Source organism: Lolium rigidum, chromosome 7 (assembly GCF_022539505.1).
Source record: "Lolium rigidum isolate FL_2022 chromosome 7, APGP_CSIRO_Lrig_0.1, whole genome shotgun sequence".
NCBI lineage: Eukaryota > Viridiplantae > Streptophyta > Magnoliopsida > Poales > Poaceae > Lolium > Lolium rigidum.
The window spans coordinates 47,740,106-47,803,571 of record NC_061514.1 but is presented as its reverse complement, the minus strand read 5'-3'; the positions used below and the strand labels follow the sequence as shown (position 1 = coordinate 47,803,571).

The 63,466-nt window shown below is 45.2% G+C and overlaps 1 protein-coding gene and 1 pseudogene across 1 annotated transcript; both read right to left on the bottom strand.

Moving 5' to 3' along the window:
* Positions 1 to 32,081: 32,081 nt before the first annotated feature.
* LOC124671288 lies at positions 32,082 to 33,873 on the bottom strand (annotated as a pseudogene).
* A 425-nt stretch (positions 33,874 to 34,298) lies between these two features.
* LOC124673762 (vacuolar cation/proton exchanger 1b-like) lies at positions 34,299 to 38,307 on the bottom strand. Its single transcript, XM_047209803.1, has 11 exons — positions 38,035 to 38,307; positions 36,557 to 36,624; positions 36,423 to 36,451; positions 36,151 to 36,347; positions 35,837 to 36,058; positions 35,601 to 35,732; positions 35,356 to 35,472; positions 35,215 to 35,268; positions 35,015 to 35,131; positions 34,731 to 34,821; positions 34,299 to 34,617 (listed from the first exon to the last, which is right to left on the bottom strand). The coding sequence occupies exons 1-11, from the start codon at positions 38,305 to 38,307 to the stop codon at positions 34,577 to 34,579; spliced, it is 1,341 nt and encodes a 446-aa protein (XP_047065759.1). The 3' UTR covers positions 34,299 to 34,576.
* Positions 38,308 to 63,466: the final 25,159 nt, after the last annotated feature.

The window sequence follows — 63,466 nt, the reverse complement described above, 5'->3', positions numbered from 1 at the left end:
CGGATTCAAGAGGAGCTACTACTTCCGCTGCCCGCCGGAACGGGGAGGTGGACGTCGTCTTCATCAACAACCGAACGTGTGACCGAGTACGGAGGTGCTGCCCATTCGTGGCGCCGTGATCAAGATCTTCTACGCGCTTTTGCAAGCGGCAAGTGATCGTCTACCGCAGCAACAAGAGCCTCATCTTGTAGGCTTTGGAATCTCTTCAAGGGTGAGACTCGATAATCCCCTCGTTGCTACCGTCTTCTAGATTGCATCTTGGCTTGGATTTCGTGTTCGCGGTAGGAAATTTTTTGTTTTCTATGCTACGTTATCCTACATAAACTACATGATGCAAGAGCTTAATAATGAACTACTTGAGAGCTCAAAACAATTGCCAAGTATCAAATTATCCAAGACAATATGAAGCATTTTTTGTTTCCAACCAAATATCAATAAGTGCAACGGCTTTCAACTCCGCCATGAACATTAAAATAAAGCTAACATACAAGTGTTCATATGAAAAAGCGGAGCGTGTCTCTCTCCCACACAAGGATTGCTAGGATCCGATCTTATTCAAACAAAAAAAAAAGCACACAGACGCTGCAAGTAAAGCACATATGATGTGACCGAATAAAAATATAGTTTCAATAGAAGAAACCTGATAAGTTGATGAAGAAGGGGATGCCCAAGGCATCCCCAAGCTTAGACGCTTGAGTCTTCTTGAAATATGCAGGGATGAACCACGGGGGCATCCCCAAGCTTAGACTTTTCACTCTTCTTGATCATATATCATCCTCCTCTCTTGACCCTTGAAAACTTCCTTCACACCAAACTTCTCATAAACTTCATTAGAGGGGTTAGTACTCAAAAAACTTGAATCCACCTTGATCCTGTAGTGACACATTGCAAGAACTCAATAAAACATTAGCTACAGCTCTCCACGTCTAGAAAGCCTTGCTTAAAGTCCACAAGAGACAATGCAAAAAACAGAGACAGAATCTGCCAAAACAGAACAGCCAGTAAAGACGAATTTTAAACAGGTACTTCCGTTGCTCAAATCAGAAAGCTCAAAACTAATTAAAGTTGCGTACATATCTGAGGAACACGCACGTAAATTGGCATATTTTTCTGAGTTACCTACAGAGAAAACAGCCCAGATTCGTGACAGATAGAAATCTGTTTCTGCGCAGAAATCCAAATCTAGCATCAACCTTCGATTAGAGGCGTCACTTGGCACAACATTGCAATAAAATAAAGATAAGGAGAGGTTGCTACAGTAGTAACAACTTCCAAGACACAACAAAACAGTAGCAAAATAAAGACATGGGTTATCTCCCAAGAAGTGCTTTCTTTATAGCCATTAAGATGGGCTCAACAATTTTGATGATGCACTTGCAAGAAATAAGAGTTGATTCAAAAGAGAGCATCAAAAAGCAAGTTCAAAACACATTTAAATCTAACCCACTTCCTATGCATAGGAATCTTGTACACAAATAAATTCATGAAGAACAAAGTAACAAGCATAGCAAGATAAAACAAGAGCAACTTCAAAATTTTCAGCATATAGAGAGGTGTTTTAGTACCATGCAAATTTCTACAACCATATTTTCCTCTCTCATAATAATTTTCAGTAGCTTCATGAACAAACTCAACAATATAACTATCACATGCAGCATACTTTTCATGATCCACAAACACATAATTTTTATCAAGTTCAAAAATAGTGCGATTAAAACTTTCAAACACACTTTTATCAATAATATAACAAGATGGTTGATCAATCTCAAGAGATATGGGACTCATAGATAATGTCAAGACCTCTCCAATCCCATTTTCATTAGTAGTACAATTAGTATTATCAAGTAACATAGGACCATCATCAAGAGCTTTATCATAAACATTTGCTACGCAAAATTCTTTAGTACCATGCATTTCGACATCAGGCACAAACAAAGCATTATCATAAGATTTATCAAAGTAGCATGGATTATCATAGATAACAGTAGCATAATTATTCTCACAAGTTTTACTCATAGGGAATATTGCAAGAGAATCCACAGGAACATAACATTCATCCTCCTTTGGTAAGCATGGAGGACAATCAAATAGTGTAAGAGATAAAGAGTTACTCTCATTAGAAGGTTGGCATGGGTAGCTAATCCATTCTTCCTCCTTTTGTTCATCACTCTCCTCTTCTTTTTCATCCAATGAGCTTTCGGGTTCATCAATTTCCTCCTCTTTTTCATCCAATGAGCTTTCGAGTTCATCAATTTCTTCTTCCACGGGTCCCCGCAAATTGTGAGTGCATTCTTGTGCATTAATGAGTCTCTCTTTATAATCAATGATATAAGGATTATCAGTGTAACTTTCATTGCAAAAATTAAGGATAGAAGAGACATAATCTTTAAGGTCCTTACAAACAACACAAGTTTCATAATTTTTAACCATGAAGGATTCTATCTCGAGGCTCCCATAAATATGACAAATTGTTCTACCTCTTCAAACCCAAAATGAATATAGCTATTCCGATTATAGTTCTTAATTAAAAATTCCTCACTAAAGCCACATTGAAATTTAAGATGTTTAGTGTCCCGTTGAGAGCAACAGTTTATATCATGGCGTTTAAGCAAGATTTTAGCAATTGTATTCAATTTTTCTATCACAGCACTCATCACTTTTCCCGCTCTTGATTCTCTATAATTATTATAATATTCTATAAGCTCCAAGTAGGTTGTAGGTTCTCCCATAGCAACAATTTTTAATTTTTAGGTTTTTCAAATTTTTATGGATTTTTGGGTATATGAGAAAAGTAAAGCAAAACAAAAACAAAAGTAAACTAGGCAAAATAATGCTAGACGGAAATAAACTAAGCACAAATAAACTAGACAAAAGTAAACTAAGCAAAACAAAATAAAATAAAACAGAGAGAGAGGTAGAGTGTACTCCCCAGGTGAACTTATGAGTAGAGCTATGCCTCCCCGGCAACGGCGCCAGAAAACAGTCTTTATAACCCACAAGTATAGGGGATCGCAACAGTCTTCGAGGGAAGTAAAACCCAAATTTATTGATTCGACACAAGGGGAGGTAAAGAATACTTATAAGCCTTAACAACTGAGTTGTCAATTCAGCTGCACCTGGAAAAGCACTAGTAACATGGGTGATGTGAAAGCAGCAGTAATATGTGAGCAGTAGTAAGAGTAACACAGCAGCAGTAATAGTAATATGAGAGCAATGGCACCAGAAAATAGTTGATACTACTTCCAATGTCATGTAGAACGAGTATATGATGATGAGAGATGGACCGGGGTTCCCAACTATCTACACTAGTGGTAACTCTCCAATAACAAGTGTTGGGTGAACAAATTACAGTTGGGCAATTGATAGGATTGAAATAGCATTAAGACAGAATATCAAGATTATTAATCATGTAGGCATGTTTCCCATATATAGTCATACGTGCTCGCAATGAGAAACTTGTACAACATTGTGACGCCCCAAAACCGGTACCATGAGGATTCCAGCGAACCCGCCAAAATCCGCACGGTATCGATTCAGAGACGCCCTCCGACACGACGTGCGCGACGAATCACACACGTGATGCCAGAGGAATTAACACGAGCGGTAACATTACAACAGGATTACAATAGAGCCCACAAGAAACATATATTACAACCACGACTCCAACGAGTCAAGATACAAATATACAATACAAAGATCCAAGTCATACAGAAGATCAAATACGTCCGAGTACGGACAAGATACAAACTGGACTAAGAGTCCTGAAGATAACCAGCGGCGTCCATAACCCTGCCCAGGCCAAGCCGGAAGGGTAACCTTGCTAACGTCGTCATCTCGTACCTGTCAAAGTCGGGCCATCGGTTGCCGACAAAAGGGAGGAAGCAAAAGAGAAAGGGAAAAGGCGAGAGTAAGTACCATTCGCACGTACTTGCGAGACAAGACCAGCTATGCTCGCTGGTGGGCGGTATAAACTTCACCCGGCTATATGTGGAGTTTAGCGGCAGCAAAGCTACTATCCAATAGAGACACGCTACAACATCCGTCTACTCAGAGAAGATAAGAGAGCGCACAAGGTAACAGATAAATACTACACAAACATAACCCAACCAAATACACATATCCCCTTCAACAAAGCGAAGAGGCAATGTAAAAGGCACTCAATGGTGGACAAGTTTTATTAGGTATCGGTTGTAGTAATGCTATATTACTACGCAAGTTATTATCAGATTATTAACAACAAGTATAAGGTGTAAGTTGATCTATGATCAAGCTATACAATTCCAAGTTGTCCATTACCGCGGACACGGCTTATCGATAAGATGTACACCCTGCAGGGGTTGCCCAAATGTAACCATACGCATGCTCGAACCCACTTACTACAGGTGGAGTCTCACAACAAGACCGTTCCCAATGCAAGAGAAAGTTTAAGGGGAGCCACCCCACTAAGCTACCCGTGACGAAGTTCGGCCGTACTCCGATACGGACCCAGAGGTTTGCGACGGCTTCCGAGGCGGGCACTAACGACCGGCCAAGGATAAGGAGTCCCGCGTTATGAGTACAGTACAGAAATAAACACCCGAAGGCAACAGGAAGTAAATCGTGCATCGTGCATATGAGCAAATAAAACCAAGGTTGTGGCTCCCAATAAACAGACTCGAGGAAAGGTAGTGGGTGATGGGGGTCCCATTCCCCCACGTACGGGTAGAGCGCTCAATCTCGGAACAGATAACAAGAACTCGGGTCCTAGGGGACATTAGCGAGTCAACGTTCCGATGCTTTCGCAAAGGGGCTCACAGATGCCTCTCGCTTACAATTTTAGTTGTTAACAATAAAGTAAAGTGTGATTATCTCCAACAAAAGATATAGCATGTGATAACCTCCCAACAAGATATCCCGAACATCTCGAGATATCAACAAGACCCTAAACTCGCCTACGACTCGCAAAGCTGGCAAACAACAAACAATAGGTAGGGCGAGGAGGTGTATCTCGGACATATAGGTAACAGGTGGATAGGACACGTGACACGATAGAATCGCAACACAAGGATAGCAATAGATCAAAAGAGCATGTAAAAGTAAAATAGGTGAAGGGGTGGGCTCGCCTGTGAAAAGCTGCAGAAGAACTTGTCGTATCTCTCAACACCACTTCGTGATCCTATCCGTGAAGAAGCAAATGCTGAAACACACAACGTATGCAATCTTACTACTACGGATAAAGAACCAACATGATGAAGATGATATGCATGACATGGCAGATATGGTGCAATGCAACTTATTCATATTAATCGGAGTCGGAACCCCAGACAAGCAAATTAGGTTGGAGTTGCATTTTCTACCGACAAATTTAAGTGTTGATTAACATGGCATAGACATGGCAAGGGTGAGCTACTTCAAAGTTAAACGGAGCGGGGAAACCTTAGTCGGATATCCGAAATACTCCACATATATGTGAGGTGAAAATGCACAACTATCAACGCTCGACATGATGCGAGAAGCAAACAGGCATAAGAATGGCATATTCATGTTCAGCACATTTTTCTGATCAATTTCCATATAGAACACATTTTATTTTGAGTTACCAATTAAAAGTTATTAACAGAATAGTTTTTAGTATTTAAATATAGAAAACAGATTTTATTTTAAATAGAAAAGGGCACAGATATAATTTTCGAAAGGGGGAAGGACCCCGGGTTTATTACTGAAAGTTACAGGGGGGTTATGGTGTAAAGAGCAGGCGCTAGGGACGGCGGGTTGAGGTAAGAAAAGCTGCAGGGGGCTTAGCGCAAAAGAGACGAGATCCAGATCTGGGAGAGGTTTCTCACCGGGCGGTCTCACCCGCGGGTCGCTGACGAGCGGGCCCAGGGGAAGCCAGCGTGGCAAAGGTTGCGAGGCTGCACAGAAGGCGTTCGACGGAAGATCCATGCCATGTGCGTCGCAGACGGGGCGGTCACCGTGGGTCGGCGGCGAGCGCGCAGGCGATGCCGAGGCTCCCAGGCCACGCGGAAGGAGGCGTCGCACACGCCTCGTCGGCGCAGACTAGAAGAGGGAGGCGCTGGAAGCAGGGGCCCACCGGAGAGGGTTGACGGCGAACATCTGCGGCGAGAAAACACGTTCACCGGCGAGGTAACGGACCAAGAGGAGAATCAGGGGGAAGAGGAGGTCGAGGAGAGGTGGAAATCTACCGAGAGGACGTTGGCGAGGTCGAGGAAGGCGGAGGAGGTCGGACGGCGACGGAATCCTCGCCGGCGTACGTCAGCCGAAGAGGAGAAACGGCGATCTAGCCGTCGATTGGAGCGGTCCCATCTCGATTCCTTGCATGAGGTGGTAGAGGAGATAGTGGCGCGTCGAACGGTGGTGGTGGCTTGGCGTGGGGATGCCGGAGTCGGCGGGAAGTTCGTCGGACGAAGGAGGCCGTGGCGGAGGAACGTCGAGTTTGCGCTCGACTTACGGAGCCCCTTCTCGATTCCTTCGGAGGAGATGATCAGCACGGCGAGGCGGATCTCTGGGTGTGCTCGGACGGGGAGGGGGGTGCCCGGACCGGTGGCGCCATGGTGGAGATGCCACGGTGGCCGGAGATGGGTTTTCTCCCTCTCTTGTTTGGCTTGCAGATGAAGAAAGAAAAGGGACGAGGGAGGCGTGAGGAAGGAGGATGGGTGGTTGCAGTGGTCCAGGGAATCATCATCGAGAAGATAAGGGAGGGGAGCAGGTAGAAAGGAGGAGGGGGCTCACGGCAGCCTGGAGCACGCCATGGTCACGCATCGTGCGTGACAGAAAATAACGAAGGAAAAAGAGGAGGGTGAAAAGGTACAGGCCAAGGGGAAGAAAGGAGGTGGGCTTGCTGCTGGGTGGAGATGGGCCACCGGGGTGGGTCGGGCTGCTCGGTGGAGAAGGGAAAGAAAGGAAGAAAAGGTTGGGCCACAGGGGAGATAGGATCCAGGTTAGGAGAGGGTTTTTGTTTTGTTTTAGAAAACCATTTTTCTCTTTAATTTTTAAACTGGTTTACAAATCCATTACATATAAAACCCAAGCAGCAGAAAATAATTTGGAAAATAGTTTATTTATTTAATAGTCTTGGTTTTAAGGTTTTGTTAAATGAAAAGACATAGAGGAGGTTTATTAGATAAACCATATGAGAAGGGGAAACAAAATAGTTTGGGTTTATAAAATAGTTTTTATTTTGTGAACACATGGATGATAAGATGCATGATGCCATGATGATGCACAAAAGAAAAGAACAAACAAATCTAATAGGGGTATTATCCAGGGCCGTTACAAACATCTTTTGTCCTACCAGCCGGTGGCAGCCGGGCCTCTAGGGAATCTACTGGAAATTAAGGTACTCCTTTTAATAGAGCACCGGAGCAAAGCATTAACACTCCGTGAAAACATGTGATCCTCATATCTAAGCCTTCCCCTCCAGCTTGTCCCAATTTCGTCACTTTGGGGCCTTTGGTTCCGGACATAGACATGTGCATACAACTTGTAGATACAATCTAAGCAATAAGTATAGAGCTTAAATCTAAGATCATGCCACTCGGGCCCTAGTGACAAGCATTAAACACAACAAGATTGCAGCAACAATAACTTCACAAACTTTATAGATAGACTAATCATAATGTAACAATTCATCGGATCCCAACAAACACAACACCGATTACATCAGATGAATCTCAATCATGTAAGGCAGCTCATGAGATCATTGTATTGAAGTACATGGGAGAGATGATACCAACTAGCTACAGCTAGAACCCGTAGTCCATGGGGGAACTACTCACGGAGCATGACGGAGGCGGTGGCGTTGATGGAGATGGCTTCCGGGGGCACTTCCCCGTCCCGGCAGGGTGCCGGAACAGACTTCGTCCCCCGAAACGTAGTTTCACGATGGTGGCGGCGCCCCTGGAGTCTTTCTGGAGTTTCGTCAATTGGTATCGCGTTTTTAGGTCGAAAGGGCTTATATAGGCGAAGAGGCGGCGCAGGAGGGGCAACAGGGTGACCTCCCCATAGGCCGGCGCGGCCGGGGCCGGCCGCGCGGCCCTATGGTGTGGGGGCCCCGGGCCTCCCCTCTGGCTCCCCTTCGGTGTCCCGGTCCGTCTCGGTGAATTATGATGTTTGGTCTTCGTTTCGTCGAATTCCGAGAATATTGCCCGAACAGCCTTTCTGGAACCAAAAACAGCAGAAAACAGGAACTGGCACTTCGACATCTTGTTAATAGGTTAGTTCCGTAAAATTCATAAAAACATTATAAAGTGCAAGCAAAACATGTAAGTATTGTCATAAAACAAGCATGGAACATCAGAAATTATAGGTACGTTGGAGACGTATCAGTGGAGGAGAAAAGCTGCAGGGCTTCGCCAAGCCGGAACAACACTCTGGAGGAGAGGGGGCGACCAGAGCTTGGTATGAAGGGGTGGCTGCGCCCCCTCCCCTCTTTATATAGGGGGGAGGTCGGTTGGGGTGGCCCTCCCAAGCACATCTAGGGCTAGGGCCGGCGGCCAAGTGGGGGGAAGGGGATTTCTTCCCCCCCCCCAAGTTGATCCCCCCTAGGGTTTCGGGAAACCCAAAAGGGGTTGGCCGGCTGGGCCTTGAGGGGTATGTGCCCCTGGCCCATTAGGCTAGGTTGCATCCCCTCGGCCCATGCTAGCCCTCCTAGGGTCGTGGGCCCACTGGTGGGACCCCAGAACCTTCTAGAACCTTCCCGGTCTTTCACCGGAAAAATCCCGAACTTTTCCGAAACCTAGAAATCAACTTCCCTTATATGAATCTTATTATCCGGGCCATTCCGGATCTCCTCGTGATGTCCTGGATCCCATCCGAGACTCCGAACAAACTCCGGTCTCCATCTCATATTCCGAATCTACTTATGCGACATCGAACCTTAAGCGCGTCACCCTACGGTTCGTGAACTATGCGGACATGATCGAGACTCCTCTCCGACCAATAATCAATAGCGGGACCTAGAGATCCATAATGGCTCCCACACATTCAGCGATAACTTAGTGATCGATTGAACCATTTACATACGATACCGATTTCCTTTGTCACATGATATTTTACTTGTCTGAGGTTCGATCATCGGTATCTCCATACCTAGTTCAACCTCGTTACCGACAAGTACTCTTTACTCGTACCGTGGTATGTCATCTCTTGTGACCTAGTCAAATGCTTGCAAGCTAATTAGATGACATTCCACCGAGAGGGCCCAGAGTATATCTATCCGTCATCGGGATGGACAAATCCCACTCTTGATCCATATGCCTCAACTCATACTTTCCGAATAATTAATCCCATCTTTATGAACGGTATTTCAGTCATTCTCTTTAGAAGAAATTTGCAAGCGCCGAACGATTCAAAAATCGAATGACTCCAAAAATCCATTTGCATGGAGTTCCTTCATGCGTTCCTTTCTAACATGACCTAAATGGCGGTTCCACAAATAAGTGGAATTCACATCATTTGCCTTATGGCATTTTAGCGTCAGTGGTATGCATGTGTATTTCACCATAAAGACTTATAATAACTTATCCATCGTACATGGAATACTGTCATAATTTGAACAACTCATTGTTTTCATTTGACCAGAAGAACATAACAATTATAAGGTTCTTTATTATAAATCTAAAGGGCTAGGTAGAATGCCAACGACGAACATAATAACTCTTTATTTTTGTTCCTGACGCGCATTATCACCACATTCCTTGTCAGTCAGTTAGGCCATAATATTCTTTTATTGCATTGTGTGTATGACATTTCATACCAACCAATATGAAACAAATACCCAAGAATTTAATTAATGTGACCAAACAAAGAATACATTCATAACATGTATATCATATATATACACCTAAGCTAGACTTTCTAGTCTTTTCTTTCTTTCTGCCAAAAACTTTTGTAGTTTCTCTTTTGACTTTCCTCATTTTTCAGAAAACACTTCAACATCAGTAACTTCTAGGTTTGTTGGTCAAATACCAATAACCTTGAGGTTCTTACTTTGAAGTTGATCATCACATGATAAGTGTTCCAGATTTCACTATTAGTAACTTTTTAATGTGATGAACAATTTCACTCATAATTTTATCCATCAAATCATGACGACTTTTCGAGACCATGTCTGTACATTCTAGGCTCCTAAAGTTTAACCTTAGTATTCGCATGTGCAAATCTGGCTTGCACCCGTTGTATGCACACGTAGAATCTATAACACCCGATCATAATTAACGTGATGCTTTGAAACGATGAGTCTTAGCAACGGTGCATGTTAAGGACGATCACTTCATGGATATGCGAATATCGTTAGTGCCCAACTAGTTGGAGGATCGGGACGCCTAGCGTCTTCAACCTTCGTACATTCCCATAAAACTTATGAGTTCATGTAGCCTCACTAAATTATATTCTATCATCTTGCAATAAGGTTTTAGATATCACATATATCTCACACCTTGCTTATTTCTGAAAACTAACTTTCAGCTCCTTACTTTTCACACGGATTTGAACATCAAGTTTCATGGAGACAAGATAATTTTAGGTACTAATTGAAACCATTGGTCGTTGAATCAGCAATGTGAGGTTTACCAAAAGCTTGCAATAGGACTTAATTATTTATTGATTCTTTAACAATACGGTACCAGCCCGTAAAGTTACTTCTCATATTTAGCAGTGTTTCTATCTCAATTACAAGACTAGCGCATGGTAGATAACGGATTCCAATTCTACAATTAATTCAAAATACTATGCAGACTATGTTCATGATAATTAGTTCAAGTTTTAATCTAATTACTAATGAACTCCCAATTAATACAACATCCCTCGTAGTTGTTTAGTGGCACACGATCCATCGTCACTACACCAAGTCCGATCATCACGTGAGATGATGTAGTGAACATCAACATGTTGATCATATCATCCATACGACTTGTGTTCAACCTTTCGGTTTCCTGTGTTCTGAGGCCATGTTTGTACATGCTAGGCTCGTCAAGCAAACCCAAGTATTTCCGCGTGTGCAACATGGCTTACACCCGTTGTATGTGAACGTAGAATCTATCACATCCGATCATCACGAGATGCTTCAAGACGACGAACTTTAGCAACGGTGCATACGAGGGGAGAACACTTTATTATCTTGATATTAACTAGCAAGCGGGCCCTCGCAAGTGCGAGGGAATCATATTTAGCATATTGAAATAGTTATATAACCACTAAACTTGTTAAAAATAATAAGTAAAATAATACCTATTTGAAAAATTGTTAGAACAAATTTATTTTTTTACATAATAATAACCGCAAAATTTCCAAAAAAAAAGGCATGTCAAATTTGTTTGTTAATGTAGACCTTTCTCACATGTACATTCCTTGGTGGCATCATAATTATGACCCAATTACCTAGGACAATTATCTAAATCACATATCTATATGAGCAAAAGTTAAACAAAACTTTAAGAACTTTATTTCCAATCATATGTCCATGGAACCACAAAAAATCTTAAATATTTCAAATTTGTATGTGACAAAAAGTGTATTATCTTTTTAAAATTTACACCTAAAGAGAGCTTTTAATTTTAGTACATGTGTGATCTGTAGAGATCATTCTTAAGATTTATCCTGATGGAGGGAACACTCTCAATAGAAAACTTTCCTATGAACAAATATTTTTCAAAATCATTTTGAAACTACTTTGTTCATAATGCCAATAGACGTACATTGTCCATACGTAGTTGAGACCTCATGATGACTTTCTAGCACATAAATCACATGGATACTTCTATAGTGGCAACGACATTCTCTCCAATTGTCGATTTTGAAACTATTCTCCGTGCACCTCTTGCAGTTGATTTCTACTTTTTGGTTGACAGTACTAACTTTTCTACGTGGTTATGAACGACCGATCTCAAATCCAATTGATAAATACATTCTTAAGTCAGAGGTCTTAGGTTCCCATCTTTAGGTTGGTGTCTCTAACCGCCTGAAAAACTCACAAGGTTAGTCTAATCTTCGGAGATTTGATGTTGTGCCTATGTTTTTCTGCTGAAACAGAAGAATATAATATATGAGGGAACAATGTAGATTTAGCAGGAATGTTTCTGTTCGCCCTTGTTTTTTATCTATCAAATGAGCTTCGTCCTAATGAACTTATTAGAGACGTGGCTATGGACATTGTGCCCTTGAATATCTCAGGTTCCCATTTTTGGCGGGGGTCTCTAACCTCTTTGAAAACTTGCATGATTGATATTTATACAGGCAAATCTCTTAGAACATGATCCCGTGACTTAGAGTTAGACGATTTATGGCTTGTGTTCTCCACGATAAATCACAACCAAATCCTATGGCATATTAAGAGAAAAAAATCTTTAACAAATACAACGATCCTGCAAGGAAAAGCTATACACGGATGGTTTTTAGAAGACGCACCATTTATTTTTACGGTCCTATGGATGTATGTGTTGATGTGGAATTACTGAGTCCATGTCGAGATATGACTATCTTAACATAAATCGTTGTCAAACCGGTTACATAATCAATATTTATTAAATACAAGCAACGTCAAGGATAATGTGCCGGAAATTTTGAGAAGTTTTTTTACGAAGAGTAAAAGAATTGTCTTTTGCACCAGGGCTGCAGCATCGGCAAATAGCCAGACTTCTTATGGCGTAGTGAGATTTTTTTCGTTAATACCTACCATGGTCCACAGGAAAAGCTATACACGGTCGGTTTTTAGAGGACGCATCTATGGTATCGCTTAATTACCAAGTCCACGTTCGAGACGTGATCACCTCAACATAAATCGTGCCAAACCCATCACATGATCGAGTTTTTTTAAAGAAAATCCAAGAAGTGTTGAGGATAAGGTGACGAAAATTTTAGGAAATTATTTTTACAAAGAGTAATTTTTTCTTGCATCATGGCTGCGACATCGGAAAATGGCCAGACTTATATAGTAGTATACGTATAATTTTTAGGAAATCATTTTTGGATAGAGAACGAATTATTATACAACATGTTAAAGGTGGGTAGTCGTGGTTGTACACTGGATTATGGCAAGGATCACGCAATCTTTTTGATCGGACACCCGATAACCATGCAGTCTTTTTAATCAGACACGGAATAACCATCATGCAACTCTTTTTTTTATTAGACACGGGTGGAGTCCTAGGCAGATACGATGTGCAATTTTGCCAAGAATATCCACCGGTCAAGTTTCCTTGCATCTTATCTGGTCCTACATGGTGCGGTACTTTTCTTTTGTACATAGTTGAACGTGTCAAACAACATTATATAGTTACGTAATTATTAGGCTCTTATTAAATCCTAACCACAAATTTTAAATCTAACCATTAAAAATAATTAGGATGATGTGGATTAACGTAGTGTCTCTATTTTAAACCTCTGTATTTTGCTTTTAGTATATAATAGATAGATTATTAGGCTCTTATTAAATCCTAACCACAAATTTTAAATCTAACCATTAAAAATAATTAGGATGATGTGGATTAACGTAGTGTCTCTATTTTAAACCTCTGTATTTTGCTTTTAGTATATAATAGATGTGAGGGATCATCTTATAATGCTACCGTCGCGATCTAAGCAACATAAGATGCATAAAGGATTAACATCACATGCAATTCATAATATGTGATATGATATGGCCTTTCTTCTTGTGCTTTTGATCTCCATCTCCAAAGCTCACAAAAATGATCTCCATCATCACCAGCATTGCACCAAGGTCCATGGCGCCGCTTCATGGTTGTCCATCACTTATAGCTACTATAACAACTACTTGAAATAAAGCTATTACATGATGAATAGACATGCATGTCTTAACAAATTTAAAGACAACCATTAGGCTCCTGCCGGTTGCCATAATACAATAATGAACATCTCATACATCAAATATAATCATCATCACAAAGCCATATCACATCACAAAACCCTGCAAAAACAAGTTAGACGCCTCTAATTTGGTTTGCATATTTTACGTGGTTTAGGGTTTTCAAGTAAGATCCAATCTACCTACGAACATGAACCACAACGGTGATACTAATGTTGTCAATTGAAAGAGTAAGTTGAATCTTAACTATGGTGGGAGAGACAGATACCCGCAAAGCCACTTATGCAATACAAGTTGCATGTCAAGCGTGGAGCAAGTCTCATGAGACACGGTTATGTAAAGTTAGCCCATACCGCTTCATCCCACCATCCCGCAAGATCAAAGTACACATAACTAAAGACAACAAAAGCATCAATGCCCATAAATCCATTGTGTTCTACTCGTGCAACAGATCTATGCATAGACACGGCTCTGATACCACTGAAGGGTTCGTTGCATGGAAAACAAAAAATTTCTACCGTGAACATGAACAAAAACCAAGATCAATTCTAGGCAGAAGCAAGATCTAATCTACGAAGATCGAAGCAACGAGATGTATGTTAGACTAACCCTCGAAGATTCTAAAGCCTACGAGATTAGATCTCATTGTTGATGTAGTCGATCGTCCTGTGCTGCAATCCGGCAGCACTTCCGTACTCGGCCGTGCGTACGGTGTCGATGAAGGCCGTCCTCTCCCCGTTCCAGCAGGCAGAGGAGATGTGGTAGATCCCCTCGGAATCCCAGCAGCACGACGGCGTGGTGGTGGTGGTGGAGGAGAAAAGCTGCAAGGCTTCGCCAAACCGGAACAGCACTATGGAGGAGAGAGGGGGGCGGCCAGAGCTTGGTATGAAGGGGTGGCTGCGCCCCCTACCCCCTCCCCTCTTTATATAGGGGGGAGGTCGGTTGGGGTGCCCCCCACGCCCATCTAGGGCTAGGGCCGGCGTCCAAGTGGGGGGAGGGGGATTTCTCCCCCCCCCCCAAGTTGATCCCCCTAGGGTTTGGAGAAACCCTAAAGGGGTGGCCGGTTGGGCCTTGAGGGGTATGTGCCCCTATCCCATTAGGCTAGGGTGCATCCCCTCGGCCCATGCTAGCCCTCCTAGGGTCGTGGTCCCACTGGTGGGACCCCCAGAACCTTCTAGAACCTTCCGGTCTTTCACCGGAAGAATCCCGAACTTTTCTGAAACCTAGAAATCAACTTCCCTTATATGAATCTTATTCTCTGGACCATTCCGGACCTCCTCGTGATGTCCTGGATCCCATCCGAGACTCCGAACAAACTTCGGTCTCCATCTCATATTCTGAATCTACTTATGCGACATCGAACCTTAAGCGCGTCACCCTACGGTTCATGAACTATGCAGACATGAACGAGACTCCTCTCCGACCAATAACCAATAGCGGGACCTGGAGATCCATAATGGCTCCCACACATTCAGCTATAACTTAGTGATCGATTGAACCATTTACATACGATACCGATTCCCTTTATCACACGATATTTTACTTGTCCGAGGTTCGATCATCGGTATCTCCATACCTAGTTCAACCTCGTTACCGACAAGTACTCTTTACTCGTACCGTGGTATGTCATCTCTTGTGACCTAGTCACATGCTTGCAAGCTAATTAGACGATATTCCACCGAGAGGACCCAGAGTATATCTATCCGTCATTGGGATGGACAAATCCCACTCTTGATCCATATGCCTCAACTCTCTTGATCCATATGCCTCAACTCATACTTTCTGAATACTTAATCACATCTTTATAACCACCCATTTACGCAGTGGTGTTTGATGTAATCAAAGTACTCTTCCGGTATAAGTGATTTACATGATCTCATGGTCAAAGGACTAGGTTACTATGTATCTGAAAGTTTATAGCAAGTTGAACTTGATGACTTGATCTAATGCTATGCTTAATATGGGTGTGTGTCCATCACATCATTCACCTAATGATATGATCTTGTTATTAATAACATCCAATATTCATGATCAGGAAACTATGATCATCTATTAATCAACAAGCTAGTTTTACGAGAGGCTTACTAGGGACTCTGGTTTTTTACACAACACACATGTATTAATGTTTTCGGTTAATACAATTATAGCATGGGGTGTAAACATTTATCATGAACAATAAGACATAACAATAACTAATTTATTATTGCCTCTCGGGCATATCTCCAACATATAAATCATATTTCTTAGATTCAAAAACACTGAAACTAAATATGCACATACATATAAATATTTCGAACGTACGGTATAAATTTTGGAGAAAATAATTGTATTTTGAGCAATGCAAAAAGACTATTTTCTGATAAATATATGTCCCTATACAGCCAAAAATTTGTTTTTTCTTTTGTAGCTCAAAATACAACGCAATTCTATGAAACTTCGCATGAGTAATCAGACATGTGTATGTATTCATGAAATAAATTGGATGATTTTTTGAAACACAAAAATATAATTTTTAAATATTTTTAAAACTGAGACTGCTCATGTGCATCAAATTTGCTTCCAGAGTTTGTTGCTTACTTTTTTTTTGTCAAAATCATTTTAAAATACACGTACATCTTATTTATCGAAACATAGTAGTAAGCGGTGGTGGCATTATGCCGCTCCACATACGCCGCCCACGAAAAAAATATTCAAGACTAATGGCAAGGCTTAATAGTGACCCCAAATGAATTGTGTGTTCGATTTTATTTGTTCCCTCACATTTTCAACCTAAAGTTGTGTTAGCTTTGAAGTGGACGAGGACAACGTGTGTGTCCTCCCTTAGTCCTTGTGGGCCCACGCGTCAGCGACCGAGGGAGAGGAACCGACGTCGTTACACTCGTGCGCGGTCCACCCACCCCTAGTACTTAAATGGGACGTCATCGTCTTTGTAAGGGTACATTGCCCCTATGTGTGGTTTTGGTAATTAGTGACAACCTCTATGGACTAATATTTTCATTGAGTTTATATGAAGGAATATTCCATAGGTACTACTTGTAGTCCATATGTTGGATTCAAGTATGGATGCCATGAAGATAAAGATATACCTTGTGTATTGGCATCAAGATCATCGATTTTGAAGATATATATGTGATATGATCAAGAAGAAGAAATGAATATGGAGTTCTTATGTGGAACACAATATTAGCCATGCTCTAGCTTATGTGATAAGCAATGAATAATCAAGATCTTGAGTGCTTCATTCCAAGTAAAGAATTCAAGTTATGGCTCTAAGTCGGTGTCATGATAGTCTCATAAGTTGAGTTATGGTTGACTAAGATTTAAAGCATGCAAGCAAATGAAGAACTCTATATATATACACCTCAAGATAGTATGATAGAGCATGAGAAGATACAAGGTGACCAATACAAAGAGTGAAGAATAGATTCAAGTTTGGTCAACACATGAAGCATGAATAATGTGCCACGAGAAGTCATGTGGTATGGTAAGCCGTGTCAATTATGCTTTATGAACTAACCCATCATATATGTTCCCTTGTATTGTCTATGTGGGTTAGGTATCTTTCCATGGGCATGCATCAAAAGTGAGATCTCATATAGCCCATGAGAGGATGACGTCAAGTGATGATCGTCATCAAGGTTGAGTTGGGCAAGTTCAAGTTGAGCATCTCAAGAGGATCATATGCTTGAAGCTTGCCGTCCATTTGGTGATAATAGACATGTCAAGATGTGCATCAATGGAGCTTTCCCATCATGGTGTATGTGGGAGCATTTGTGAGTCTTCACGAAGTAACGATGATTGATGTCTACGTGTGCTTCTATTCTTGTAGACAGTGTTGGGCCTTCAAGAGCATAGGTTTGTAGAACAGCAGCAAGTTTCCCTTAAGTGGATCACCCAAGGTTTATCGAACTCAGGGAGGAAGAGGTCAAAGATATCCCTCTCAAGCAACCCTGCAATCACGATACAAGAAGTCTCTTGTGTCCCCAACACACCTAATACACTTGTCGGATGTATAGGTGCACTAGTTCGGCGAAGAGATAGTGAAATACAAGTAGTATGGATGTATATGAGTGGTAATAGCAATCTGAATAAAATATGGCAGCGAGTAAACATGCAACAGAACGGTAAATAAACGGAGATTCGATGTTTGGAAACAAGGCCTAGGGATCATACTTTCACTAGTGGACACTCTCAACATTGATCACATAATAAAACCACTCTACACTCTCTTGTTGGATGATGAACACCACTAATTGTGTAGGGCTACATGAGCACCTCAATGCCGGAGTTAACAAGCTCCACAACATTCGATGTTCATATTTAAATAACCTTAGAGTGCATGATAGATCATTGCAATTACACCAAGTACTAACATAGCATGCACACTGTCACCATCACACTATGAAGGAGGAATAGATCGCATCAATACTATCATAGCAATAATTAACTTCATAATCTACAAGAGATTACAATCATAACCTACGCCAAGTACTACATGATGCACACACTGTCACCATTACATCATGAAGGAGGAATAGAGTACTTTAATAACATCACTAGAGTAACACATAGATGAATAGTGATACAAAACTCATATGAATCTCAATCATGTAAGGCAGCTCATGAGATCATTGTATTGAAGTACATAGGAGAGAGATTAACCACATAGCTACCGAGTACAGCCCTTAGCCTCGATGGAGAACTACTCCCTCCTCATGGGAGACATCAGCGGTGATGAAGATGGCGGTGGTGTCGATGGAGAAGCCTTCCGGGGGCACTTCCCCGTCCCGGCGGCGTGCCGGAACAGAGACTCCTGTCCCCGAGATCTTGGCTTCGCGATGGCGGCGACTCTGGAAGGTTTCTCGTACCGTGGCTTTTCCGTATCGAAGATTTAGGTCAGGGACCTTTAAATAGGCGAAGAGGCGGAGTCGGAAGGGTTACGGAGCCGCCACACAATAGGGGGCGCGCCCCCCCTTGGGCCGCGCCGCCACCCTGTGTGGCCCCCCTGTGGCTCTCCTCTGGTCCCTCTCGGGTGTTTTGGAAGCTTCGTGGAATTATAAGATGCTGGGCGTTGATTTCGTCCAATTCCGAGAATATTTCCTTACTAGGATTTCTGAAACCAAAAACAGCAGAAAACAGCAACTGGCCCTTCGGCATCTCGGTAATAGGTTAGTTCCGGAAAATGCATAATAATGACATATAATGTGTATAAAACATGTCAATATCATCATAAAAGTAGCATGGAACATAAGAAATTATAGATACGTTTGGGACGTATCAAGCATCCCCAAGCTTAGTTCGTACTCGCCCTCGAGTAGGTAAACAATAACAAAGATAATTTCTTAAGTGACATGCTATCATAATCTTGATCAATACTATTGTAAAGCATATGAGATGAATGAAGTGATTCAAAGCAATGGTAAAGACAATGAGTAAACAACTGAACCATATAACAAAGACTTTCCATGAATAGTACTTTCAAGACAAGCATCAATAAGTCTTGCATAAGAGTTAACTCATAAAGCAATAGATTCAAAGTAAAAGGTATTGAAGCAACACAAAGGATGATATAAGTTTCAGCGGTTGCTTTCAACTTCAACATGTTTCTCTCATGGATAATTGTCAACATAAAGCAATATAACAAGTGCAATAGGTAAACATGTAAGAATCAATGCACACAGTTCATACAAGTGTTTGCTTCTAAGATAGAAAGAAGTAGGTAAACTGACTCAACAATAAAGTAGAAGATAGGCCCTTCGCAGAGGGAAGCAGGGATTAAATCATGTGCTAGAGCTTTTTAAGTTTTGAAATCATATAGAGAGTATAAAAGTAAAGTTTTGAGAGGTGTTTGTTGTTGTCAACGAATGGTAGTGGGCACTCTAACTACCTCATCAACCAGACTTTCAAGAGCGGCTCCCATGAAGGATGTTATCTCTACCAGCAAGGTAGATCATCCTTCTTCTCTTTTGTTAACACATGTATTTTAGTTTCATTATTTATAGATGACACTCCTCCCAACCTTTTGCTTACACAAGCCATGGCTAACCGAATCCTCGGGTGCCTTCCAACATTCACATACCATGGAGGAGTGTCTATTTGCAAAATTAAGTTGCTTACTGATAGATCAGGGCAAAGCATGTGAAGAGAATTATTAATGCAAGTTAATTAATTGGGGCTGGGAACCCTTTGCCAGCTCTTTTTGCAAAATTATTGGATAAGCGGATGAAGCCACTAGTCCATTGTGAAAGTCTGTCAAAAGTAAATGATAAGATCGAAAGATAAAACACCACATACTTCCTCATGAGCTATAAAACATTGACACAAATAAGAGATAATAGCTTTTGAATTGTTTAAAGGTAGCACATGAAGTATTTGCTTGGAATGGCAGAGAAATACCATGTGGTAGGTAGGTATGGTGGACACAAATGGCATGGATTTGGCTCAAGGATTTGGATGCACGAGAAGAATTCCTCTCAATACAAGGCTAGGCTAGCAAGGTTGTTTGAAGCAAACTCAAGTATAAAACGGTGCAGCAAGACTCACATATGAACATATTGTAAGCATTATAAGACTTTACATCGTCTCCTTGTTGTTCAAACACCTTAACCGTGAAAATATCTAGACTCTAGAGACCAATCATGCAAACCAAATTTTAACAAGCTCTATGTAGTTCTTCATTAATAGGTGCAAAGTACATGATGCAAGAGCTTAAACATGATCTATATGAGCACAACAATTGCCAAGTATCAAATTATTCAAGACATTCTACCAATTTCCACATGTAGCATTTTCTGATTCCAACCATATAACAATGAACGAAGCAGTTTTCAACCTTCGCCATGAACATTAAGAGTAAAGCTAAGAACACATGTGTTCATATGAAACAGCGGAGCGTGTCTCTCTCCCACACAAGCATGATAGGATCCAATTTATTCAAACACAAACAAAAATAAAAAACACACAGACGCTCCAAGTAAAGCACATAAGATGTGACCGAATAAAAATATAGTTTCAAGAGAAGAAACCTGATAAGTTGTTGATGAAGAAGGGGATGCCTTGGGCACCCCCAAGCTTAGACGCTTGAGTCTTCTTGAAATATGCAGGGATGAACCACGGGGAAATCCCCAAGCTTAGACTTTTCACTCTTCTTGATCATAGTATATCCTCCTCCTCTCTTGACCCTTGAAAACTTCCTCCACACCAAACTCGAAACAAACTCATTAGAGGGTTAGTGCATAATCAAAAATTCACATGTTCAGAGGTGACACAATCATTCTTAACACTTCTGGACATTGCCCAAAGCTACTGGAAGTCAATGGAACAAAGAAATCCATCCAACACAGCAAAATAGGCAATGCGAAATAAAAGGCAGAATCTGTCAAAGTAGAACAATCCGTAAAGAAGAATTTTTTAGAGGCACTGGACTTGCTCAGATGAAAATGCTCAAATTGAATTAAAGTTGCGTACATATTTGAGGATCACGCACGTAAATTGGCAGATTTTTCTGAGTTACCTACAGAGAACCCTGCCCAAATTCGTGACAGACAGAAATCTGTTTCTGTGCAGTAATCCAAATCTAGTATCAACATTAATATCAAAGACTTTACTTGGCACAACAATGCAATAAAATAAAGATAAGGAGAGGTTGCTATAGTAGTAACAACTTCCAAGACTCAAATATAAAACAAAAGTACTGTAGTAAAATAAAAACATGGGTTATCTCCCAAGAAGTGCTTTCTTTATAGCCATTAAGATGGGCTCAGTAATTTCAATGATGCACTCCCAAGAAATAAGAGTTGAAGCAAAAGAGAGCATCAAGAAGCAAATTCAAAACAAATTTAAGCCTAACCCACTTCCTATGAAAAGGGATCTTGTAAATAAACAAATCATGTAGGCATAATGCAACAAGCATAGGAAAACTAGACGAGCGCAACTTCAAGATTTTCAGCATATAGAGAGGTGTTTTAGTAACATAAAAACTTCTACAACCATATTTTCCTCTCTCATAATAACTTTCAGTATCATCATGAACAAATTCAACAATATAACTATCACATAAAGCATTCTCATAAAGTGTAGGAGGCATAGTATAATCATAATAAAATTTACTCTTTATAGTAGGTGGCACCAAAAGACCACTATCATTATAATCATCATATATGGGAGGCATATCATAATCAACATAAACTTTCTCCTCAATACCCGGAGGACTAAAGAGATCATTTTCATCAAAACCGACCTCCCCAAGCTTAGAATTTTCTATATCATTATCAACAATGGTGTTCAAAGCGTTCATACTAATATTACTACTAGCATGCAAATAAGGTTCCATAGGTTTTTTAATTTTCGCATTAAACCATTCATGTCTTGACTCGGGAAATAGTATAAAAAGCTCACGAGATGTTTTCCATTATGCCTTACTAGTGTTTAACAAGAAACAAAAAGATGCAATTGCAGGATCTAAAGGAAATAGCTTCGAACACTCACACAATGGCGCCAGAAAAGTACTTAGTTACCTGGGATCGGAGTATGAGTGCCTTTTACCTTTCCTCCTCGGCAACGGCGCCACAAAAGTGCTTGATGTCTACGTGTGCTTCTATTCTTGTAGACAGTGTTGGGCCTCCAAGAGCAGAGGTTTGTAGAACAGCAACAAGTTTCCCTTAAGTGGATCACCCAAGGTTTATCGAACTCAGGGAGGAAGAGGTCAAAGATATCCCTCTCAAGCAACCCCGCAATCACGATACAAGAAGTCTCTTGTGTCCCCAACACACCTAATATACTTGTCAGATGTATAGGTGCACTAGTTCGGCGAAGAGATAGTGAAATACAAGTAGTATGGATGTATATGAGTGGTAATAGCAATCTGAATAAAATATGGCAGCGAGTAAACATGCAACGAACGGTAAATAAACGGAGATTCGATGTTTGGAAACAAGGCCTAGGGATCATACTTTCACTAGTGGACACTCTCAACATTGATCACATAATAAAACCACTCTACACTCTCTTGTTGGATGATGAACACCACTAATTGTGTAGGGCTACATGAGCACCTCAATGCCGGAGTTAACAAGCTCCACAACATTCGATGTTCATATTTAAATAACCTTAGAGTGCATGATAGATCATTGCAATTACACCAAGTACTAACATAGCATGCACACTGTCACCATCACACTATGAAGGAGGAATAGATCGCATCAATACTATCATAGCAATAATTAACTTCATAATCTACAAGAGATTACAATCATAACCTACGCCAAGTACTACATGATGCACACACTGTCACCATTACATCATGAAGGAGGAATAGAGTACTTTAATAACATCACTAGAGTAACACATAGATGAATAGTGATACAAAACTCATATGAATCTCAATCATGTAAGGCAGCTCATGAGATCATTGTATTGAAGTACATAGGAGAGAGATTAACCACATAGCTACCGAGTACAGCCCTTAGCCTCGATGGAGAACTACTCCCTCCTCATGGGAGACAGCAGCGGTGATGAAGATGGCGGTGGTGTCGATGGAGAAGCCTTCCGAGGGCACTTCCCCGTCCCGGCGGCGTGCCGGAACAGAGACTCCTGTCCCCCAGATCTTGGCTTCGCGATGGCGGCGACTCTAGAAGGTTTTTCGTACCGTGGCTTTTTCGTATCAAAGATTTAGGTCAGGGACCTTTAAATAGGCGAAGAGGCGGAGTCGGAAGGGTTACGGAGCCGCCACACAATAGGGGGGCGCGCCCCCCCTTGGGCCGCGCCGCCACCCTGTGTGGGCCCCCTGTGTCTCCTCTGGTCCCTCTCGGGTGTTCTGGAAGCTTCGTGGAATTATAAGATGCTGGGCGTTGATTTCGTCCAATTCCGAGAATATTTCCTTACTAGGATTTCTGAAACCAAAAACAGCAGAAAACAGGAACTATCACTTCGGCATCTCGTCAATAGGTTAGTTCCGTAAAATGCATAATAATGACATATAATGTGTATAAAACATGTGAGTATCATCATAAAAGTAGCATGGAACATAAGAAATTATAGATACGTTTGGGACGTATCAATGATCAAGTGAGGCATTCCGGCTTGAGTGGAGCCTGAAGAGTTATCATCAAGATCAAGCGAGATGCGCAAGGCATATGTATGGCCTTGATAGGTTTTCCTTTCACCGGTCTCAAGGTGGTTGATGGGAGACCGGACTGTAGGATAGATAGTCGCACTATCAAGAGGGGCTTTCGATTGGGTAACTTGATCACATCGTCTTAAGGAGCTCAACCCTTTGCATACTTGCATATCCCTATTATTCTTGGTGTTTCTCTGTGAGAGGTTCTTGAGCTTGTTTCTAGCTTTACAACAAGCCCAAGTTCATTGAAAATGGAATCCGCATGCATCTTCTATTGCGCTTTCGAGTTTGGACGTCTTCACCGTTTCTTGACGGTGGCAGACTCCCTCTCTAAAATCATCTAAAAATATCCTGTGAGGAGTCTCCATATGTACGGTTATCTTTCCAACAAAATTGGTTTCATGTCAATCGGAGTTCGGGAGCTTTTTCTGTTTAAAATATAGAAAAGTTGTTTAACCCCTGGCCGGTCTGTGGTCCGGTTGGATCGGCCGTGGCGCCGGCTGGCCCGGCGCCAACCGGCCCCTGGACCGGTGCCATCCGGGGGCATGTTCTGTAAGTCCCCGATCCGCCTGGTCACGGTCCGGCGCCAGGTCCGGTTTGGATCGGCCGGGTTCGGCCCGTGGCCCGGTCTGACCGGCACCTGGACCGGACGGCCCGGCCCTAGGCCCGGTTGACCGGCCTCCTCGACTGTGCTGAGCTGAAACTCACCCTTATATTTCTCCCTAGACTATAAATAGGCCTTCTTCCACCTTGGGCTGAATAAGTTCTTCCACTCTCTCTCATCCATTGTTGACTTTGAAGAACTTGCCCTATCTCTTGATTCCCCCCATGATTCTTGCTCATTCTTGAGGGATCTAATAGAGGGGATCTAGATCTACAACTCCACCAATCCATTCCTCCTCTTTGTGAGGGGAACTCTTTGGATCTAGATCTTGGAGTCATTTGTTGATTTCCTCTTTGTTCTTCCTATCTAATCTCATCCTAGCATTTGTTGCTTTGGTGGGATTTGAGTGTGAATGATTTGAACACCTCTAGTGTTCTTACTTTGCGTCATTGTATAGTGTTGAGCTCTCCACCACGATTAGTTCGAGTGAGAGACCGTGAGCTTGTTACTCTTGGAGGGAGACCTTCTAGTTGGTTTGGAGGTTGGTGCTCCGGTGATCTCTTTAAGGAAGCTTGTGAAGAGGTCCGGGCTTCTCCTTCGTGGAGCTTGTGAAGTGGTTGTGGAGCTTGCCATCTCCGGAGTGGAGGAAAAGCTAACCATAAGGAGAAGAAGGTGAGCCTTCGTGGCGTTGAGGAATCCTTTGTGAGACCTCCACCTCTCCAAACGTGATGTACCTTCTTGCAAAGGAAGGGAACACGGGAATACAACTTCGTCTCCGCGTGCCTCGGTTATTTCTATGCCCGAGCTTACTTTCCTTGTGATAGCCATCGAGCTTGAAGTATCTATTATATCTTGCTATCACTTGTTGTTTATATATATATATATATATATATCTTGTACCTATCTTGCTTAGCTCTAGTTGTTGCTGTTGCACTTAGTTGAGCCTAGCATATTTAGAGTTTGTGCTTGTAGAATAAACATAGTTTAATTCCGCATTCTTACAAGCCAAATCCGTAAGAGTTTTTAAACGCCTATTCACCCCCCCAAGGTGACATCTTGTCCTTTCAGTCATCCACTTCACCACTCTCATACTCGTCATCCACTTCACCACTCTCATCCCCACTTATGGAGGCTTCCACAAATCCTATCTGCACGCAAAACCTCAGCTTCTCGTAGCAATGGCGAAGGGCAACCGTTGGTTTCGCCTCGGCCACAAAGACCACGAGGCAGGGTCCTCCTCCGGTGGCAGTCGACTTATTTTCTGTGCATAGGTGCCACCACGACCCCTCCCACACTGCACTCTGAGCGACTCGTGTACGTGAAGGTTGAGGTCGTGCGCCAGTTCGAGGAGCTCGGCCAGTCCGTAACATTAACATGGTCATATGTCCACCTACCACACGACTGGCATATAAACCAGGCACGCGTGCCTTGCCTGTGTTGGCCGTCTCGACGCGCAGTACGGCTCGCCTCTAAGAGATCCTGTGTCCCCGGATCTTTCTCCCACCAAATCTGTGGCAGGACCCACCTACACAGTGGATTCACCGTTGTAGGCGTGGTGGTTCAAGTCCAAAGTATTAATCTCTATTTAGGGCATCTCCAACGGGGTGATGCAAACGGACTAAAAACGTGTGTTTGCGTCTGCGCGGACAAAAAACGCGCTCCAGCGGCTAGACGCAAAATGACTGCAGCGTTCGTTCTGACGCAAACGTGGACCAAATATGCGTCAAGAATGTGTCTGCGTGGACGTGTCCGCGCGTTCGTTTGCGTCCATTTGGTCTGCATGCACCCTCTCTCTCCTCCTTTAATGCAGGGCAAACCCATGTACTGGTCATTCCTAGCCACACAAATAGAATCTTTTTCACTCTCTCATGCATGGCAGGCCCTTGCGGTCAAATAAATACATCTCTACCGTTGGAGAAAGGGCAGACGCATGCGGACATGTAAATATTTTTTTGTGTCCGTGCCCAACGCAAACAGACATAAATTATGTCAAAATACGTCGTCGCCCTTAAAACTCAATTGTACTCACCAATGCAGGCGCAAGGCAGATCACAATGTACACAAACAGACAAAAGCTCCCAAGTGCGATGACATATGTACGGTTATCCACCCTATTATCCTTCTCTTTTTTACTTACCGTGCAGCGTGCACTTTTGTGGCTAATTTGTACTCTCCCAATTCATATTAATTCATGTTAAAGTAGATATATCTACAACTAAAATGTATTTAGATATATCTATATTAGTATTAAATAATAGGAATCGGAGGAAGTATAGTAAGTTCCTTTCTCTGATGCATATTAGTTGACTTAACTTTAGCTCAATTCATATGTATCTAGTTATATCTAGATAAAATGAAGTCAATTAATTTGGATCGAACGAAGTACTGCTTTTTGGTGTATCATTTTTTACGGACTGCACTTGGTGCACAACCACCGACATTGGTGTCTGGTTGAGGCACCCGTGCGATTTGCCGATATGGGGTAGCCCGTTGTAAGAGCACCGCTAGCAGATTTTTTAAACCGCTACCCACATTTGCGTGTTTGTAAGTTGCAGAATTCGTGATTTGCGGGTCAAAAAAATCCTCTATGGACAAAATACGACAAACTAAACTGTAAATTAAAAAAAAATCAGGGGAGACAAATGATGCATTCTATTCTACTTTTGATCATTGCATACATACAAAAGTGCGGCGATTTTCCATAAAATGTGCCCTAAAACCTACGGAAATCGCCGTCGCGGCATACTACGTAAAAAACGGTTTCGGGATGCTCACCGGAGCCTCTTGCCATGGTGGCGACTTGGGCGGATTTGCGATGACGCCTTAACTCGTTCGCTGACGAGGTCGCAATAACCTTGCCATGCTTCTCCGCCACCACTCGCCACTCCTCCGCATTCTTGGCTTCGCGGTGGCTCATCTCCGACACGAGACCAAGGACGGTGGGGAGATGGTGGTCATCGACGAAATCTTAGGCGCGAAGCCGGCCATCTCCTCAAGCATGGGGAGGATCTTGTCGTGCTCGGCGTCCTTGACATAATCGTTGGGAGCAAACGAGGGCTCCGGCGTGTGTTGTTTACCTCCATCTTCACCGACTGCAAGGGCGCGCGCGAGGTCGACGCGGAGTCGATCGAGAGGGCGGTGTTGTGGCGGGAGGAGAAGCTCTACTCCCTCCGGTAGAACATGGGAGACGACGTCAGCCCGTACTTGGTGTACCGGTAGGAGCCGCGTCCGAGCGCTGCTTGGCGGCCCCCGATTTCTCGCCGGCACCGTTGTTCCCGCCACGGCCGCTCGCGCTCCCACCGCGGCCAACCTGGCAGCCCCCGTGGCCGCTCAAGCTGTGACCAAACACCATGGCGCCACGGGATGCTCGGATCTGTCAACGACGCATTCGATTGAGCTCGTCGGCGCCAAAATGTAGGTGGTGGATGCGGTGGAGCGGCATACAAAGCGGCGGAGCGGGAAAAGGGTTTCGGCCCGCATTGGCCGCTCCAAACATAATATATACCGACTGATACGATCTAGAAACATGCCCAACATATTTTTACGGGCTAAACCGTATATGCACTGATATGGCCCAAAAATACGTCGAAACCCTTAAACCAACCTACAAACATATTACTGGTAAAAAAAAGACATGCTCTAGTAGCCCTTATATCCACCACCACACACCCCAGGTCAGCATGTTGGGCCGGCCCAGTTTTTTAAAAAATCTAAGCATTTTCTGAATCGCAAAAATTTCAAGAATCTGAACATTTTATTAAAAAATTCCAAAATTGGAACATTTTTTAGATTGAACATTTTCAAAAAATGAACATTTTCCAAAATTTTGATATTTTTAAAATTTTGAATTTTTTTAATAGATTGAACATTTTCCAGGATTGAATTTTTTTTCACAATGAACATTTTTCAAAAATCTGATTTTTTTCAAAATTTGAATATTTTTTAGATTGAACATTTTTTGATATAGAATAATAATTTATAAAAATTGAACAATTTTCCATTTAATTTTTCTTAAAATTTGAAAAAATAAAACTTTTTAATTTGAAAATGGAAAACAAAACAGAAAAGGAAAACAAATAAAAAAACAAAAAGGAAAAGAATAAACAGAAAACGAAAAGAAATAGGAAAAATTTATTGGGCCGGGCCCTATACCCCGACCAGGGTGTTTGGTGCTTGGTACGGCCCGGCTCGTATAGCTCCCGTTGGACTTGCCCGGGGGATCAATCCTATTCACCGCTCAAAGCGGGCTCTATGGGGCGCGCCGCATACCCCACCTGCATGCTGGGCCTGGCCCATTTACTCCAGATTGCTTCACCGTCACCCGCTGCTTGCTTTTTTTTAGAGATATCGCTGCTGTTGTATGGATGGGAAGCTAGCGATCAAGACCCAGACACGGGAGTACGAGGTTCTCTTTTATTTTTTTGTTTTCCTATTTTAAATTTATCGTTTGGTTTCTCCTTCTTTTCCTTTGTTTTTTTATCTTCAAAATATTTTTCCTTTTACTTTCTTCATTTTAATATTTCGTTATTGTTCAACTTAGATAAAATTTGAAATTTGTTCATTTTCGAAAAAAAATCATTTTCGAGATTTGTTCTGAATTTAAACTCGTTTAATATTTGATTTTTTTTCTGATTCTAAAATTGTTCATTTTTAAAAATTGTTTAAATTAGAAATTTGTTCATTTTCGAAATTTGTTCACATTGGAAATTTGTTCATCTTTGAAATTAGATCAAACTTCAAATTTTCTCTTTTCAAAATCCGTTCATATTCGAAACTTGTTTACATTAAAAATTTGTTCAAATCCAAGATTTGTTCTGATTCTAAAAAAATCAATTCAAAAATTTGTTTAGTTTTGAAATTTTCTTCACATTCAAAATTTCTTATTCTATAATTGTTCATTTTCGAAATATGTTCTGATTCTAAAATCATTCAATTTTGAAATTATTCAAATTCAAAATTTGTTTATTTTTTCAAATTTGTTCACACTTATTACGGACAGTTGTAGTCTCTCGCTTCAAATTAGATCAAATTGTTACGTTTTCTTTTTTGATGGAATCCTTGCAAGTACGTGAAAGTCAAGCTTTGACGTTCGGTTCATGTTGAAATGAAACAGTGCAAGATTCTACGTGGACTACAGTGAAGAGAATTCAAAAAGAGAAAAAGTCGAACAACTTCAAAGAAACTGCAGCCATGCACGTATGAAACATGGGCCGAGCCCAGCTTACTCCGGGACAGCTCATTCTCTAAGCGGGAGCGACTGTTATTGTCGCTTAAGGCGATGAGTAGGACTGTAGGAGGTCTCCCGGTCCAGCCCGAGGCGGAGATGAAGTCGTGATTGAGTCGGCACACGGTCCTAGTCCATAAATATTCACTGCGGCCGGCTCCGGTACAGCGCAAAGTACAGGCGAAGCTCCACTCACCAGAAAATAAAAACTCAAGTACAGGCAAAGGGGAAAGTGAACCCAGGAACACCCCAGGAGGAGAATCGAAACCGGCGATGTCGGCGCTCCGGTGCGCCGGGAGGAGGCTCGTTGGCCTGCGGGCGACTGTCTCGCCGGCGTCTCAGGCGCAGCAGCGGCGGCTCTTGCCAAGGCTTCTCCACAGCAGCCCGGCAGTCGAGATCCAAAAGGAGCTCCGCACGAAGAAACAGGAGCTGTACAGTCTGCTCGCCAAGCTCGAAGTGAACCCATACCTAAGAGATAATTGCGAGTTTGACATGATGGACCGGTACCAGAATAAAAGGTTGCTCCGGCAACTTTCTGTGCAGATCGAGCCTAGATGGAACGACCTCGACTGGTATGACCTCAAACATATATACTGCCTCTTCTTTTCTTTTACTACAGTAAATTTTTTTTGAACTGAGGTTCAGAGTTTCATAATCTCGTTTGACTGCTGATGACTTGCAGGCGCTGGTTTCAACTTGCACAGAAAATAAGCTTTTACTGGACATGCGGGGCGTCTTATGTAACTGTATGCACGTTTTGGCACTATGCTTTGGGTGGACAGAATGACAGCCAAGATCCAAAGGGAGCTAGCCAAAAGTAAGTCGGCTAAGTGAGATAACTCAGCAGCCGATTTGACCACGATGTGTTATGTGTAGAGTTCTGGAGTAGTACAAATCCAAGAAATCACGGAATGCCAGGTTCATCGCGGTCTGACGTTCTTCAACCCAAAGGTCATCACCGTCCACTCGAACAAGTTGACAAAATCGCGATAGCAAAACACTGTTTTGACCGAGTCATTTTCGGTCATGAATATTTGGTTGTACCTTGCGTTACCATCTAAAAAGTTGATGTCATATCACATCATTGATAAGTATGTCGGCTATTGGCATAGGATACCCATCCATGTGTGGTTCTGTTGAGATCTCTGAAGTCTATGCGCACCCTGATATGACTGGACCCTTTCTTCTTGACTGGTACAATGTTCGAAACCCAGTAAGCATATCTTTAGATTGAATTTCCTAGCTGATTTGTTGTGAGGTTTAAAACCGGGCTTTATAGGTAACCGATGTTTGACTAACTCTTGGCTTAAGCCTCGCATCTCGTGGTACTCTTAAGTGAAGCAATATGCGTACTCTTTAAGTAGCTCGATTAAACGAGGCTGTAATCGGCTGCGAGGTTGTGACTTGCGTAAGTCAGCCTTAGGATAGTGTCCGTCTCCAAGACTCCAATGTCCATATCCACTAGCGTGTCAGTCGACTTGAAGCCTTGGCCCAACTTGTGCATGATGCCTAATTTCTTCAATGGTTTCCCACATATCGTCCTTCTATCCCGATACTCATGTAGGCGCTTCTAGAGCCATGCATCACTGGGATCCATTAATTGAAATGACGGAGATGAGAACTAACAATCAGCATTAGTGAGACGGGCACGAATCCCACTCAAGAGATCAAACTCGGATAAATCATGGCCAAGAGGCATGTAGCAATGTAGAACTAATTGGTATGGACTCATTCGTGCAACAACAAAATGTTGCAGTTCCCTTGGACATCAACAACAAAGAAGGTTGTGCCCAAAGTCTTAGTCCTAAGAGTAAGTTCAACATTGATCATACCTTTGGCATCTACCCTTTATTCGTATTTGAACCCGTTAAGTACCATATGTGTCTTCGTCTAGTTAAACTTTCTTGAAGACCGAATACAAACAAGAATATTACAAGCTAGTTTTTTCATTATTAAAAAAGCATATATCTTGGAGCTAGCTGAGATAGTGCGCCGGAGCGAGACGGGGCGTGTTATGCCCCGTTGTTTGTAATAAAATGAGCGGTAAGCATTCAATATTTCTAATTCAATTTACCATAGGCAAATGGTTCCATTCTGTCCAAACTTAATACCTGGTATCGCAAGTTATTTAAGCAGTTGAAACAGGGCATGAACAAAATAGATCCTGCGTAAACTGCAGGCATAGTGGTTCCAGCCGCTCGCAGCATGATCCTGGGAGGAACACACTCAAAGGCTACGGTGAAACATCAAACATGCACGGACGGAACAATAGCAAACTATAGGTGGAATGGTGATTTCTTATTCGCATCGTCCGGCTTCAGATGATAGACTGGTAGTATGCCGCTATTTCTTCGGAGGCAACAGTGTGCTGCTGAGTGCACCGCGAGTCACCAATGCAGCTCTCACTAGCTTCATAACCTGTTGCCAGCAAACCAAATTCATCAAGCAGTGAGTTTCTTCAGCAACTGAGAAATTGAGAGCATAGAAAGTGAAAAACAAAAGAAGGAGCTAATCTTAGCTATCAACTCCATTCTAGGCATGTCTTGTTTAACATCTGTGAGGATCTACCTGGGTTTTGTCGAGAGAGAGATGTTTTTCCACCAGCTCCTCCTTCGGAACCTTGGCTGCACGCATGACTTGCAGAGTGTTTGTCAAGGAGAAATGGATGACCCTCAGATCGTCGGTCACCAGGAAGTTTCTGGGGCCTGTCTTGATATATGCTTTACAGTTGTTGTAGCAACTTCCTTTGCCTCCCTACTTTGGATTCATCTCCTCGGCAGTTGCGCCTAATGGTTCAGTATGGTAAGCACTAGTGCATTGTTGACCTGTGGTACGAAGGCACTTCAAGCAGCGAAAAGTCACTCTTCTTGGGTATATCTCTTCTGCATGAAGTACATCTCTGCTGCACCCAAAGAAGGGGGCTAACATGGGACTACGAAGCAGGTATTCGCATTCTGGTTTCACGCATCCTTTCGCGCTCCCATCAATACTATTGTACAGGCTGCCAATACATCCATTCGGAGACATTTGACCATATGTCTTAATGACGGAGCCAAGTGGAAAGCAAAGGAGGCCAAAAATAAGATCGACAAAATCTTCCCCAACTTCAGCATACAACACCGAGGAGTCGTCCTTTGTATGCACAAGCTTTATCTTGATTGCAAAGAAAGTACCATCAGCTTGTTTAGGGATTTTAGGGAGCTGATCTATATTTACAGCATCCGGTGAGAGAGCAACATCAAAATATAGTCCAGTTAAAGGTTGCTTGGACAATGATGCTCTCTGAAGGAGGCTAATTATCTGAAAGAATATTAACGTGGATGTGGTTAGCAAATGCAGTCTAATTTCCCAGCGAAACGAATGACACGAAATTGGGTGTCTGTGTAGCCCCTATTCATGAATAAACAAACAAAATCACTGTAAAAAATTTGAGAAGAAAAAAAAGGTTTGCGTGTTGCTGAAATATACAGAAAAAAAATGGAATGCACTTATAGATACAAACCATGTAGGCGCTGAGTTGAAAAATCTTCTCCTCAATCTTGGCTTGCTCTTGTAGCCCAAACCTATCGAGCAGGGAAAACACAAGAGTAGTAGAAGCAGCAGACACTTGGAGATCATCGGTAACGATGAACTTCAGACCACTTTTAACAAAAACCCCGTCATCATTGCCTTCATCAACAGTATCAAAAACGTTCTGTGGACATTCCCAAGAACTTGCCCTGCTGCCACAGTTGCAACAATTAACCTTGACCGAGGTCATGTTCCTACAATTGCTATCGCAGACGTAAAACCTTCTGGAATTCTCATCGTCAATTTGGACTTTAAGCCGATCGCAGTGAAACGCGGCAGCATTGACAGGACTAAGAAGCATGGTCTTGCAAGCCTTGGTTTGGAAGTGATCTTCGCTGAGACTCTCCACGCTCTTGTATAGCTCATCTAGGCAACCCTAACTGGGACTGCTTACCGAGGCGACGGACAATTGTGCCAAGAGGCAGCGTGAGGAAACTGAAGAGGATGTCGACGAAGTCCTTGTCAGATTCTGCAAACAGAACCTTTTTCTTCTCCTTGTCGATGAACAACTTGACAGAAACTGTTCCATAGATGGACATGGCGTGCGCAGTATGCAAGTGCTCGCGGAAGTGTTGTGCTACTTCTAAGACTAACTGATGAGTAGGGCAGTCCTTAAATATCCACTATGGCCTGCCTGTTGGAGTGCCCACAATTTGATCGTTACCTGGAATATGAAGGATGCTAGTGGTTCCAGACGAAGAGTCTCATACTGAAACGCTAGTGTAAATAGTAGTACGGAGTAAATCTTTACCGAGTCGCCTACTGAAACGGTAGTGTAAATGCAAATCTTTACTTTTCCCAACTGGAAGGTGTTGACCTTCCCTGATTTTATCTCTCAAAGGAAGATGCATGTCAAGGAATAGGGCCGTAATTATTGCTCAGACCTGAAGGGAGAGGAGTAGTTGAACTAGTTAAGCTTCGTGTAAAATCTGAGTTGTACAGTTCCGCCAGTTAATCAGGGGAGTACTGTATATTGTCTACTTTCCTTCACTAGTTTAGCCTTTTAGGTGTGCTAAATTGCTAATGCATACACTAAACTCAATTAATTTACACGCACATATGGAATTGCCATAAACACCTGACCGGTCAGCACTATACTTAGTTTATAATTTTACACTCAGGCACTGCTTGGCTTGGCTGCGGCACATGCACGTTAATTTGGCCAGCGAGATACCGCTCCTTCTAGACTCTTCACTTCACAATCTGCACCAAAATTGCCGTCGAGTGTTGGATAACTCTGGACTAAGCCGATCTGCTGGACAGATTCAGGTTGTTGCCGTCAGCTGTAAACAAAACATAACAATCGTGAAAATGGGATGAGTATGTATCCGGGATGGTCAGACAAATAGTTGCAGGTATATTAAAGGAAGAAAGGCTAGACTATGAAAATCCCTACTTGAATGCCGTTTCAGGACAAAAAAGCATGCGCCAATCACAGCGTAGCAAAGGAAAAGAAGCAATCCCTTTAGATAGTGTGATGATCCGTCCTGCAAAGCACACAAACAATTTATTCACAGCAATCCTCACACAACGCCGAGGTGGCAGATTTTCAGACAGAAAAGGTACAGAACATTAAGTCCTAATAATGAACCTGATTAAAAATATTTTCAGTCAATGCTAAATTATATTTTAAGGTATCCAGGTCGGCTTGTGGTGACGGGAACAAAAACAAAAAATTACCTGGAGGGTGAAGCTTGTCATTAATATTGCTAGAAACAAAGAACCGGTCTCTAGTAGGTTGAAATCAAGATCCATTGGAACTCCCATGATCCAAGCTACAATGACACTCAGCGGCACCTAATACAGTTCAGCTCCATCAGGAAAGAGACCAAGGGAAAAACCATATAAAATTAGTAATGTCTAGAGGCTAAATAACATACCACAAACATGGAAATCTGCGTAGCTGACCCCAAAGATACTCCAAGGGTAATGTCCTGTAACGATCAGAAACATTGGATTTGATGTTAGTGATCACTCCCTCAACATTTCAATGAGCATGCACAGGTTCTTATGCTGCGTACCAACTTGTTCTTGAAAGCAAAGATGACTGCACCAGCATGCTCTGCTGCATTCCCGACAATCGGAATCAATATAATGCTAATGAAGCTCACTGACAGTTCCCAAGATGCTGAAGCTGCCTGCAAATTTTGTTCAGACGAATACTGTTAGCTACACTGTAGGTTAGCTCAGTGTCAAATTATGGAAGAAATTTCTTCACAACGCCCATCCATACTACCCAACATGAACGTAGCATGATGCTGCGTACCTCAATTGTACTTACGACATACTCTGATAGTAAAGCGGTCATCACGGTCATGACTGCTAACCAAATCATTGCACATGAAAATCCTAGCACCGCCTCATCTTCAGAGACCAAATCTTCACCATCATCTTCAACCTAATCGATTCGTTGGATGCCAAAAAATTTATTAACCAATTAATTATATACATGCTGTTAGGTCTTTTTAGTTTCTGATCAGCACTGTAGCATACATTACACACCTCCTGGGGCTCAAACAGCTGGCGATGGGTCTTCAGCTGGAAGTAAAGGTAGGCTGCATAGGCCAGGATCATGACAACGCTGCATACCCGGGATAGCACCAATCCTGCATCCTCAGAGCTTACTGAATGTTCCCCGGCACTTACTGCATACCTCAGCATCAGTGGCATGGATTGACATAGCAAACCAAGAATCAGAAGCCCTGTGCTGACATCTGATTGCTTCTGTACAAATTAATACCATAGATTAATAAATCCAGGCACTCATAGACAGCATAATATACTACTAATAATAAGTAGATCACTGAGATGGTTACCTTGTCGTATGGCTGCTCGGTGCCGAGGTTGGCTATGCCACCGAAGAAAAGGGAGGTACCGAGGACAAGCAACAAGTTGGACAAAATGGAGCCGAGCAGGGAGCATTTCACCACTGTTATCTTGCCTTTCCTCAGAGCAAAGATTGCGATGATAACCTCAGTGACGTTGCCGAATGTTGCATTCAACAATCCACCCACTGGAATTGACGAAGGTAACTATATTATCTCTAAGTTGCAGGAGTATTTGACGTTTTGAGATCAACAACTCTTACCAGTAGGACCGGTGTAGAAAGCAATCTGCCTGCAATCAATTAACACATAGAACAGAGTGCAGGTTTTAGCAACATAAAGAAGGGGTGATGCAAAACGCAACACGCTACGACGATGATGCACAGAAGAAACTTACTCGGTCAGGAAACTGAGTCGCTCGGCAAGAGGAATGAGACCAATTAAGCTAAGCACAAAGAGCCACACCTGTTAGAGTCCAAAATTGGGAAAATCATGTGAGTTTCAGAAGATGGGGAATGGTAAATAAGATCCATGATCAATCAATCAGAGTATTTTGTGATTATTCCTCCTGCCCTATTTGTTTAGTCACAACATACTAATTTTTCATGTTTAAACAGATTTGTGAATGTAAAACTTGGAAGTACTATATAAATGTTGAGATGGGGAGGAAACAAACCAAGCCAAGGCAAGCTGGCCCTTGCTTGTGCGCGGTGTGCCTCACACGTGTTTTCTATAGCATGGACACGATAGTGAGAAGACGTAGGAGTCAGGCACATGCCGAAGTGCAGGGTGGTAAAAGAGACAAGAGAAGACAGTGCAACAGGCATCTCTGCTTTAGCCACAGGAATACGACAGTGTCTTCAGCCCGTGTTCAGTACGAGGGAAGTACAACAAGTGCAGTACGTGGGGGTGAAAAACTTCATCGTAGCGTGTACGAGGATGCATCTACAGACGACATGACTAAAAAGTGCAGTACGAGGGAAGTCGATAACCTTAGCATTTGGTGCATGTACAATGAGCTCAGAGGCAAGAATGGCTGGCACTAGCAATAGCAATTAGGAGGTTGTGTAGACATGGACGGGCCGACACAGGCGACATGGGTGGTGGTGGAGAGCAAGAATATGCATGTGACTCGCAGATTGAGGGCATATTATCTGCTGCTCATTCCATCACGATCCCATCTGCACCGCGTCAATTTTAATCAGTATGGTATCTCAGGCTAACTAGGCCACCCACATGGTCGATCTGGTCACATGTAACAGCTGGATGAAAATGAAATCTAATCGCCATCATTCCAGTCTCTCTCATAAACCTGCACTAATTGATTGGTGTCTGACTCGAATGTTTCACTTTGACCGCGGGAATGTCTGGTTTCCCCAACGCCTTGTTGCATTAATCTAGGATTAAATAGCCAGTAAACGTCAGAGTCGCGAGCGTGTATTCTTTGAAAAACAAATGGACCGTCAGAGCTAGCTGTCAATTTTAGGTGAAGGAGAATGACAGATGATTCTGGCCCGAATGACGCGGAAATTAAGGTAGTACTAAAAGTAAATCGATATTGTTGACCCCAACCGCCCGCAATCGCCGTGTATGTTAGTTGGCGACAGCAACTCAACAAACTGACATGCAAAAATAACTGGCATGCAAAATTTAGAGAGAACGAGTCGTAGTCCAAATCAGTCGTGGGTGAAGATGATGGATCCAATTTCGATGGGTGGGTGGAATGGAGCAATCACAGTCGGAGGGTTTCGATCTAAGACTAACAAGAGCAGCCTGGTAGCTGCGAGTGCGAGGCCGAAGCAAAGCAGAGACATACGGAAACTGGAAAAATCAAATTCAGGAAACAGGTTGGAGAAGGGCGAATGGCGTATGTACCTGTCCGAAGTGCATGTATCTGGCGAGGACGGCGAGTGCGACGGCGGGGAAGAGGACGAAGAGCCTGGTGCCGAGGAGCACCTCCTGGAGTGTGGAGAGGAAGGCGCGGAGCGCGGCGCATGGCACCTTGCGGACGAGGGAGGTGTCGGACTTCTTGCGGAGGGAGGAGGAGGAGAGGTTGTGCGCGGTGCGGCGGCCGAGGCTCCGCGGCTCCTTGGCGCGGCCGTCCCCCGCCTCCAGCAGCGCCGCCGCCGCCACCGCCGAGGAATCCATCTCCGCCCGCCCGCGCGAAAGGAGGAACGAACTAGAGTAGTTGAGAGTAATCGGAGATTCTGCTTTTGTGTTTGGTTAGTAGAGTGGTAGAGGTGGAAGGAGTTGGGCAGGAGAGGACCGTCACGTGGCTAACTCACCTTTTGGGGACGGGGCGGGAGGGGAAAAGAGGGCAGAGTCGTGCGAGCGCGGCACACTTGGTCTGGTCCGGTCTTGGTCCGGGACCTTCGCGACTGAAACCGCTCCCTTCGCTCGCTCACGGATCTCGGGGCTTTCCTTTCCACGCCGTTGCCAACTACCCCGTACGGCGCGGAGTACAGGTACACCAAAGGGTCCAAAGCCAAGCGGTTCGGTGGTGAACGTGAACATGAAATGGAACGTTTTTTTTTTCTACAGAAAATACAGGACGAACAAGAGCGCCATGTATCCCAGCCCACCAGAGTTCAAACCCCAGGTTTGACATCTGTGTGTCTCATAAAGACGGAATATTCATTCAGTGGGAGGCGACGTTCCCGTCGACAGCGAGGCGCCTGTGGTGACTTTGTCAATTTCAAGATTCAATCCGCCGGCTCAGTCTTCCGGAGGTGCTCATAGGGATAGGGTGTGCGTGTGTGCGTTCATAGGGGTGAGTGTATGCGCGTGTATGTGAGCGTCTGCGTTTGTACTGTGTTTCTCAAAAAAAAAAGAGGGGGTGGGTGAACTCGCAGGTAAAGGGCGCCTTTGGTTGTCTGGGCGGCCCTTGGCTCGTATCGGCCCAGCAAATTTTGGGCTGTTTGGTTGCCTGGACGCACTCGTATTTTTGCATAGCATAGATTTTAAAGCATCCTTGGAACAGCCCCGGACGAACGCTCGGTTTGACAGTTTCTCTAGGGCTAGGCCCTGGCGAGACGAAAATCGACAACGCCGTTCGCGCGGGAGCTCTGCCTCGGCATAGCGGGAGAAACCGAAATCCCAGCGGCGTTGCGCGTCAAAGGTAGGGGTAACCTCCCTCTTCGATTACCCTCTCCATTAGCCCCCTCCCAAAATTTCCCTTCCCCCAAATTTCGCACCAGCGGCGGTGGCGGCGACCCAGATCTGGCAGCGCGCATCTCCCTTCGGTCTCCGGCGTCGGACCAGGGTCCTCTTCTCCAGGGACGGAGCTAGAAAATTGATGTGATGGTGCCAGCCCTATGTTCGCTGGTGTCATCTTCACAAATAATGAGTGCTTAGTGCAGGTTTAATGAGAGATTTAAAAAATCGCTGGTGTGAGCTGACACCAGTGTCAATGAGGCAGCTCCGTCCCTGCTCTTCTCCAGCCGCGGCGGAGCCTGCGCACATTTGCGGCGGCTTTCGGCCCTGTCCTTCATCCGCCATGACGGAGGTAAGTGGAAACTCCTCTGCTCTACTGTAGTGTTAGATTCATGTTGGTAGAACTAGTTGGGTTCGATAAGACCGTTCGTATGCATAGATCTTGTTTGAGTAGACCGACTAGCTCCAGCTTGTGCATCACGCCGCATCACTCATTGTTTGCATACAAGCCCGGATCCTGATGTTGCACAAGAGAGCAGTTAGGCATGCTGCTTTTCCTCGTGTGACTTACGGTCCTATGTTACAACGAGATCAGGAGTGGATTGCCAACCTAAACAACATCTACAACTGCAACGACGTAAAGGCTATCAAGATGCTACGAATGAGAAGAGCCCCTTTCTATGCACTTGTGAAAATGTTCAGGGATAGAGGACTGCTGACTGATAGCATCCACACCTCTGCCGAAGAACAAGTCGGAATGTTTCTTCATGCCGTCAGTCATAACCAGAGGTTCAGAGTCATCCATAACACATTCAGGCGATCCACAGAGACTATCTCTCAGTACTTCCAGCAGGTGGTGTACGCAATTGGGGAGCTGAGAGGTGAAATGATCAAGCCAGCATCAATGAACACACCAACCAAGATCAAGAACAGCTACAGGTGGTTCCCCTATTTCAGGGTGAGTACAAAACCATGTTCCTTCTACCTAGCAGATGTGTGGTACTGTCAGAAACATGATTGTGTGCTAATTTTTTTACAGGATTGCATTGGGGCTATTGGTGGTACTCATGTTACTGCAAAGGTACCGACATCAATGTCTGCAGCATTCCGCGGGAGGAAGCACTACACCAGCCAGAACGTGCTAGCAGCTGTGGATTTTGATATGAGGTTCACCTACGTCCTTGTAGGGTGGGAGGGTTCAGCTCATGATGCGAGCATCCTGGCCGACAGCTTTTCAAGGCCTGATGGGTTGCAAATCCCTGACGGTGAGTTCTACCTTGGAGATGCTGGATATGCATGCCGACCTGGAATTCTACCTCCCTTCAGGAAAACAAGGTACCACCTCAACGAGTTCTCTGCGAAGCACCAACCTCTGAATGTGAGAGAGTTGTTCAATCTCAGACACTCAAGCCTTAGAGTCACGATTGAGATGGCCTTTGCTGCATTGAAGAACAGGTTCAAAGTCCTTGACCAAAAACCGTTTCACACGTTTGACACTCAGGTAAAGCTGGTCCTTGCTTGCTGCATTCTTCACAACTAGATCCTAGGTTGGGGCGAGGATGAGTTATTCGAAGAGGTTGTCACCTTTGATGAAGTAGAGACCGGCCATGGTGTGGACGCAGGCGACAATGATGCTTGGAAGGTGAAGAGGCAAGAGTGGGCAGATGCAATGTGGGAAGCCAGAGGCAACACCACCATTTGAGAAGAAGTGAAGAAGAAGAAGAAGTAAAGAAGAAGAAGAACCCCCACATGATCCCCTGTTTCTCGAACACCTTTTCGATCCCCGTATGTTGAACGACCCCGTTATGATAAACTGAAATTCGTAGTAGCTAGGGCATTCGTAGTAGCTAGGATGATTTCGTGAACAGCTATGCTTCGTAAGTTTTTAACTATCATGAACTGTGATTTATGTGTGATGGGAGGTGAGAGCATGGTAAGGCTAACCGTCGTAGAGAAGAGGTAACCTTAGGCATGCATGGATGGTACCAAACAGGCGTAATATCATCTCCATTGAGATTTGGGCTTGGCTGCAGGAAAACAAACAGAAAGTACTTTTTGGCCCATCCGGTGCAGCCCGATCTACCAAACAACAGTCCAATTTCGGCCCGTGCCTTGAGCCACGAATCAGGCCCAGGCAACCAAACGTGCCCAAAGTGAAGCTGAATACAAATGTTGCGGTCAATATTGACACTAGGAAGGCCTCGACGGGTGTAGCATACGCGACTCCTAGGGCCAGTTCCTAGCGGCATGTAGAGTGAAGACCGAAGACGTCCTTGATGTGGCTATTGCAGAAGCTCAAGCTGTTCGGGGCTAGCAGAGAGAATTGGATGCAGCCATATCGATATTGAAATGGATTCTCTGGAAGTGGCCGATAGCTTTCATGATCCGGTGGAATATAGAGGATCGAGTGGGGATGGACTTTCTTGACGAATGAAGAATAATCTTGGCAGGCTTTGCTTTAGCAAACCCGACTCACTGCCCTCGTGAAGCCAACAAAGCGGCAAATTTTATAGCTAGATCAATAGTTGGTCAGAATACTAACATGTGGTCTCATAACCCGTCTGTATTCTAATACCCACAATTAATGGATGAAGTAACCTTGATTTCCTAATAATAAAGGTTACACGATTGGTTAAAAAAATCTCCAAGGGAAGCCAGTAAGTCTTCCTGCTGTCGTTATCATGGGTCCCGCCCGCATGGAGCGTTGCTAAAGTTTGGCTTCCATTACCGACCACCCGGCGCCAAATCGTCCACCAATTCTACTTCTTCTATTGATTTCCATCAAAAAAATTCAAGCGCGAATTGATCGGAAGCGATTTAATCGGATTTTTCTAGGCTCGATTTGATTGAAATTTGTCCTACCACGCTTGATGCACACGAGAAAGCACCCCGGCCGGCCTCTCCCACTCCTGGTGTGATACCAACGGCCACCCTCCCACCTATGAGGCCTTCTTAGATTCTAAGGTCTCGCATGGGGGAGACAGGGGAGATTGAAGGGGGGCCTCCTCCCCTTGTTGCCCCTCTCTGGGTACTCCCATCCCCGAATCTGAGCTCGAAATCGAGCGCCTCCTTAATGTACTCCTTCATGCTAGCAAACACTGCATATACGCGAGCCTCAAATTTGAGAAGCTACGAGTAGATCACGGACTCTCGTAGAAGCAACGCATTCGGGGAGCTTCTGATACATCTTTAATGTATCTACTTTTCCAAACACTTTGCTCAAAAATTTGCTCCGGAATCTCACCATAGTTGGATAAAACTGTTGAATCTGACGCTGTCGAGGGTAGTCCTCGGCAATACCCTCCGTTTGGGGCTTAGGGTTGATGGAATCCTGTAGGCTGACACGAGACATCGGTTATCAAACAAGCGGGAAAAGCGATTTACCTAGGTTCGGGGCCCTCGATGAGGTAAAACCCTTACGTCCTGCATGTCTGATCTTGATTATGAAAATATCGGGTTACAATGGGGTGCCGAAGGGTTCGGCTATGATCTCGTCGAGAAACTAAGCTTTACGGGGACCTAGCTCTAAACTTATGGTGGCTAAGGTTGCTAAGATTGCGTGTGTCCTCGGCAGCCCCTCTCCTGGCCCTTATATTGGGAGCCAGGTCTCGAGAGATCGGTCCGGGTACGACTAGGTTACAAAGAGTCATAGTTCTAGATTTTCCTTTTTTTCTTCGTCCTCTTGTCTTGCTCTTCAAGAATCCCGCGTGCGAACCGACGCTGTGGACCATCTGGCTATCAGGTGTCTTCATGGGCCTCCGATTGGGCTGCAAGGGGTAGCATGATTACAGTTACCCGAAGGGTAATGCCCACGTCAGTATCCCACGAGTATCTAGCCTAAAATATTTTGGGTAGATACTAAAGAATGCCTCTGCCGAGTGTTCGCTTCATCCGACAGATCTTGTTCTCCTTGTATCAGTTTCATCTTCTTCTATCGGGTGCGCGTCCAGCGCTCTCGATGGGAGTAGTGATGGGGTTCGTTGCATAGAAAACAAAAAATTTCCTACCGCAAAGCGAATAAAACCAACAGATCTAATCTATGGAACACCCAAGATCCAATCTACAAGATCTAAGCAACGAGATGGAGATGAGACTAACCCTCGAAGATTCCAAAGCCTACGAGATTAATCTCGTTGTTGGTGTAGACGATCGTCCCCGGTGCTGCAATCCGGCAGCACTTCCGTACTCGATCGCGCGTACGGTGTCGATGAAGCTCCTTCCTCTCCCGTTCCAGCGGGCAGCGGAGGTGTGGTAGATCTCCTCCAACTTCCAGCAGCACGACGGCGTGGTGGTGGTGGTGGTGGAAGAAAACTGCAGGGCTTCGCCTAAGCCGGAGCAGCGTATGGTGGAGGGAGAGGTGGCTAGAGGAGGAGGCAATGGATGGGGTGTGTGGCCGGCCACCCCCTCCCCTCTTTATATAGGGGGCCAGCCGGCCAAGGTGGCCCCCCTTCCCATCTAGGGTTGGGGGGGCGGCGGCCAAGAGGGGGGAGAGGGCTTTCCCCTCCCCCAAGTTGATCCCCCCAGGGAAACCCTAGGGGTTGGCCGGCCTCGGGCCTTGGGGGCCATGTGCCCCTGGCCCATTAGGCCAGGGAGCATCCCCTCGGCCCACGGTGGGCCTCCTAGGTCGTGGGCCCCATGGTGGACCCCTCCGGAACCTTCTAGAACCTTCTAGTCAACCACCGGAAAAATCCCGAACATTTCCGAAACCCAGAAATCAACTTCCCTTATATGAATCTTATTCTCCGGACCTCCTCGTGACATCGTGGATCACATCCGAGACTCCGAACAAACTTCGTCTCCATACCATATTCAAATCTACTTATGCGACATCGAACCTTAAGCGCGTCACCCTACGGTTCGCGAACTATGCAGACATGGTCGAGACTCCTCTCCGAGCAATAACCAATAGCGGGATCTAGAGATCCATAATGGCTCCCACATATTCAACGATGACTTAGTGATCGATTGAACCATTTACATACGACGACAGAGGCGACATGGGGGAGACAGGGGAGATTGAAGGGGGGCCTCCTCCCCTTGTTGCCCCTCTCTGGGTACTCCCATCCCCGAATCTGAGCTCGAAATCGAGCGCCTCCTTAATGTACTCCTTCATGCTAGCAAACACTGCATATACGCGAGCCTCAAATTTGAGAAGCTACGAGTAGATCACGGACTCTCGTAGAAGCAACGCATTCGGGGAGCTTCTGATACATCTTTAATGTATCTACTTTTCCAAACACTTTGCTCAAAAATTTGCTCCGGAATCTCACCATAGTTGGATAAAACTGTTGAATCTGACGCTGTCGAGGGTAGTCCTCGGCAATACCCTCCGTTTGGGGCTTAGGGTTGATGGAATCCTGTAGGCTGACATGAGACATCGGTTATCAAACAAGCGGGAAAAGCGATTTACCTAGGTTCGGGGCCCTCGATGAGGTAAAACCCTTACGTCCTGCATGTCTGATCTTGATTATGAAAATATCGGGTTACAATGGGGTGCCGAAGGGTTCGGCTATGATCTCGTCGAGAAACTAAGCTTTACGGGGACTGATGTCTACGTTCCCCCTCCTTTCCTGTAGACAGTGTTGGGCCTCCAAGTGCAGAGGTTTGTAGAACAGCAGCAAGTTTTCCCTTAAGTGGATCACCCAAGGTTTATCGAACTCAGGGAGGAAGAGGTCAAAGATATCCCTCTCATGCAACCCCGCAACCACAAAGCAAGAAGTCTCTTGTGTCCCCAACACACCAAATAGGTGCACTAGTTCGGCGAAGAGATAGTGAAATACAGGTGGTATGAATATATATGAGCAAGAGCAACGGTGCCGTGAAAATAGCTTGCCGGCGTGTAGTTGATGGTGGTAGTATTGCAGCAGTAGTAACGCAAGAAAACAAGAAACAAGCAGTAGTAACTCAGCAGTATTTAGGGACAAGGCCTAGGGATTACACTTTCACTAGTGGACACTCTCAACATTGATCACATAACAGAATAGATAAATGCATACTCTACACTTTTGTTGGATGATGAACACATTGCGTAGGATTACACGAACCCTCAATGCCGGAGTTAACAAGCTCCACAATAATGCTCATGTTTAAGTAACCTTAAGTGTAAGATAGATCAAAAGACTAAACCAAGTACTAGCATAGCATGCACACCGTCACCTTCATGCATATGTAGGAGGAATAGATCACATCAATATTATCATAGCAATAGTTAACTTCGCAATCTACAAGAGATCATGATCATAGCATAAACCAAGTACTAACACGGTGCACGCACTCGTCACCTTTGCACACATGCAGGAGGAATAAAACTACTTTAATAACACATCACTAGAGTAGCACATAGATAAATTGTGATACAAACACATTGCAATCATCAAGAGATATAAATAAGCACTTCACTACGCTCTTCAACAAGTAAATAAGTACTTCGTGAAATATAGCCTAAGAGACCCACACGGTGCACACACTCGTCACCTTTACACACGTGGGACAAGGAGTCTCCGGAGATCACATAAGTAAAACCCACTTGACTAGCATAATGACATCTAGATTACAAGCATCATCATATGAATCTCAATCATGTAAGGCAGCTCATGAGATTATTGTATTGAAGTACATAGGAGAGAGATGAACCACATAGCTACCGGTACAGCCCCGAGCCTCGATGGAGAACTACTCCCTCCTCATGGGAGCAAGCAGCGGTGATGAAGATGGCGGTGGAGATGGCAGCGGTGTCGATGGAGAAGCCTTCCGGGGCACTTCCCCGCTCCGGCAGGGTGCCGGAACGGAGACTCCCGTCCCCCGCATCTTGGCTTCGCGATGGCGGCGGCTCCGGAACTTTTCTCGTATCGTGGCTCCCTCCGTAAGGGTTTTCGATGCGGGGGCTTTAAATAGGCGAAGAGGCGGCGCAGAGGGTCAACGAGGCGATGACACCATAGGGTGGCGCGGCCCAGCCCCGGCCGCGCCACCATGTCATCCGGGCCCACAGGGCCCCCTCCGGCGGCTCTCGGGTGTTCCGGATGCTTCCGGCAAAATAGGAACCCGGGCGTTGATTTCGTCCAATTCCGAGAATATTTCGTTACTAGGATTTCGAAACCAAAAACAGCAGAAACAGGAACCGGCACTTCGGCATCTTGTTAATAGGTTAGTTCCGGAAAATGCATAAATATGACATATAATGTGTATAAAACATGTAGGTATCATCAATAAAGTAGCATGGAACATAAGAAATTATCGATACGTCGGAGACGTATCGCATCCCCAAGCTTAGTTCCGCTCGTCCCGAGCGGTGTAAAACGATAACAAAGATAATTTCTGAAGTGACATGCCATCATAACCTTGATCATACTATTGTAAAGCACATGAGATAAATGCAGAGATTCGAAGCAATGATGAAGACAATGAGCAAACAAATGAATCATATAACAAAGACTTTTCATGAATAATACTTTCAAGACAAGCATCAATAAGTCTTGCATAAGAGTTAACTCATAAAGCAATAAATCAAAGTAAAGGTGTTGAAGCAACACATAGGAAGATTAAGTTTCAGCGGTTGCTTTCAACTTATAACATGCATATCTCATGGATATTGTCAACATAAAGTAATATAACAAGTGCAATATGCAAGTATGTAGGAATCAATGCACAGTTCACACAAGTGTTTGCTTCTTAAGGTGGAGAGAAATAGGTAAACCGACTCAACAATAAAGTAAAAGAATGGTCCTTCAAAGAGGAAAGCATCGATTGCTATATTTGTGCTAGAGCTTTGATTTTGAAAACATATAGAGAGCATAAAAGTAAAGTTTTGAGAGGTGTTTGTTGTTGTCAACGAATGGTAGCGGGTACTCTAACCCCTTGCCGGGCAAACCTTCAAAGAGCGGCTCCCATTTTATTTTATTTTTGGGTGGCACTCCTTCCAACCTTTCTTTCGCAAACCCCTGGCTAACCGAATCCTCGGGTGCCTGCCAACAATCTCATACCATGAAGGAGTGCCTTTTTATTTTAGTTTTATTATGATGACACTCCTCCCCACCTTTGCTTTCTCAAGCCATGGCTAACCGAATCCTTCGGGTGCCGTCCAACAATCACATACCATGGAGGAGTGTCTATTTTTGTTAATTAATTTGGGACTCGGGAATCCCATTGCCAGCTCTTTTTGCAAAATTATTGGATAAGCGGATGAAGCCACTAGTCCATTGGTGAAAGTTGCCCAACAAGATTGAAAGATAAACACCACATACTTCATCATGAGCTATAAAACATTGACACAAATAAGAGGTAATAACTTTTGAATTTGTTTAAAGGTAGCACTCAAGCAATTTACTTTGGAATGGCGGAAAAATACCATGTAGTAGGTAGGTATGGTGGACACAAATGGCATAGTAGTTGGCTCAAGGATTTTGGATGCATGAGAAGTATTCCCTCTCGATGCAAGGTTTAGGCTAGCAAGGTTATTTGAAACAAACACAAGGATGAACCGGTGCAGCAAAACTCACATAAAAGACATATTGTAAACATTATAAGACTCTACACCGTCTTCCTTGTTGTTCAAACTCAATACTAGAAATTATCTAGACCTTAGAGAGACCAATTATGCAAACCAAATTTTAGCAAGCTCTATGTATTTCTTCATTAATGGGTGCAAAGTATATGATGCAAGAGCTTAAACATGAGCACAACAATTGCCAAGTATCACATTATCCAAGACATTTTACCAATTACTACATGTAGCATTTTCCAATTCCAACCATATAACAACTTAACGAAGAGGAAACTTCGCCATGAATATTATGAGCTAAGAACACATGTGTTCATACGAACCAGCGGAGCGTGTCTCTCTCCCACACAAGGATGAACTTATTCAGAGAACTAAGATAACAAAACAAAAGCTAAAATAAAAGCACACAGACGCTCCAAGTAAAGTACATAAGATGTGACTGAATAAAAATATAGTTTCACTAGAAGAAACCTGATAGGTTGTCGATGAAGAAGGGGATGCCTTGGGCATCCCCAAGCTTAGATGCTTGAGTCTTCTTAAAATATGCAGGGATGAACCACCGGGGCATCCCCAAGCTTAGACCTTTCACTCTTCTCGATCACATTATATCACCCTCTTCTATTGACCCTTGAAAACTTCCTTCACACCAAACTTCAAGCAAACTCATTAGAGGGTTAGTGCATAATCAAAAATTCATATGTTCAGAGGTGACACAATCATTCTTAACACTTCTGGACATTGCACAAAACTTCTGAAAGTTAATGGAACAAAGAAACTCATTCAACTTAACAAAAGCGGCAATGCGAAATAAAAGGCAGAATCTGTCAAAAACAGAACAGTCCGTAAAGACGAATTTAAAGCTGGCACCAGACTTGCTCAAATGGAAAAACTCAAAACTAATGAAAGTTGCGTACATATCTGAGGATCAGGCTCGTAAATTGGCAGATTTTTTCGAATTTTCTACAGAGAACTGTGCCCAGATTCGTGACAGACAGCAATGCTGTTTCTGCGCAGCAATCCCAAATATAACATCAACTTTGACATAGAAACTTTACTTGGCACAAAAACATGATAAGGAGAGGTTGCTACAGTAGTAAACAACTTCCAAGACACAAATATAAAACAAAGTACTGTAGCAAAATAACACATGGGTTATCTCCCAAGAAGTTCTTTCTTTATAGCCGTTAAGATGGGCTCAGCAGTTTTAATGATGCACTCGCAAGAAATAGAAGTTGAAGCAAAAGAGAGCATCAAGAGGCAAATTCAAAACACATTTAAGTCTAACATGCTTCCTATGCATAGGAATCTTGTAAATAAACAAGTTCATGAAGAGCAAAGTAACAAGCATAGGAAGATAAAACAAGTGTAGCTTCAAAAATTTCAGCACATAGAGAGGTGTTTTAGTAACATGAAAATTTTTACAACCATATTTTCCTCTCTCATAATAACTTTCAGTAGCATCATGAGCAAACTCAACAATATAACTATCACATAAAGCATTCTTATCATGAGTCTCATGCATAAAATAATTACTACTTCCAACATAAGCATAGTCATTCTTATTAATTGTAGTGGGAGCAAATTCAACAAAGTAGCTATCAAATATAGGAGGTATATTGTAATCATAATCAAATTTATCCTCCATAACAGGTGGTAACAAAAGACTACTATCATTATAATCATCATAAATGGGAGGCAAAGTATCATCAAAGTAAATTTTCTCCTCAATGCTTGGGGGACTAAAGATATCATGCTCATCAAAACCAGCTTCCCCAAGCTTAGAATTTTCCATAGCATTAGCAACAATGGTGTTCAAAGCATTCATAGTAATAACATTCCCATTAGCATGCATATAAAGTTCCATGGGTTTCTTAATTCTTTCTTCAAACACATCATGTCCTAATTCAAGATAAAGTTCATAAAGATCTCTCATATTTTTGTTGTTTTCCATTATGCCTAACTAGTGTAAACAAGAAACCAAATGTCGCAATTGCAGAGTCTAAAGGAAATAGCTTTGAGTACTTACAACGGCGCCGGAAAATAGCTTAGTAGCCGAGGTCCGGAGTGTGAGTACCTTTTACCTTTCCTCCCCGGCAACGGCGCCAGAAAATAGCTTGATGTCTACGTTCCCCTCCTTTCCCGTAGACAGTGTTGGGCCTCCAAGTGCAGAGGTTTGTAGAACAGCAAGCAAGTTTTCCCTTAAGTGGATCACCCAAGGTTTATCGAACTCGTGGAGGAAGAGGTCAAAGATATCCCTCTCATGCAACCCCGCAACCACAAAGCAAGAAGTCTCTTGTGTCCCCAACACACCAAATAGGTGCACTAGTTCGGCGAAGAGATAGTGAAATACAGGTGGTATGAATATATATGAGCAAGAGCAACGGTGCTCGCAAAATAGCTTGCCTGGCGTGTAGTTGATGGTGGTAGTATTGCAACGAGTAGTAACGCAAGAAAACAAGAAACAAGCAAGTAGTAACTCAGCAGTATTTAGGGACAAGGCCTAGGGATTACACTTTCACTAGTGGACACTCTCAACATTGATCACATAACAGTAATAGATAAATGCATACTCTACACTTTTGTTGGATGATGAACACATTGCGTAGGATTACACGAACCCTCAATGCCGGAGTTAACAAGCTCCACAATAATGCTCATGTTTAAGTAACCTTAAGTGTAAGATAGATCAAAAGACTAAACCAAGTACTAGCATAGCATGCACACTCGTCACCTTCATGCATATGTAGGAGGAATAGATCACATCAATATTATCATAGCAATAGTTAACTTCGCAATCTACAAGAGATCATGATCATAGCATAAACCAAGTACTAACACGGTGCACGCACCGTCACCTTTGCACACATGCAGGAGGAATAAAACTACTTTAATAACACATCACTAGAGTAGCACATAGATAAATTGTGATACAAACACATTGCAATCATCAAGAGATATAAATAAGCACTTCACTACGCTCTTCAACAGTAAATAAGTACTTCGTGAAATATAGCCTAAGAGACCCACACGGTGCACACACTGTCACCTTTACACACGTGGGACAAGGAGTCTCCGGAGATCACATAAGTAAAACCCACTTGACTAGCATAATGACATCTAGATTACAAGCATCATCATATGAATCTCAATCATGTAAGGCAGCTCATGAGATTATTGTATTGAAGTACATAGGAGAGAGATGAACCACATAGCTACCGGCACAGCCCCGAGCCTCGATGGAGAACTACTCCCTCCTCATGGGAGCAGCAGCGGTGATGAAGATGGCGGTGGAGATGGCAGCGGTGTCGATGGAGAAGCCTTCCGGGGCACTTCCCCGCTCCGGCAGGGTGCCTGAACGCAGACTCCCGTCCCCGCATCTTGGCTTCGCGATGGCGGCGGCTCCGGAACTTTTCTCGTATCGTGGCTTCCTCCGTAAGGGTTTTCGATGCGGGGGCTTTAAATAGGCGAAGAGGCGGCGCAGAGGGTCAACGAGGCGATGACACCATAGGGTGGCGCGGCCCAGCCTCGGCCGCGCCACCATGTCATCTCGGGCCCACAGGGCCCCCTCCGGCGGCTCTCGGGTGTTCTGGATGCTTCCGGCAAAATAGGAACCTCGGGCGTTGATTTCGTCCAATTCCGAGAATATTTCGTTACTAGGATTTCGAAACCAAAAACAGCAGTAAAACAGGAACTGGCACTTCGGCATCTTGTTAATAGGTTAGTTCCAGAAAATGCATAAATATGACATATAATGTGTATAAAACATGTAGGTATCATCAATAAAGTAGCATGGAACATAAGAAATTATCGATACGTCGGAGACGTATCAGGGACCTAGCTCTAAACTTATGGTGGCTAAGGTTGCTAAGATTGCGTGTGTCCTCGGCAGCCCCTCTCCTGGCCCTTATATTGGGAGCCAGGTCTCGAGAGATCGGTCCGGGTACGACTAGGTTACAAAGAGTCATAGTTCTAGATTTTCCTTTTTTCTTCGTCCTCTTGTCTTGCTCTTCAAGAATCCCGCGTGCGAACCGACGCCTGTGGACCATCCGGCTATCAGTGTCTTCATGGGCCTCCGATTGGGCCGTAAGGGGTAGCATGATAACAGCTTACCCGAAGGGTAATGCCCACGTCGACATCCCACGAGTATCTAGCCTAAAATATTTTGGGTAGATACTAAAGAATGCACTTGCTTCCTCCGTAAGTGGGTTTTCGATGCAGGCTTTAATAGGCTAAGAGGCGGCGCAGAGGTCGAAGGCTACCACACCATAGGGTGGCGCGGGCCCAGCCCTGGCCGCGCCACCATGTCATCCAGCCCACAGTGGCCCCCCTCCGGCGGTTTCCGGGGTGTTCTTGATAAGCCTCCTGGGCAAAAATAGAACTACATGATTGGCCCAATTCGTAATATTTCACATTAGATTTTCCTAAAAACCAAAACAAGTAAAATAAGAACTGCACTTCGCATCTTGTTAATAGGTTAGTTCCAGTAAACGTGCACGAACATGACATAAAGTGTATAAAACATGTAGGTATCATCAATAATGTGCATGGAACATAAGAAATTATCATACGTTGGAGACGCATCACAGTGTCATGCATCTCATTTCGCTGACACATGCTCACCAGATATGGAGCACGAATCTCATCCTCACTTATAACATCCACCGCCGACCCTTAGCTTCTCATTCACTCCCCATTCTCAAATTCCCCTCTACGCAGCGCCGCCCGCAGAGCTCTACCTCCGCTGCTGAACCGCTTAAAAGCTGCGCCTATATCACTCTCACAACCACCAATTTCCGTGGTGTTTTTCGTTTTAACTCCACAGAGTCACCGCACAAAACTCGCCGCCTGGCGACTCCACCACCGCGCTTCCATTGCCAAGTTCTCCTGAGCTCGATCCTGTCGCAGTTGCAGGATGATTGCTAGTTGACGCATGAGGATCCCGACTAAATTACGTTTCGCTACTGCTTTTATATCTTTCAGATGTCGTCCATGACTCCGCCTCCGCGACAGCCGATCATGGCTACGCCCATCTCCACGCTCTCCGCGCTCCTTCATCCTAATCTAGTCATTGGATCTGCCCATGCCAAGGATCGCAAAGGATATCGAGGGCACCTCATCTGTCCCGCAAAAACATCTCGAGGCGAGAAGAAGGCAAGAAATGGCTACCAAATCCAAAGCTCGCCAACGGGACTCGGAATCTGGAAGGTAAATGGTGGCCTTGCACCACCACCACATTGTGAACTCGCAAAACTTAGAGGGAGAAGGGTTCCCCAGAACTGAAGCTGGAGGACGACCTTCACCGTCCGCTCCTGTTTCCCCAGGACAACGAGATGGTGCCGGGACACATGCCAGGAGCGAGCTTCATTTCCGCTCGGATTTCTTCCTCGAGATTCTGAAGGCTCATGGGCTCCAACCCCACAACATCTCTCCGAATGCCGTGCCTGCGATCAGCAATCACGCTACCTGCGAAGGCCACTCCCGGTAACTCCCTTTTGTGCTCTCCTTGTTCCAAATATTATTTCACTGCTAAGAAGGAGAGGATCCTGCAGTCCTCCGAGCTGGCGACATGATCCATCACTCAAGTGAGGATTCGCCCGCCGCTGCCTACCTCACACCGACCGGCCACTAACTGCGGTACTGGTCCCGGAGGCTTTCTACTTGAAGGACGCTTCCGACTCCCGCGAACGTAAGAAAATTGCCACCGTTCGAAGAACTCACTGACCAGCTTCCGACATGGTCGCATTGCCCCCACACTTCCCGAGTCACCCAGCTCACGCGCGCCGACGGATCTCGTAAGCTGACTGAGGAGGGGTTGACTGGGGAAGGACTTGACCCTTTTCTCTGTTCATACTGCTGGATCCACCGCTTCAACACAGACCGTCAGATGTCTTAATACATAGGCGCGAAGTGACCCGATGCGCGTCACAAAAGACACCCTCTCCGCCACGCCTCGACAAGAGAATCCGGTCCTCATCAAAGTTCCTTGCGTGAACTCCACGTTCACGTGTGCAACAGATATCCACATGAATGGTTCCCAACCGCGTACGCTTGACCGTAACCTCTTGTTTCTTTTCGCATTCAAATTTAGTGTTTAACTCTGCATCAGCTCGAAGCGTCGAATATAATCGAATCCCTAACCTTCTCCGAGTTCCTTCCACCGGCAACACGGATCCGTAAGCCGCGCCAGAGGGCTGGCTCCCAGGCCCCGCCTGCGAAGAGGAAGATAGCGCTGCCCTTCCACCTTCCATGCAACGCGCCTGCGAAGTGCCTAGCAGACCGTTGCTACCTGAGCGGAAGTGAAGAAGCGCCTTTTCACTCGGGATGACACCAGCAACAAGGCAACCACGTCCACATTTCTTCAAGCTTTCCTGCAAGCGCCTATTTCCGAGATCCGTTCTGGTTTCTTAATGCCTAAACTTTTGCATTATATTTTTATGTTTTTTCAAGCTCCTAAGCCAGCCTCCCAAGGTCCTAAGGGCCTCAAGAAGAAAGCAAAAGCATCTCCGGCTTCTATTCCCGTTACTCCCGAGGTTAGGTGCGCCTGCCGCCGCTCTATCCGCTCCAAGCGATCCGGAAGATATCATCAACGTTGATGATCTTTCACTGAAGATCCGGCCTCACGCACGGCGGCCCGGCCATGAGGGACTCCTCACTCTACGTTTCCTCCGTCAGCTCCGCCTGCTCCGCTGGCGGGGCCGACGAAGAAAGAGAAGGAGCAAGCGCCTAGCTCTGACTACCAGCGCGACTCGAGCTCCACCCCTCCAACCAACTCCGTCCTTCAAAAAGCTACTACCTCTCACAGCGTCACGCGTGAAGTTTCCGACATGTACTGAACAGTGTTGGGGAAAGCCTGACGAGGAGGTATGCATGAACTTCGCCCGACCGGGAGGACCTCCGAAGGAGTTTTTCCGCAAGCTCTGAAGCAAGCGGCAGTGATACTGAGCCCCCAAGCTACTGGGTGATATATTTAATCCGCAACTATGTGCTAACACGATGCTTTCCCAAAATGTGCACTGAGGCGGAAAGTTAGGATTCTATACCAAGACTTTGGAATTCTCGCTTAGCTCCCCAAGATTTTAAATATCCGACTCACTCCTTGCTAGCTTCTGCAGACCACGCGGAAATTGCACGAAGACTGCGCGTAGCACGTGCCGGAGCAAATCCACGAGATCGAGGGGCTGCGCCGGAACGCGGAAAATAGCTAACAAGCTATCCGGCTGCTTGAATCCCGCTTCAAGGTACTATATCATGGTTCCACTTTTTGTTCTCGATATAATTGTTCAGGATGCATATATATGTGCAATTTTGTCTACCTGCGCGAAGGACCGGCACAAGCACTCCAAGTTTGACGGAGCTATCCCGCTAAGGTCCGGTGTGCTTGAGGCGGAGAACGAATCCCGCAAGAACTTTAGGAAGACATCCGCTTCCAGGAGAATCAAGCGAGGAAAGAGCTGTCCGAAAAACATGCCTGCGTGACCTGCGTGGGTTGAATGGAAACTGGAGAAAAGCCAGGTCGCAGATTTAGTGATATCCCGACGAAGTTACTGAAAGCGGGAGAAGCGGAGGCCATTGACAAACTTATCTTCCGTAAAGTGCAGTTTCTCCGTGTCGTCGCTCCGACTACCTTGTAAGCTTTCTCTCTCTTGAACTGAACCTTCCTTGTTTCACGGCGAAGTCCTCGGCTTTGACTGGTCAAAGGAATCGAATCTGAAGAAGGGCCAGGAGGCATACGATGAAGGCTGGATTCCAATCGGCGTGCTATCTGAAAGCTCCGTCGCGGGAATTGGCCAAGCTAAGACCTCGTCTTGAAGAAGGCAAAAACCAACTGTGGTCGACACAATGACCAAACTTAGTGCAACAAGTGCGGATTTCATCAAGGATCATAATAATCTGCATCACGTGAGCCGCCTCCTAGTCCTCGGGCCACTCGCGAGGCTCACTGCCCCACGCTCAAGCTGGCATGGATGTTGCCTAGCGGGAGGCCCGAGGATTCCGACATGGGTGCCCCTGCTCCGCGGAGGCCGAATGGCTTCACGAGCAGTTGCCTGTCCGAGCTGAGTGGACTCAACTCTGCTGCGGGCACAGGCAACACGATCTGCCCCTCAGGGATTTGCCTGGACGCGAGAGGAGGAAGCGGGTGAGCCGGAGTATTATCGGGGAAGGCTCCGGGTCCCAGCGGCGAGCATTCCGGAGGAGACTCCTCGGTGACTGACGCCAAAGCTCGGATCTGGATGGACAGCATGCCTGCGGCTCCTACCAAAGCAATCTGAAGAAGAGGACTCCGAGTAGAGTTCACCCGTTTTAGACAATGAAACAAATTGCATCATTTTGGCCCCGTAGTGGGTTTGTAATAACTTAAATTCTTGGGTTAGACTAGGGCCGTAAAAACATGTTATGCGGTGCTGATGAGACTTACTTATCCCGCTATCCGTTCAATATTATTATTTGCATGTTTCGGTTTGTTGGAAAGCGAGGGCTGGTTTGGTAATTTCCTGGCTTGCCCACTTGACCTTCCATTTGAGCCGAAAACTCAGTGCTGCAACGGCCACACGTTTACGAAGCCCAATGGCAATTCGTCAACAATCAAGGAAAGCCCCCAGCCCAAGTGCCTAAGCTCATACCAGAATCCATGGGTTTGCAACAGAAAAAATTTCCGCGTAAAACTTAAGCTTACATCCTAAAGGACGATTTTGAAAATCACAACTTTCAGCATACGCCGCTAGGCGGAAAGATCCAGCCTCTTGCGGTTTTAGTTTAAAAGACATACACGATCCAGTAACGAAAAATTGAAGGAGGGAAATGACTCTAAGAGTGAACTAAAAGCTTTATTTTCATTGATCATGTATTCATAGATATTACAAGGTATGTAATGCGAAAGCGCTAAGTGTGGAAAGGACGTAGCCGGTGCTAAGGTTCCAAGTGATCGATCTGCTTCATCATATATGTCACCCTACCTCTCTGCCGCTTCCCAAAGGCCAGAGGTCTATCCTTTCAGCTTCCTTTGAAATCAACGATAGAGGATCCTGTTGATCTCGTTAGGGGTAGTTCAGAACTCCACAAACAGAAGCTCAGCCTATCTGCCCAAGCTCCTAGCCGCGCGGCTTAGCCGGTTCTTCAAGGCGAGGTTTGATTCCCAGCCTAGTATAAGGCCATTGGCTCATGCTCGACCTGACCGTTGGATTGTGGACTTGAGCCACGATGCGAGGTCAAGCCGACCCCAACCTCATCGAGTAATCCTTGAGTTCTCCTGCAGAAAGTTTGTGCCATTGTCTCGTAGATTATGTCGTGTGGGATGCCGAATCTCTTTGGCTACGAGGTCGCAACAAATTTCAGTACGTAGCACCATCGGGCTTTTCACCGGCTTTGGGCTCGATCCACTTACTCAACTTGTCAATAGCGACCAGGAGGTATTCATGGCCACCAGGAGATGATTTCTTTTAACTTACCAACCATATCGAGCTCCCTGCATCAGCAAACGTGCCGTGTGATAGGGATGGTCCCGGCTCTCGGGCCGGAGCGCTTGGTTGATGCAGCGAGGCACCGGCAACCGCGGCAGTTTCCACCAGCCTTGCCGGCCTTCTTTGGGGCCGTTAGCCAGAAAATCCTAACCGGTAAAGGCTTCTGCAACGAGGACCCCGGGGCGGCATGATGCCCGCAACTTTCACAGATGGATCTCTCGGGAGATTTCAATGCCATCTTGAACTAGATGATTCGCATTGAGAAATACCCCGCTTGCGCTTCGCTTGTAGAGCTGTCCATCATCACTTGCAGGATCTTGCTCGCCTCGATGATCTCTGGCTGTGGCGTGGACCTCTCGCCCTCCTGCAACTTTTTGATCAATGAGGCAATCCTAGAACGGGCTTGTGAGTCTACAAAGCCTAATGACCGCCATCACTTCCTTCAGCCGGAGAAGGGCCAGATCGGGATTTTTCCTCGGCTTGCACCTCCTTCACCGAGGGTACTCGGCAGATGCTCAAGGAAAATTCCGGCGGAATTGGCTCTCATTGATCGAGCTTGGTCAGCAGTGTCTCGGGCCGTGCCATGACGCTTCTCCGACGCACGTGACTTCGTATCCGAGGAAGCATTTAAGGATCCGCCAACTTGCCTTCAGAAGTCACACACACTTGAGCCAAGGCCTGTGTCTGGCCACTTGTTGTGCTACCTCGTGCTCAATTCCACAAAGATACATGAGATATGTTTGATCCCCACTTCTTAGCGATGCTACAGACTGTGTAGTAGAGCCTCGTATTCCGCCATTGTTGGTTGCTTCAAGGAACTCAGACCGTATCACATTCTTCCCAGAGGACTTCAGGTAACTCACTTAAGCCTGATGTTGCTTGATCCGCAAGGCATGACCCAAGCTTCATGGTTCCGGTGATGTGTGTGCCTCCTAAGGTTTTACCCAACCCACATGAAATCCGCTAGAACTTGAGACTTGATTGGTGCTCGGGCTTCAGAGTTGATGTCAAGGCAGACACCTGACCATTTGCCACGGCCTGCTGCGGGCCTAGAGTTGTTGATGATTGTCGCTGTGAGCCTTGCTCACCACTGCCATTGGGGTGCCTCGGAAGTAGTGTTCCTTACCCGGCCGCCTAGGAAAACTCCACAGATGCTGGCTTCCCCAAATGAGGGCATCTCGCTGATTCCGTCAGACTTCGCTAATGTAATAGACAGTTTTGGACTCCGTGTGTTCAAATCCTTTCCTTCGCACCACCACGACACATGAGGCTGATAACTTTGTCAGCCATAGAGGACATAGGCTCCGGGACTCACCGGGATGCTAATATAGGTGGGAGGAGAGATATGTTCTTCAATCCCTATATTTGGTCCGCTGCCTCATCCTGCATAAATTTGTCTCTGCTTTCAGCAGCTTGTATAGAGGCTTTCTAAAGACGGCTAACAAATCTACCGATTGCCGCAACGCAACCAGCTAATCGTTGCACATCTTTGAGACAAGTTGGTCTTGATACTCCTGTGGATAGCCTGATTTTTTCCCGTTAATCTCATTCCCTGAGAAATAATGAAGCCAAGGAGTTTTAGCCGGTACGCCAAAGACGACGTAGCGGATTTAACATCATCTTTGTACCGTCTGGGAGATTATCAAAGGTTTCTTAAGGTCGCTTTCAGCAGGTCGGATCCTTCGGTCAGCGACCGCGATGTCGTCGACGTAGGGCGCACGCCTGCCATTTGGTCCTCAGCACTGGGCGCCATCGTACGCTGGTGGCGTGGCACTACAAGCTAAGCCAAAAGGCATGGTAATATAGCAAACATGTGCCAGCGGTGTGATGAAGAGGCCGCTTTGGTCAGGACTCCTTCATCAAGATCCTCGACATGATACCCGAATGAAAGGCCAAGAAACATGGTCCCGCTCGCGTCAACTAATGACTTGGTCAATGCGCGGCAAAGGAACGATTCTTCTGACAATGTTTATTCACGCGAGTAATCGATGCACATTCTTAGTATTTCAGAATTTTTGGGTACAAGGACGGGGCTTACACCCAACTGGTGATGGATAATCTCCTACTACAAAACCTACTTGTAGTAATCTTGCTAATTCCATTCCTTTATGGCGCGGCGCTTCTTATTCTGCCACGATAAGCTTGCTTCACTGCCTTGCACCGGATTTATGTTGAGGTAGTGTTTTGCGAGTTCCTTGGTACTCCTGACATGCCGAAGGTTGCCATGCGAAGATATCCATAGCTCGAGGAACTCGACGAGCGCGCTTCCTATTTGGGGTCCATGTTGGCTCCGGGATCAAAACCTGCTGGAGTTGTCACTCTTCGATGAGGTCATGCTTCGGGTTTTCATCGCGGCCTTGAACGAGGCCCTTGCTCGAGATTCGTTTTTGGTGGTTCTCAGATCTCTACTGATCCACTGCGGTTTCCAGCCTTTGGTAGCCTTTCTGCATATGACGATTCTCAAAGGCGGCCTCGCTTCCTGGGCATTCCTAGCTTTCTTGTAGTCTCCTGACACAAAGTGATCCATCCGTTGAAATCTTAATCTTGAGCTTCAGATGTAGCACAAGCTCGCGTGGAACTTGTGGTGGTAGGTGGGCCTGCCGAAGATCACATGGTAGAGTTTTGAAGGGCACCACTAAACGTGATCATCTCTTCTGTAGCTGTCTACGTCAAGGTCAAGGAAGCTCTTGATGCTGCCCGAGAATTTGCCTTTTCACTTTAACCATACCATGAAATTCACAGCCGTGTTTTGAGCGTTCCTGCTAGTGGTTCATCTTCTCTGTGGTCTCTGTGTACATGATGTTCGGTGCTGCAGCTCCTCCGTCCATAAGGCACTTGGAGAAGCCACCCATCTATGCGGGGATCAAGCAACCGTGAGCCGTAGCACTCTTTTGGGATGTGACGTCGGTGATCCACCACAAACGCATGCTTTCCTCCCGACCACTCTGATATCGCGCATTACCGAATCAGAAGGCCTAAGATCCGATGCTGATTTTTCACATGATGTGATTGGGGTTCCGAGGAAGGTGTGGTAAGTTCCGACACTCTTCTTGCCAAAGGGTTAGACTTGTTAGCCGCATGATTCTCCTTGGGTTCCGCGAAGCGTCATCCTCAGTCCATGGCCTCGAGCTGTCCTCCTCTTTGTCCTGCTCTTGCCTTTGCCTCCTTTGCCACGCGTATGTGCTTCCGGCCGCTTTGTATCCTTCCGGCCGCTCTTCGATTGCTGACCCACTTGCGCTTGCGATTGCATGGGTGGATTTGCCCGTAGCCGGATCCGGGAGGCGGGCCAGGCACCGTCAGAATCCCCGTATTCTTCGTGACGCTTGGGGGCGCTGGGATCCGGCTACGGTGACCTCGTCACGCGCCGTCCCCGCTCGGCTTCCGCTTCTCCACGTCCGGCGGCCTCTTCCGCCTCCCGGACCTCCGCTTGGAACGTCATGGCTACTATGTTCTGATCCTCCGCCCTTCTCGGTCTTCAGGGGGTTCTTCCGCTGTTGCTGCTAGGCTTCACGCCAGAGTCACGGCTTTTTCCCCTAAGGTGGGTATGGCTGTAGCTGCGAGATCTCCGCCGCATCGCTATCGGCGTATGATCGCGATAAGCTGACATCTCATCAAGAGTGAGCTCGTTTATGCTCACTGTGCAGTAAGCTTGTATGCAGCGAGTCTCTCTAGACGTAACCCACCAATGAAGGGCATGCATTGCTGCGGCGTTATCTATGTTCTCGCACTCTCGTTTCCTGCTGCCAAACCACGCAGGAGAAGCTCTAGATGTCTCGCCCTTCTTCCGATGCAAGTCAAGATCGTCGCAGGCTTGCCTCTTGCAGGTACCCCGAAATGGTTTCTCAAAGCCTTCTTCAGTCCAACCAGCAAAGATGGTGTTCTCCTCAAGGTCACCGAGTCAAATGCAGCTGGCCCATTGACAATAAGGTACAAATCGGAGCATGCGGCAGGCTATATTCGGGTTCCTCCTATTGCTCATCGATTGTAGCAATCCTCGATCCAGCATCCGCTCCGCTACCTCCGCAATGCTTCCTGTGCTCTCGGCAGCTAAGGTTCAAGCTTCTTGGCTTTGGTTCTCCTTGATCATCTCGGCCAAAGCACCTTGGGACCGATGTAGCTCTGATCTGGGTGGGATTGCTGAGGCATGATCCTGGGCATCACGGCCCACCTGGGTGATTTTGAGCGGGAACGGATCTCCGGCCTCCGCTCCGCTTTCCACTCTCCGCTCCACCGGGTGGTGGCTAGGAGATCTACTTAGGCTCGTAAGATGTTCTTCCATCTTCTGCATTCCTGCCGGCTCCCGCGGCTGGCTCCCGGCCTTGGTTCTTCCTCTTGTATGGTCGCCTGCTGCCCGCCTCCTCGCGTGGCCTGTGTGGGCGTACTCCCTTGCCTCCGGCCTCCTTGGTTCCGGACGCGCCCTTGGCTTGCGTGCTCAGACCTGCTTGATTCCGCTCAGGCCTGTGCTCGCGGTCTTGGTTCCTGGCCGTGGTTCCTGCTGCAGACGCTCCTCGCCTGCCTCTAGGAGGCGATGTTGTCGCGGATATTGATTCCACCTGCCTATGGGGCCTGGTGTTTCCATGGGACTGCGATTGCCAGGAGGTAGCAGCAGGACGCTAAGCTCCTGGTATGTGATGCACGGTACTTGTCTTCACAAAGGTACATCGTATCCTTTCCTTTATTAATTTTTCGAGTTGAACTGGCGTGGTATGGGGGATTGATTTGATGATTCTGGACTTTCCTTCGCGTCCGTAGATCCAGGCGCGACTCGCCATCACGGTTTTGACTTCATGGTCCTTCGCTTAGAGATATGCATCGCTCGATTGATGCTAACTCCGCGCTGGTGTCTGGCTTTGCTTTTGTTGTCAGATTGCCGAGGCAACGAGCTTCCGATTTAGTTGATGTCAACTTCTCTGCCCTTCTTTTTCGTGGATCTCCAGCCTTCTTCATGCGTTATCCTTGGGGTTGCGAGCGGCCGTTGCTCAGGTGCTGCAAAGGCATCCCGCTGCAGGATGGCTTCTGTTTATCCTATCAGCCTCCGGTCACGAGCGGCTAATCCTTTTCTCCCACCTCTTTGGAGTCCGGTCACGTTTATCATTCGTCGACTCACATCCTTTCAGGGAGAGTCTGCCAAAATTTGCCGGCTAGAGTTCTTTCTTCCAAAGATGGCTGGATAGTTGTCTTGGCGAACTTCCTGGGAAATGCTGCTAGCATCTCCTCGTCTTCCGCTTCTAAGGCCTCCGGATCTCGCAGCTCTCAGAGTTATTGGCTTGTTGAGGATACTGTACTTCGCGACCAAATCCATGCGTCATCGCCGACCATCTCTTCCGGTGACAAGGACATCCTTTCGTGGTCATGGGCCCTAAGGGAGGCCTCTACTGGATGGTCCCGGGCCTGGAGTTGGAAGCTTCGTCTCCGTAACCGGCTGATCCGCAATGGTGCCACGGTTGGGCATAGAAATCCCTCAAGATCGGGTCGTGGGCGGATTCCACTTCAGCCTGCTCACCGCCTCCGAGTTCCTCGAGCTTGCTACACTTTCCGTGTTCATGGATGAAGCGCCAGTCATCTTCTTCCCCAATCGCGAGTTCTTCACAAGCGATTGTATTCTTCCTCGTGGTCACATTGGAGGAGGCATCAGCGGAATTTGCGCTAGGTTAATGAGATTGATTCTCGTGGTTTCCTAGCTTCCTCTTGTCCTCGAGCGCCGCTGTCTCCGATCGCTTCGCAGATCCGAGCTATTGTTTCCGTGCCTCAACCTGCAAGGATCGGCCTCGTCCCGGTGGAGGCGGCCTCTCGCGGCAGGGCCACATGCACGGCGACACCTTTGAGCTTCTTCTAACACTGGGAGACCAGGCGGATCCGCATTGGTCTTCCACACCGCTTTCCGGGCCATGGGCTGACTGGGTGGGTTTCTGATTTTCTCCCCATCTAAGGCTTTAACCTCTCTTAAGAAGCCTCTTGCACCAGTCGATCTTCGCGATCAGCCCACCAAATAAGGACGTGCCACAAATAAGCATTTACCAAGTAAGCTTCTGCTGAACGATGCCCTTTACTGACAGATGGATGCCGGGGCCATTGGGACGATGGAAGAGGCTTTGATGGGGTTTGTCCTAGCCGGAATCAGTAATCTGTCCTGACGACGTGACGGAAAATTCTCGGCCAGAGCACGTCTGGCTGAAGACGAAGTTGTCGTAGCTTCCCA

What these genes read in the sequence shown, in the direction of transcription:
- LOC124673762 (XM_047209803.1), bottom strand. Translation starts at nt 38,307, where the DNA reads ATGGATTCCTCGGCGGTGGCGGCGGCGGCGCTGCTGGAGGCGGGGGAC. An exon ending in TTGCTTTCAAGAACAAGTTG is followed by an intron (nt 35,269 to 35,355) that starts GTACGCAGCATA and finishes TGATCGTTACAG; the next exon opens with GACATTACCCTTGGAGTATC. An exon ending in TGTCCTGAAACGGCATTCAA is followed by an intron (nt 34,618 to 34,730) that starts GTAGGGATTTTC and finishes TTTTGTTTACAG; the next exon opens with CTGACGGCAACAACCTGAAT.